At 34.1% G+C, this 72,089-nt stretch overlaps 1 long non-coding RNA gene across 1 annotated transcript; it reads left to right on the forward strand.

Moving 5' to 3' along the window:
- The first annotated feature begins 1,305 nt into the window (after positions 1-1,305).
- LOC122230671 lies at positions 1,306-45,261 on the forward strand. Its single transcript, XR_006207710.1, has 3 exons — positions 1,306-1,601; positions 25,817-25,936; positions 45,196-45,261. It is a non-coding gene; the product is annotated as an uncharacterized LOC122230671 (long non-coding RNA).
- The last annotated feature ends 26,828 nt before the right edge of the window (positions 45,262-72,089 follow it).

A 72,089-nucleotide genomic window follows, 5' to 3' on the forward strand; every position in this document is an offset into this window, starting at 1 on the left:
GACTATACTTCTTAATACTTCTATCTCTACAAAGAAAAATATAGAACTCATATTATAGTATTTCATACTGTAGGAGGAATTCTAATTCGTTGCCTGAGGAGGAAATACATCATGACATATTAGTAAAGAAGTCAATTGAATTACTTACTTTATTAACTTTCTATATTTCTATAGGTTCAAGTAAATTTAACTTCCAATGCTATCTCATATACTGGAAGCTTGAATGGGTAATGAATTTTTCATGTAAAGTTAGTTGAAATGGATGACTACTGATAGTTTAAAAATATTAAATAGTAATTGCATATTCTAAATGGGAAACGTGTGTTGTTGGTTTACTAGGCCTTGTTCCATTGCAAAAAGACCATGACCATTTCAGGTTCTTGGAAGAGCCAGTATCTGGCCTCTTTTTTTTTAGGGCGGGAAATTCAACTCACATGTGACTGATAATTGATTCTGAAGATTTTGAACATTATTTACGTTTTCTAATTCTGACTGTTGTTGTAAGTAATCACTTGGTTAAGATGCATCTTTGCTGTTGTTATTTGGAGTATTTGACTATTCACAAGTCCCACTGTGATTCAAGGTATTCATTAGGCTCCTGGTGTGTATTTGTTAGTAGTTCCATTATCTTTATTGGTTCGCTTGCACAGTATTACCTGAGATGCTGCAAGACATTGTACATGGGGTATGGATTGTGGACATACTGATTTCAGTTATTATTTAGGTTTAGAAACAGAATCTCTGTGACCTTGAGCAAGTTACTCTGTCTCTAATTTTTTAAAATACAAAGTAGAGCTGATAATACTGCTTCATTGAATTGTGGTAAAGATTGAGCTGAAAAGGGAGGCTATTAAACAAAGAGCCTGTCATTTAATAAGTATCCTTTGACTTCCCTTAAGAATCGATGTGCCTAGGTGATTGCTTGTTTGGATTAGAGAGCCCCAAGTACCCCCAAATATATTAAAATAATTACACTGAACGTTATACCACTTCTTGGACTTGTCAGTCTTAGAATCCAGCCAAATTATTGTCTCTGTATAGAGAATAATGTTAATACAGATATGTTCTCAAATCTTTTACTTTTTAGCACTTGTGAATTACTGGAGATGTTTAGGAAGAAGTCTGAGGTTATTGATTATTTAAACCGGCAAGGGAATGTTAGATACTAGCGGGTACAGCTGGTCACCTCTTCCAGCCCATTTCTCCGGTGACCTCACGAGGCAAATCCGTGGCACTGCTCCTGGGACTCCGGCGTCACAGAAGAAGGCTTGTGTGCACTGCCGGCCCTGTAGAGCCCGGAGCCACTTCTTTAGCACCACGGACAGCTCGTGCGCCTGAGGAAGGAGGCTGGGAGGACTCCTCTCTGCGCCACCGCCAGGAAGAGGGAGTGCAGTAGCGGCAGGCTGGGAGGAGGAGGAGAAAGGAAGGACGGCTCCGGGTGGGGAGTGGAAGAAATCTGGGAGCAGCTAGAGCAGCAGGTCCGGGGGGGTGGGGGGCTGCTCAGCTGCACTGCTTCCATTATTCAGGCGGACTCTGCTGAGCTTCCCAGGGCTGCTTCCCAGTCGCCCTGGGCGGAGGCTGCCGTCTAGACCTGACTCCAGGTGAGTTAAACCGAGAGATGTACTGACGGGTCTCGAACTAAAGGCTTTGAATTGGCGAGCTTGCTCAGCTCCCCAAACACTGCTGGCTTTACAATTTATCCAAAGTCATGACAGACTGATTTTGGCGTGGCTGCAAAGGCTGGGGGTGGGTGGGCAGTGGGCAGTTGCGATCCTCACAGCAAGGATGAGGGGATTCTGATGGAATTCAGCTGAAGTGACTGGATTTTAGGAAATGTCCTCAAATGCATGCGTTATATGTGTTTTATATATAAGCTTTCTAGACAGTCATTTGTTTTTCTGGCTGCCTATTTTGTCCTTCTGTCCCTCCTTCTCCTTGGCTCATGCCCAATTTTCCAAGTCCAGTCAAAGGATTGGAAAGGTGTGGAAGTAAGGAGTCCTAGTATGTGCTGGGACAGGATAACCTTGCTCTCTAAGTGGGGAGCAGTATTGCTCTCACCCTGATTTACCAGAGGGTAACACTATGAGGAACTGGTGGTTCTTTTGCTCAGTACTCTCCATAAGCTTATTAAAAGGCAGAGAACTTCAGGCTCTCTAGACAGGCTCTGGAATTGATGGCAATTTAGCTTAAAAGCCATGTTGATTCATTTCCTCTTCAGCTTTGTTCCAAAATTATTACCATATTATTACCATATTGTTCCAAAATTATTACCAGTAGTTCTTTAACAGCACGACTTTTAAGTGTCTGACTGACAGGAAGTATATTTATTATTTTGAAAATGCTATGGAAAAAGTGATGAGTTCACATTAAGAGGAGAACAACTTTATTTTCCTGAAAGGACTTTGGGGAAAGGGATGGAAGAAATTCTGGGAATGAAATTGTGGACATTTCCCACAGAACTTCCTTAGTTTAATTTTTTCACATTTTCTTTCTTACTTCAGTTCTCTCTTTCTCCCTGTCTTTTCTCTTTTCTTTTCTTTTCTCATCTTTTCTTCTCTTTCTTTTTCTTTCTCTTTTTCTTTTTCTTTCTGGTGTGGGAGGAAAGATTACTAAGGTGTATTATGAGTTTATTTAGTTTAGAATTTGCTTTCTTGCTAATAGCACTAACTTTTAATCATCATGGTCATAAGACTTTTTTTTTTAATTTTTAATTTTTTTATGTTTGCCTTTTAGGTGGTCAGGGTTGCTATTTTTGTTTTTGGATCCAATACTTACTTCATGAACCTTGCTGGATATTTTTCAGTAAAAATTGGTGGTCATACAATTAGTCATATGGGCTACCATGCATTTTAATAGTAGTGAAGTATATACATTATGAATTTAGCAAATAAATTTCAGAACCCAAATTGGGGGATGAAATCTATATAATTTTCAAATATTTACTAAATTCTCTGCAAGGGTCTAGTATTATTTTATGCTTAAGAGAACTTACTGTTTTTTCAAATTGAGATATTTGAATTTCTCAATGCAGCTACAGTTTTATCAATTAAGGTGAAATATTTTACTTTTTTTCTACCTTTAATATCAATTTGGATTCAATAAATCCATCTTGTCTGCTACCATGAGTCCTATTCTTCCTCATCTCTTCCATTTCTAATTTCTTACAGAAGTTTAGAAAGATCAGTAATATTATTTCTACTTTTCAGGTGAAAAGCGTATGACATAGAGGGATTAATTTCCCTAAATGTCTACAATCTTTTTGTTATAAAGTAGAACTGTAAGCCTAGGCTAATTAACTTCACATTCAATTCTTTTCCCAAAACGTGCATTGCTGCTTTTAGTTGAAACTATGACAATAGTGATATACGAATATGCCTTATGTAAAAATACCTAAAGTATTGCTTTTTTTTCTGATTATTTATTAAAACTGGGTTTTTTTTTTGCATACAAGAAAATGTAATTGTATAGAGTTATACTCATCTGCTCCTCATCTTCAAATCACTCCTAAACTCCTTAACAGCTGACCTTGTGTCCTCCTTTATAAGAGTGGATTTGAAACACAGACTCAATATTTACTAAGAGTACTGTTGGAATAATTTATGTCTTATAATCAAGATAGAAGATAGTCCACATTTAGATGCATTTTAAAATTGCTTAGTGTGAACTTGAAACACAGCTAAAACTTGCTTTCAGAGTAAACTGCCAGACTTCACAAGGACTTGTTTTTAGATTCCTTGAACATTAACAGGTTATGTATGCCTGTATAGGATATGGGGGAAGAAGAAGTTAGAAACTGAACAATTTTATTTTTGATATGTAACCACATTTGTAAAAATGAATCCAAGTTTTATATATTCCATGAGTACTTTGTCTGATATAGGCTAATTTAAAGTAAACCTCATTTTAACCTTTGAGAGAGAGAAATTTTTTTTATTTGTTTCAGTTTTTTTATCCATTTTCATTCTTAAGTAGTAACATTCTGCTATACTTAGGCTCTTAAAAAGCCATTTGAGTTACAAAGACAGTATGTGAGTTTTGGGGGAATGATACATTTGTGTGTGTATACGTGTTTAGTAGAACCTTTTGGGGTATGGGAAAAAGGTGAGCAAGAGAAATAAATACTATAGAGGAAACTTCTTGGAGTCTCAAAAACACTTTGAAACTATTTTTTTCCTCTGATAGACCTAACAAAAATCGTTATGTATGGGGACTAAGTATATGATGTACAACTTTGCATCTGATCACAGGATCACAGGCACACTCATGGTGTATTCTCGAATGAACCAAGATAATAGGTTCTTTGGTTCTTGACCATCCAACCAATTCCTTGCAGGTGTTGGTATTAAAAGGGCGGCTTACAATGGTTTTTCTGGAGTCTCATAATCGTCTCTCAGATCCTATAAAGTAGCTCAAACAGGGTGTGAGTGAAGCTCATCATTGTTTACCATCTCAGAGAATAAGTCCTCTTGAGAATGCTGACTAAAGCCTTATTCCTGTGCAGTTATTCAGACTGTCAGCTGGGAGGAAGGAGAGAGAGAGGAGGATAAGAAAAAAAAGGTATGTCATATTCTCCCTTATGAAGGAATGGGGACCATGTTACATCTTTATCTAGAAATATTTATATGCAGACATTCCTCAACAAGAGTGATTTGCATCATTAAGGGCTGCTTCAGAGACTGGGTACATTGTTGCCCTCGAATTTCCAGACAACCCTGTGCACAGTCTGAGACAGCTTTAGTGACAAAAACTCCCACCCCACACTGCCCCAAAAAATCCTTTTGGTAGAGTCACTGATTAACCCTGGATGTTGTCTGACCCATGTACGTGAGAATAGTAGTGCTGAGGGGGAGCAAGTGGAACAGCAATGATTCTTACTACAGAAGTATCATGAACACTCATTGATGAAAATGATTTCTTTTTTTTTTTTTCAAACATAGGATGTCCATAGGGTCATGCTTTCTTGGATAAAAATTGGCAGAGATATGAATTGAATTTTGGACTCTGCTTTTCTAAAAGTGTCCTGTTGGGGGCGCCTGAGTGGCTCAGTTAGTTAAGTATTTGGCTCTTGATTTTGGCTCAGGTCTTGATCTCCATCATGGTGGTGAGATTGAGCCCTGTGTCTGGGTTCTGAGAGTGGTTTCTTGGGATTCTGTCCTTCCCTCCCCTTTGTCCCTCACTTGCGTGCTCTCTCTCTCCCTCTCCAAAAAAAATTAATTAATCAAAATAAATAAAAGTGCCATGTTCTCTTAGTTGCTCATTTTAACATGAGTAGTTCAGAGTAAGCATGGGCTATTAAGAGGACTAAGCATTTTAAGTTTTACATTATGAGATTCATGCCTTATCTCCTTTTATGGTGACACTGACAGCATAGAGAGTATTAGAGGAGATTTAGTGCAGAAAAATATGGAGATGTATGAACAGCGGACATGATTGACAACCACAGTTTTCACTGCATTGTTCCAATGCCAAGGTAACTTTGGATAAACACATTTTATTCACTACTTAAGAGAAACTAAGAAAAAGTAGAGGAACTGGGAGAAGGCTAGAAGGTTGACTTTAAGACAAATTTATGGGCTTTAAGACAAATTCTTAAGATGGGCTACATGTAGGAAAGAAAAAGCAGAAGTCACTGAACAAAAATTTTGCCTAATATAATTCATGAATTATTCTGATTTGTTGAATCAGTTCTTTAAATGTATTACTTAAGCATAGGAAGAGTTATAGGAAATTATGTTTTTTAATACAAATATACATTTAATGAGCTATACTATAGATAAAGGAATGAACAATCCAATTATTTTTTACTCAATGAAAACTTTCCTTTTTTTCATTCCAAACTTATACTAGCAGTTTAGTGGTGATGTATTACTTGAGCTCCAAAATTTGCATCCAAAAAAGATGCATATGTTGAACTTTATTTTTCATGGAAAACTGTAATATGGATGAGTAGTGAGACTGCAAAAGACGGGTGAAGAAGTTTAATAATTCTCACACTAAATAAGAATAAGGATAAATTGTAGAGCACTTACTGTCAGACACTCATTTAGGGTTAACAAGAATTATCACAGTTAATCCTGGAAATAATGCACCTGCATATTGGAGTAATAAAGTGTCACGCAGATCTGGATTTGAAATTGCCTCTTGCTAGTGGTATGAACTTGAAACAAATGGTGTAGCCTGTATTCACCTCAGATGCTTCTTCTGTGAAATGAGATTACTAGTATCTAACTTATTCGTTCTTTATCCATGTTTTGCATTTTAGTGTGGGTCCAGTTCCAAGTAGGGTAAGACTGTTATTTTATTCTTGCTGTTATATTCACCGTAGTTCTAACTTTTAATAGCTGTGTGGCATTGATCAAGATCCTTTTTTGTGATCTTTTCTTTATCTATAAAATGCTTGTTTTGAAGAGTTAGTACATTAAAGAAATTTGATAAAATCATTTACGTAAAGGATGTAATACATGGTAGACAAGTCCTTCCATATACTTTTTTTTGTCCTTCCATATACTACTATGGAGATAGTCTACATATTTTTTCCAATTTTTTAATGTACTTCCTCAAATTCCGTGTCAATCTTGGACAAAACATTCCCATTTCCTGCTTCTTTTCTGATTAAACACTAGAAAAGTAGGAGTGTTCTTATAATTTTTATTGTGCTTAAGCATCAGAAAAGAAGCAAGCCAGGTCTCAGGACAAGTTTTGATAAGGAAAGGGACACGTTTATCTTGCTAAACTTATTCCTTCCAACTCTTGACAGTTTTATACTGTCATTTTGTCAGCAATAGGTGAGAATTTTCTATTTAAATGATTTCCTGTTTGTGGTAGTAAAATTTATGTCTGGACTTAATCCAATTAGCATAAACAAAATGGAGAGTTGGCCAATAATTTATTTTATTTTATTTTTTTAATGTTTTTATTTATTTTTGAAGGAGAGAGAGAGAGAGAGAGAGAGAGCGTGCGCGCATGAGCGGGGGAGGAGCAGAGGGAGAGGGAGACACAGAATTCGAAGCAGCTGTCAGCATAGAGCCCGATGCAGGGCTCGAACCCATAAACTGTGAGATCATGACCTGAACCAAAGCCGGATGCTCAATCAGCTGAGCCACCCAGGCTCCCCCCTCCCCATAATTTATTTTTAACAAGAGGAAAGAATGGACACAAGTTTTTACTATTGCTTTGAGAATCTTTCAAATTAACTTTGATTCTGTTGGTGAAGATAGCATCATAAACTCAGTCCTAATGGTGTTCTTAAAGGGTAATACTTGAATACTGTATATACTGTCTGCAGATTGGCTTAATAGGACTTAATTTCAGATATAACTTCTCTGCTAAACAGGAAGATTCTTACATGAAGATATGCCCTCTATCAGATATAAGGTTGCTCAAGGCTTTCTGCATGGGGTTAGAGGAAGAGTAAATAGAATCTTTTCATCTCTAAATTAGACATACTGGTTGATTCATATTGATTGAATGGTTATGATCAAATTAATAATGTGGCTCAGGGGTAAACAAGTAAATAGTTACCAAGATAAATCCAGTTATTAAGTTTAATGCTCCCTATTTTTTCCCCCTAGGATCTCTCAAGTTCATCACTGTTTCATCTGCTTTCCTTTGCTCATTATAATGGTATATTAGTTTCCTAGAGCTGCTCTAACAAATTACCACAAACTTAATGGCTTAAAAAAACTTATTGCCTTACAGTTTTGGAGTTCAGAATTCTCAAAGCAGTTTCACTGGGCTAGAGTCAATATGTCTACGAAGCTGATTCCTTCTGGAGGCTCTGAGGGGAGAATGCATTTTCTTGCCTTTTCTTGCTTCTAGTGGCCATCTGAATTCATTGGCATATGGCCCCTTCCTCCATTTTCAAAGTGCATTGTTCCTATCCTATCTGTCTCTACATTGCCTCTTCCTCTAACTCCTCCATCTTTCCTTCAAGGACTCTTGAGATTACCCTGGGCTCACCTGGATGATCCAGGATCTCCATCTCAGTATTCTTAACTCAATCATGTTTGCAAAGTCCCTTTGATTATGTAAGGTAATACATCCACAGAGTGTGGGATTTAGGAAGAGAGTATCGTTGGGGACCATTATTCAGCCTACCACGTATAGTAGTAATATCTGTGTGCTTTGAGGCTCTGAAATTAATGTGCTTGCTTCCTTGTGGGGAAATTATAAATTTGGGGGTTTTTAGATCTTTTAGAAGATGTTGATTGGTAATTTTCCAACAACAGATGCTGATCCCTTACATTTATTAGGTGTAATTTTAGGTAAGTGTAAGTGAAATCATCTGCACTTCTAGGGTCAAAAATATTAATTATACCTATTATCTGTCAGGGCCAACATCTGGATGACTTAAGTTTAAATTACATAGAGCAATATCTGATAGTTCTTCTTTATGAAGTTAGCCCTTGTTTACAAAGCCAAATCAATGTAAGAAACCACAGAAAGCTTGGTGCTCTTTAAAAATTTTTCAGGACATACTCAAGGGATGTCAGATACTATTTCCATAATAATTGGCACTCTTCACAAATATTCATTGTGAATATTTAATCTCATGAGTTCTACACAATAATTGTAGACTTCCAGGGGAAATTTAATGATGGTCATGTCAACTTTACAAATCTTCTGTAATTCAAGGGAGAACTGTTATATAAGGTGGATTCATTTGTTCCCCTATCCCACTGTTGCCAAAGGGAGCATGAAGTGCCCTGCTCACATTAATTTAATGCAAATGAATTCTTACTGTCTCAAGAGTTTGTCCTTCATTTTTCTTAAAATTATGTTGTAAATGAATGTGACATGCTTTACTGGTTGTTGTGCAGGGAGCATTGTCCTTCCTAAAAGCTCTCTCATTTGTCAAAAAGAAGCCATTAAGAGAAAAAGTAAATTATCTTATCTGATCAGTGTTAAGAACGACCTTAAAACAATAAATTTTTTTACCAGTACAATAGCTGAATTTTCTTTGCACTTATGGAGATTCAAGAGAAAGCCTGTTAAGGTACAAAGCTGTTACAAAAATTTAAAACCCATGTTTCTCTTTTACCTTGTAAACAGTAATGTGTGTCTGATGCAGTTTTGCTTATTGCTATCTCCTTGCTTTCCAGAACTAATTTGAATACTCTTAAGTTTTTACATATTTTTCTTTTTTTAAAATATTTTCAATGTCCAGCAATATAGTTTTATGAATATCTAGCTACAAATAGAGGTTGGTAGAACATTGAATTAAACAGGGATGATTACAAATGATCATTTTTGATAAAAAACTGCACATTTGTCCCTTTTCACATAAATGTAAAACATTTTAGTGTGGGAAGGTGAGACTGGGTGAAGGAACTCTGTTGAGGTTTAAGTAGATGATGATAAGGAGAGTAATGTACAAGCATATTTTTTTACTTTCATGTCCAGAATAGAGTAATTGCACAATAAGTGGTATTTTTCTACTGTGGAAGCATCTTCTCCAGCCATGCTATTCATGTGGGCAAGAGCTTCAACTAAGCTTTCAGCAACCATAAGTAAAAAGGATGGTGTGATAGGCTGCCGGTACATATGGCTGTCTCTAGCAGGCCAACTGTTACTTTTGCCCACCCACATCACTGAGGACATATGGCATTACTTTGGCTGTGGAAATAAGTGTGTGTGGACATGTCTCAGTGTGGGCATAAGACTGCTGGTTGTCTTCCTCTTTTTGCTCATAAAACCAACTGCCTCTGGGTTGAAAACTTATCCATAGCACTAGATCTGAGGACAATAAATGACATAGTTCTTCTTATTAACTGATATGAAAATAATACGATTAAGTTTTTCTCTAGGTTGATCACAAGATTTAGTGTATGTTTGCCATTATTATGCTTATAAGAAGAAATGATGGCTTTTTCACGAATGAAAGTCAGGGATTTTTTAATCAAAAGATAACTTATTAAAAAATACAGGATTCCCTAGAACGAGAGCAGTAGAAGCATCAGAAATATGGTTGAAACTATTTATTTTGTGCAATAATCAATTAGTGAAATCTAACAATGAATGTATTACTATTAGCTGTGACTATAAGGAAAATATGAGAAAACGGATGAGAAGGCTGAAACGAAGAAAGTTGTCTAATTCCAGCACAATTTATTTCACAGAGTTCACAGTATTCTAAAACAATTTTTTACATTTATATGTTTATTTTTGAGAAAGGGAGAGCGCGAGTGAGTGAGGGGCAGAGAGAGAGACAGAGACAGAGAGAGAGAATCCCACACAGACTTCACATGCATTGTCAGGGTGGAGCCCAAAGCTGGAGCTCAGGAACTCGGAGATCACGACCTGAGCTGAAGTCAGATGTTTAACTGACTGAGCCACCCAGGAGCCCGCCCCCACCCCTTTTTAAAGTTTATTTATTCTAAAGCAATTTTTGCAAATTAGATTCTTTTTTTCAGTACAGTGAGTTCTGAATTTTCAAAGGGAGCCATTTCAATACTGGCAACAAGTATGTATTTTTAGTGGTGGCTCTAGAACTCCTACATAGAAAGGCTTTTAAGACATAGTCTGATTGGAAGGCAAGGATAGAGGGTGTGTGCTGAGGTGGCAGGTACACAGGACTTTAGATGATGTACATCAATTATCTAAAGAGAAGAATGGGCAGTGCTGCTGAGGATTATGGGAAAGAAGATGACCCTGTAAGTTACCTTTTCCTGCCACTGTTGGCAAATTTGTGTAGTTGGGATTTGTTGTAGATTTCTTTTATAATCACTCAATAATTTCACACACTGTATTCTGTAAATCTTAACATTTTCACTAAAGCTATATTTGCTAAATATTAGGTAAATAAAATCAAGATCTGTGTAGGTAACATTGACAAAAGCAGTCTTTCCAGAGGTAGAAATGATGAATTGTCAAATGCTTTTGAACATCACTTTTTCTACAAAGTCTCATTCCAGTTTCAGTACTTTGGCACATCTATTAATCACTATTAAGGTTGTATGTGAAATATTTGGCAGTGTGGGTATCAGAGATTTGTGGTAATGGTGATTGATGCTCAGAATACAGCATCATTATTGTTATTCACTGGCCTTGAGAACTTTGGTTTTCATCTGTTATCACCTTGCTGTCCCACTGACTGACAAATTTAAATTATTTGATCCATCAAAAAATATATTTTCTGGCAACTCATTTATTTAATTTTAATTTTTTTTTATTACTCTTTGTGTGCTGTGGTGAAGTATCAAATTCTCAGTGTGTTATAACAATGTGGTAGTTCAGATGGAAGCAACTGCCTTAAAACAAACAGGTTTACTACCAAGATGTATAAAATACTGATTTTATTAACAGAACTAAATGCATAGATAACATAAAATATCTGAGTTAAATTATTTTTCACATATGTATACATATTTTTACATTTGACCTTTCTATTTTAAGTATTTGTGTACACACATATAATTGATGCAAATTCAGTTTTAGAGATCTTATCCAAAGGGTCAATTCCTTAGGGTGACTCTTTCAAATATGTATCAATTATGGCAAAATGGACACAAAATGGCAACATAAGGAGCCATAAAAATGAGAATAAATGGGAGATATTGGTTAAAAAAAACTTCCAAATGAGTTGATTTTGATTTAAATGCTCTTCGGTTGTTAGCTGAGGAAATTAATAGAATTGAAATTTTATGAAAATCATTCAAATTTGTTGTGCAGGTATATACATTATGTGTACTATAAATATAAAAGGGATAGCATGTTATATAGCACAAATATCCATACTTATCTGTATATATATATATATATATATATCCATCATGAAACTGAGTGCATGTGATATATACATATATTGTGTACTTTTTAAAAAAAATTAAACATTTATTTATTATTGAGAGACAGAGCATGAACATGGTAGGGACAGAGAGAGGAGGAGACACAGAATCAGAAGCAGTCTCCAAGCTCTGAGCTGTTAGGACAGAGCCACATGCAGGGCTCGAACCCACAAACCACAAGAGGATGACCTGAGCCGAAGTCAGACACCCAACCGACTGAGCCACCCAGGTGCCCCATATATTGTGTACTTTTATTTTTTTACATTCATTACTTTTTCACCTCATTAGCAACAAATTAAAAAAGGAGAAATTTTCATTTGGTAATTTGACCTCCCATATTCCTGTCTCACATTTATGGTTTTATATTGTTATTTTCTTTGTGACTAGACCTTTAGAACTAACAAATATCTTATATTCTTTGTTGATATTTGGAAAGCAATGTGTCTCTGTAAAGGGTGCATGTGCATGTATATGAGCACATGCAAAATTGTGATGAATGTTTGATTTTTGACAGAGAAAAGCTAGTTAAAATTATTCAGAGTGTGGTAGCACCACTGCAATGGAAAACCAGACATCCATCAATGTAATCATTAAACAGATATTTTTGAGCACCTACTCAGTACCTGACACAATTTTAAGTAATAGGAATGTAACTATCACAAAATTCAGTCTCTACCCTCACAGGCAAATTGCAGGACAGATTTGTCAAGGTGAAACACATTTCAGAACCAGAAATTAAAGTTTCTGAGTTGCTAGAATGTCATTTAAACAATGTTATGTTATACACTGAAACCATAAGAAAGCAGTTCCTCTATCCATCCCTTCAGGGGATAATGGTGAAGAAGTAAACTGGCTGTAATGCTTGAATTTGCATAATTTCACAACTACATAGTGTTATATAATGTCAATAAACTTAAAATCTGATATATGATAAATATGGTCTTTCAAATCAGTGGGGAAATGATAAAAGATTCATAAAATGATGTTCAAGTAATTGGCTATGTGCTTCATAGTTGTAAAAAGTTATAATACACCCAATTAATTTCACAGTAGGCACTGAGTAAACGCCTCCAAATATAAAGAAAAAAATATATAGGCAAATGTCATTTGTAATATTAGGGCTAAATTAACTTTCCAAAGTATAACCCAACCAAAGACAGAAACTAATAAAGACTGATGGATTGGACTTTGTTAAAGTGAAAAACTTTAATATTTCAAATGATACCATCACTGGATATAAAAAGAAAATGCCAAATCAGGAGAAAGTATTTGCAATTCACTTGACATATTTGACATATAAATAGTCCAATAAATCATTATGAATGATCCAATAGGAAAAAAAGGACAGGGGACCTGGGTGGCTCAGTTGGTTGAGCTTCTGATTTCAGCTCAGGTCAAGATCTCAGGGCCCATGGGTTTGAGCCCTGCATCAAGCTCTGTGCTGACAGCTCAGAGCCGGGAGCCTGCTACGGATTCTGTGTCTCCCTCTCTCTGCCTCTCCCCCACTCACTTTCTCTTTCTCTCTTTCTCAAAAAATAATAAATAAACATTTAAAAAATTTAAAAAATAAGAAAAAAAAGACTAAGTACATTGGCAGGAAACACTGAGACTCAAATGAATACTAAATGTATTAGCATCTGTATTGCTAGTCAAATGCAAAAAACATGGAGGAAATTATATATGTGTGACATTTTAACAAAACTGTAGTATGAACTTATTCATGCTATAAGTAAAACTGTAAAACTATCTGTGAAACTATATGCACGTTCGTGCCCATGTCGATTGTTTTCTTTTAGTTCTTTTAAATTTTTGCGTTTTCCAAAGTATATTCAAATATCAGAACACACTCTTTGCTGTTGAAAGCAGCCTTTCAAATATAAACTCACCCATCACTTTCTCTAAATTTTATAGGGCCGAGATTCCTTATCAGAAACTATATTTCAATAATTATTTTATTGTTTTTAGTAGTTCCTACTTCAGACTTAACTGCTAGAGGAAGACTTTTTTCTTTTCTTTTTTTTAACAAAGCTTTCTGATGTACTTTTTAATATTATTATTATTGGAAAGAGCTTTTATTTCCTTAAGTGTTTTGTTGCCTAAGTGTGATGAGTATCCGGCAGTGAAATTCAGTGGAACAGATGTTTATTGTGATATATGAGATGAACTTGCTTCCCTAAGCTCACGTAGGCATGAAATACATCTGGCTTCTATACATAAAAGTCAATTTGTATTCCCAAATGTGTTTCTGTGCATTAGCCAGACTTTTAGGGGCAGAAACCCTACTAGTCCATCAAATAGGGGCTTTGCTTAATTATGAAGCTTAAGTTAGGCTACAAGATGAAAAATACTAAGTTTTCAGGCTGGAGACAGAGTCTGAGCAGGAGATGTTACTACCGAGTGTATTAAGGTTAGGTAACTGAGGCTGACAGAGCAACTTATGTGTGTATGTTAGGGAGGGGTGTGTGCATAAAATGAGAGAATCCTGTGGATCAGAGAGTAATCAAGTGTGTGAGCATATGGAATGCATAAGAAAGGAAATCCAGTTCAGAGGAGAAAAATAAGGCGAAGCAAAGGGAAAAAGCTAATAAAGGTAAGCTCTAAAAAAAAGTAGGGCCGAATGTAAACAGTGATGAGAATAAAGGCATTTGGTAGGCATGGGGGAAATAGTATCCAGACTGTGTCCTAAAGGAATTTAGCATGTGTGTGCCTGTATTGCTAGGGTTATGATACGCAGAAATCAGGCCCCTTGAGGTATAGCAGCTCTACTTTTCTATTCCTCAGGTAGCCTTGAATATTCCTTTTTAGTTTTAAAAAGACCATTTATTTGTGTGTGATGGGTTAACATCAAGGACATGAGATTTTTCTAGAATATACTAAAACTGATCAATAATCTAGTAGCTAAAACCTTTTAAAATAATTTGTGCTAGATCTTTATATCATATAGAATTTCATTGCCAGAGTGAGCAGTGCATTATACCTTATTTTACCTTTTTCCAATTACTGAGTATGGTATGAATAATGTCTTCCCAATGACATCTACATCCTAATCCCCAGAATTTGTGAATATGTTGTATTACATAGCAAGGGGGGGGGTTAAGGTTGCAGGTGAAATGAAAATTGTTAATCATCTGACCTTAAAATGCAGAGATTATCTTTCATTATTTGTGTAGGTCCAGTGTAATCACAGAGACCCTATAAGAGGGAGGACAAAATCATTAGAAGATGAAGTGACTGAAAGAGAGGTTGGAGTAGTAAGTTTTGTGGATAGAGACAAAAGATACATTCAACTTCTAGAATGGTTTTTCCCAAAAGAGCCTCTAGAAGTAACATAGCCCTGGATGATGACTTAATTTTAGTCCCACTAGGAAGACTTGTTTTGGACTTCTGACGTCTAGAACCATTAGAAAATAAACTTATGTTGTTTTAAGCCACTGAGTTTGTGTTAATTTGTGATAGCAGCAATAAGAAACTAACACGTTTAAACCATATATATATATATATATATATATATATATATACACACACATATATGTGTGTATACATATATGTATATATATATGTGTGTGTGTGTATATATATATATATATATATATATATATATATGTATTTTTTTGCTATAGATGGTTGCTGAAGAATTGAGTGGGCATTTCAGAAAGAACTGGGAACTCATTTTCTTAAGAAAGTCCTTCATGTCAGGATAATGAGAATGTAGAGAGATGAACTGTTTTATTTACGTATACAAACGATATGTAGGTTTAAAAAGGGGGTATCTTTTGAAAGCTAATAAACATGTTTTTGATTATGTGAGGCTTGGATGGTGCATTCAAGGTTGTGTTGGATAATCCTACAATCTTTCTAGCACTATAAAGTCATTAATAATTTTACTTTGAGTACTATAAACCAAGGTCACTTGGACCAATGCCTCTGATGAGGATTAGGATGGCAAAGACAGCTTGAGTGATTTGAATTGAAGACCAGAATAGGGGGAAATAGGATATCCCACTGAAAATCCAATTTCTACTATCCATTCTAATAATATGTTTACCAACCAGTTATGTATAGGACATTATGTTAAGTAATAAAGGCATAGTCCAGTGGTGGAAACAGATGAAAAGTGTTACAATAGTGATAGATAAACTGTTAAGGAGAAGCAAAGTTGCAAAATTGGTGCTGCCTGAAAGTTTTCAAGAACAACAGGATTAAAAGAAAATAAGATTATGAAGTGTTGTATTTGCTCCCCATCTCCAACTTGTGAAAATAGTTCACAAAACTAAGCCAGTCGTGTTTTAAAACTCAAAGAACGTTCTTTTGATCAAAGTTTTAAATGTAGTGCACCTTTTTGTTTTCTTTTCCTTTATCATTCATAAACTGCTTACGGGAAACCAGAAGACAAATCTGACAAATATGCTGAACGTTATACCTGCAGGGAGCATGATGTTCCTCCAGGGAATAAAGGCTTTGCTAGCCAAGGAATGATATTCTTAATATTTCCCAGTAAGATGGAATGTATCCAGTTGAAATTAATAATACAACTTTATAAAAATATTACTTCTCATGAAGTTTTACAATTACTTTTTCTGTAGTTTATGATTAATGGCATCAGATTCATAAGTTGAAATTATCTTTAATAATTTTAATAACTCCCCCAAAAATGTTTCTTTAAAACAATTATGCCTTGATTTCCCAAGTCTCCTTTGTTAAAAACATCTCAAAACAACTAAATTAAATAAAATTTATTCGCTCCAGTAAATTATTACTAAAAGCATATCTTCTAGGTTTGACCTGTTTAAAAGTTCTTAAGGTGATTGTAAGGAGCAGTATGTTTCACAGTTTATGGTAGTTGATTAATCTGATTAAATCTTAGTAGCACATTGAATGCAGCAAACGTAACAGAAATAAATCTCAGATCATCATTTGAAATGTCTCCATCAAGCATTTTAAAACAATTTTTAAGTTCACTAGTTTGAGTCATTATACTTGACCTTAGTAGAAGGCCCATAAAAATGAAGCTCATTTGAACTTGGCAGATATCATACACCAACTTTTTACAGTCACAATTCCTGTGCCTCATTAGGAAAATGATCATTACCAGAATCCCAGTGCTTTGAGCAGAAATGCATTTATTATTCTAGAATACTTTTACTGAAAAATTAGCCTGATTTCTCTTTTAGGTAAGCTCTCTCAGATAGGATTCTAATTTTTGAGTGTAAATAAACTTCAAGATATTGAAGGCAGCTGGAAGATGGGAATGACAGTAGATGACCATCTTCTCTACATTCCATAGCAAAGCCCTCTAAAGAACTTAGAACTTTATGCAGCTGATTGGTTGTATGTATTTTTTAAAAAATGAGTAGTGCTACATAAATTCATTTAGTTCAGATAGTTCCTGCTGAATTGGAAGGGAGTCCATTTTTATTCCTCAGTGTTTCTTGACGTTGGGAAAGACAAGTTTAGGGGATCTTATGAAATTGTAAAGTCTAGAGAAAAGTTCTGTGTTGTACAATTTACTGTTTAACAGGATAAGTTGACTAAAATCAATATAAGTGTCACCATCCAGCGTCTTCAATTTATCTTAGAAAAGGTTAAATAACTAGTACAAGGTTATTTATCCAATTAGTAACTGAACCAACCAGTGTCAGGCTTATTAACTTTAAGACTATTGCTCATTAAACTACCTCTTTCACATAGAGTTATGGGTAATCACAATGTAACACCAGCATGTAGCACAAAATGTATGTTGTACATAGAATACTGAGTACAACAAAACAGTTTTTTCTATTCTCTTTTCCAAATCCACATGTAAAGAGTGTCTTGTGGAATTTCTTGACTGCCATGATGGCTGCATGTAGCAGAGAGATTGATTACTTGGACTTTTCCATATACTCTCAGAACTATGGAAAGCAAGGGCATTCTATATTGATTTAACAAATTCTCATTTTTTTCACTCATAGTAGCTTGCCCTGAAGTAAATTGCTCTGTATTTGTTTCGTTTGAATTCCATAGTTAGAAGATAGTGTGATGGCTGAAGATCTATGGCAAATGCATACACACATGCACTCACACACACACGCATGCACACACCCACGCTCATCCCATAGCTTTTTTTTTCTAATTTCATAGTTTTTATTTTTTTCAGTTTGATTGATTGTTTGTTTGTTTGTTTATTTATTTAGAGACAGAGACAGCACAAGTGGGAGAAGGGCACTTCCTTTTTCTCAAGGAAGACAGAAAATTCCAAGCAGGCTCCTCACTGTTAGCACAGAGCCCAATGTGGGTCTCGAGCTCACAAAATTGTGAGATCATGACCCGAACAGAAACCAAGTTGGATGCTTAACTGACTGAACCACTCAGGCACCCCATGGTTTTTATTTCTAAGTTAACTATGTCAAAGAAGAAACAATTCAAAGATTCAAGCTATTTTCCTAGACAGCATTTTACATCTATCCAATACTATAGACAGTATATCTTCCTATTTCTCCTTAAATAGATCTTTTAATTTAACAAGTATTCATCTTTATAAAATTTGAACCTGTGAAGTCCCATCTAGGTGCTATATCTTGACCAGGCATTTAAGAGCTGAACCTGTTAGGTGGCTTCTACTTCCTTTATAAGACTCTGCCAGCACTGTTTTACTTTTAGATGCCTTGCTGGTGGCACAGGTGACTCAGCTAAGTCAGCTTCCAACACTGGATACTCTTACTGTTTTCTTGTACTCAGGTTAACTTCTTTTATAAAAAGCCATGCTCTATTTCCTCAAAATCTCCATGCTTGAAGATTATGAAATCATTTATTTACTTTGAATGTAGCTTCAAAATGAGATCTGCAGCTAAATAAGATGTGTACATTTGAGTGAGTGTGTGTGTGTGTGTGTGTGTGTGTGTGTGTGTGTGTGTTAGTGCACTAATACTGTTCACTGAATAAGACAAAGTAACTTTCGTAGTATAAGGAGAAACTTAGAAAAACAAGGAATTACCTGGTTTGGGAGATTTTGAGATATATGATGTTGGGATTTATACTTTTGTGTAAACTCTTAATTTTATGTAGTATACTAAGCTACTGGAAACTGTTAAAACTGTTAAATTGTTTAATTCTCTTAAAATAAAACTTGGTTGGCACCAAAGGATAACTTTCTCTGTAGCCTTCACAAATAGACATTGTTTTTTTTTTCCCACCCTCCACATGCCTTATGGCCAGATGTTGTTCTTGTTCTTCATTATAGCTTTCATATTGCTAATTTCTTTCCTTGTTGCAAATCATACTGTTCCTTTGAAACGAAAACACTTTGGAAATATTAGTCATGTTCTTTGTGTATTGTTGATAACAAAGAGATCTCTTGGTCACTGTTGCCATTTATTTAAGGCTTTATTTCATCCTTTTTCAAAGTCTACTTCAGCTAAGTCCTAGTATCATTTTCAGTGACTTCAACATCCAAAGGGAAGGATCATCAAAGTGCCCTGTTCACTTGTCATCTTGACATCCTTATCTCCATTTCTTTTTCATTTCCTTCCTCCACTTTAGTTACCAATTCATGGTCAAATCTATCTTCTGCACACCAGTGCTTGTACCACCAAGATCTTAATGGCAAATGTTCCACCAACTGGACTTCATTCCTCTTCTAATTCATTTGCTCGTAACTCATTAACTCACGCCTAAGATTCTTCATCTTCACTGACATTCATCCTAGACCATAGCATTTGTTGTTTCTTCACAATTCATCAGTACTCTGATGTCTTCATTTTCCACCATTTTGAGTGCACATATCATGGTTCATCTGTGGCACTCCCTTGCAAATATCCTAAGGTACATTTCCCAACCGTTAATAGGAAAATGTGTTTCCAGGCCTCTACTCATTACTACTAAATATTGATATTTCCTTGGGTTTCATTCTAATCTCTCTGCTCTTCATACACATACACACTCTCTAAGCTCTAAACACCATTTCTATACTAAAGAGCTAGTAATTTTCCATTTTAGAGTCTGACCCAGATATTACCTCTGAAGGTCCTTGCCTCCTTTGACAGCAGCATATGGATACTTGAGAGAAAACATGTCCCAGAAAATGGCACCACTAACCATTCAGATAACCAAGGCAGAAGCTAATGATAATTTTTGTATTCTTCCTCTGTATTCTCACAATACCCAATCCAACATTCATTTAAAAATATTTTGTTTCCAAATATATGTAGAATTTTCCCACTGATTTTTATTTCTAATGTATAGTCTAGCCAAATTTGGTTCTTTCTTAACATCTCTGTTATCCTGCCTCATTAGTCTACCTAATTTTATTCTTAACTCCCAATACTTTATTAGCCACATAGAAACCAAAGTGATATCTTAAAGTGTTTATCAGTTCATATCTCTTCCTACTCTTTCAATGTACTTGGACTAAAACCCACTTTCTATGCCATTACCAATAATAGCTCTGTATAGTTTCATATCTTATCTTTCAGTTACATCACATCAGTCTTTCTTCCTGCTTCACTCCAATGAGATTCATAGCTCTTAATTACTTCTATATGCCAAGATCGTCCTTATATCGGGGTTCTTGAAAATTCTGGTTTCATTTCCTAAGAGACTCTCCCCATTGTATGCAAAGCTAGTTCTTGTTGTTTTCGGATCTAAGCTTAAATATTATCACTTGAAGAAGTGGTTCAAGTCAGATGTCCCCCCACCCACCCAACTCTTTTGTCATCCACCTCTTGGTTTGATATTGCATATGGACATATTTTGCAATGATTTATTTTCTTCTTTTATTTGGGTTTTCCACACTTGTCTTTCTCTGTAGAATTCAAGCCCTATGAGTGCAGGGACTCTGGCGTTCTTGTTCACTACAGTAGCTCGGTAACTAGTATACTATCTGACACATATCTGTTGAGTGAATTAATCCGTTCTTCAATTGGTATCTGCTGTGTCTGGTGGTGTCCATAGACTATTCACTTCCCTTAATTTCCAAATCTCAGAGTCTCCTTGTCCTACCTTAACCAGGTCAGGGAATCTGGTCTGGAGATTACTCAGCCTTAAGTCCACTTGAGAGGATGTCAAGATATGTAGGAATGGACTTATGCTTCTTCAGTAATTCCATCGTGTTTAGGAAGATCACTCTGCCTCTCTGGAGAGACGTTAGGCTCTTGTGGTTCCTTTGGGATCTCAAACAATAGGAACATTACTACTAAACTTGTTTTAGGTCTCTTGGGCATATTTATTCAAAATTAGACATAGATGACTAGTCACTACTTATGTCGTGTTTTTCTGAAAAGGCAGTCTGAATATAGAGTTTCTATCGTTAAGATTAGAAAGACTATGGATTTCTATTAAATCTATGTATAATTTTAAGCGGGATGGTATAAACCACAAATTCCTAGCTTTATGACTAAAAACTATTTGGAGGCTTTATTATGATGTATATTCCAAGGCTTCATCTCCAGAAATTCTGATTCAGTGTGTCCACAGTGACACATAGGACTGTACATTTTACCAGGTATCCTAGATTATTCTGAAGTAGAACATTTGTGGACCACATTTTGGGACAGAATTGCATGCTATGTTATATTTCAAGATATTTGGTTTTTTAAAATTCAAACTATTTATCAGTCTCTCTCTTGAATTAATGACATAGTATAATTTTAATACTTTATAGCTTATAGGAATTTTAGAGATTTTTTTTTCATTTGTCACCTATGTAGAGACTGAATCTTAAAAAGATTAATTAATTTGTCAAGATATTAAATGGGGTCAGCATCTAAGTTTCTTATCACTGCCTGGGCTTTTATTCTAAAGCATGGTGGCCTACAGTAATATTTTCAGCTTCAAAGTTTTATACTGTTGAAAAATAAAATAAATTAATATTATTATATGTACACTTATATTTACACATATTGCAATATTAATTTGGATTATACAGAACTTTGGCCATCATCACTACATACCAGGTATATTTTGGACTGAGATAGATCCTACCTACAAGAATTTACTAATGTCAAAAAGGGCCCTTTTAAAAATGAGTCTGGCACCCACTTCAAGGACAATGTTAAAGTAAGACTCCAATATATATCTTAATCTAAGTTATTACTGAATGTAAGTCATGTGATGGCTTCTAATAAAAATTTCCCATTGAAAAAAATCAATGTTAATAACTGGAACTCAAGAACTATAATGGGCTCTATGTTTTTCTGGCTTAGATTGTGTTCCTATAATATGCTAAGAAGAAGAATTGATGACCTGTGAGCTATGGTCACTTCCTGATCTCATTTGGTTCTTTGGTCTCTAGTTTTAAAAGGGTGATCAGAGAGGTTGTCTTTTAATGGAGAAGTTAAGCAAAAGAAGCATCAACCTGGAGGCTTTTTGGCACAGCCTAACTCTCTCAATGGAGAAGCACTTCAATTGCCAAGTTAGGGTCTTGCAAGAAAACTGTTCCAGAGGAGATTTTTTCTTTGAAGAAGCTGCTGTAAAATCTTACACAAGAAACTGGCTGGAGCTACAGCCTAGAGATGATAATGGAATGACAAGTCTGGGGGCATTACTTATCTGGATTCAGAAATAAATTTCACTTAAGAACCAGTTTCATGAATACATACAACCAAGGATGCCTGGTCGGGTCTGCTGGCTGGGGTGGAAGAGAACATCTAGAAAATCCATGTGAGAAGTGGAACTACTGGGAATGGGCAGAAGAATTTTAGAAGTTGCAGAGATAATGCAGAGATGTTCTGTAATGGAAACTTCCACTTGTGTTGATAGTAGGTGTTCTATAGCCAGGATCCTTAATTCAAGACTGCCCTCCCTAGTTGGTACCGTAGGTGTGAAGCCTCCCTCAGACAAGTGGTACCATTGTGGGCATCATCCGACAGAGCAACACCTTGTAAATATACCTTGGAGTCTTCATACTCCAGGACACAATCCCATAGTGCTGTTTGCTCCAAAATCCTTGCACACCCAACTAATTTTCTTATTACATGTAATAAGAAATCATACATAATACATTCCTAACATCTATTTTTTTTTTCCTTTGGTGACCTTCAACATGAAGAGAGTCATAGGAAGACAATTGAGTCAGGTGTTTTATATAGGCATTACCAACCTGAAGTCTTAAATTATTCTCCACTTAGGGAATATCAAATCTATTTTCAGACAGAAAAGCACAATGGACCCAATTATCCATGTTTTAGGACTTATTCCAATCTTTAAAAAGTAACAGGCACAAGTAAAAGTACTTAACACTGACATTGTTCATCTACTTTTTATTGTCAAATGCATGAAAATAGTGTTACAAAAAGAGATTTAGAGAAGTCCATGGCATGTCTTATAGTCAATGTTACTTCTTGGACTGTTTACTATGGTTCATCTAGCATGTTCTTTTTTAGTTATTTTGTTTTTCTTTCATAGAAATAAAAGAAGTATTGATTTTATGTTATGTGAGCACAGTTGTTGATTTATATAAAAGTTTCTTAGAAAGTTATGATTTTTATATTTATAGAATGGCAGGAATAGTATATAGATAACACATCATAGTAACTTGGCATTTATAATATATTAGTTTTCCATAAACATCAACTCAGAGAGGAAGGTTACATTTTATTTTGATTACAATAACAATTTGAAAGCCATCTGTTCTTTAAAATTTTACTAAAATATATAGTGGAACTGGTGTTTTATATGCCAATCCTTTCTGAAGAGTGTTTTTAGATTTTTCAAATACTGCCACAGGCACCATTTAAATTGAGTAGTGTGTAGGCTAGCAGAAGTTCAGGAAATATTAAATAAGAATAAATTTGCCAAAGCAATCCATTGAAGGGTGATTTGAATCTGAATTTTGACATTGCTGATACCAGATAAAAATGGTTATGCAGTGATTCAAGAGGACAAAGATCTACAAATTAGTGGCTAAAAGAATGTGTACATGTACACACACACACACACACACACACACACACACACACACATCACTAGGGTTGGTCTTTGGCAACAATTTCCTACCCTGCTCCCTAAGCAAATAACCAAGCATCACCTTTGCTTTTTTCTATTATTACTCATCTTATTCTTCAATGTAACATTATTAGCAATGCTAATGTGTGTTGGCAGAGGGTGGAGATTTGTCCTGGACACCCCAAATTCTCTGGAAAGGGTTTATACTTTAAGAGATTAACTGTAATCATTCAACTGGTGTTTTAATGATTTTCAATTTGAAGATGTTTATTTGGAATGAATACATGAGTTACTATATGCAGGAGATCTCCTTTTCCTCTCAGTATTCTTTTTGGAATGCTTGATGGACTATAGTTAGACTTAGGGCTACATTTCTGCTTACTAATCTGTTGTTCAAAACATAGGCTCTGAAGTCTCTGTGTTTTGGCTCAAGTGACAACAATGATAGCTGCTAATAATATGACTTGGGAATTATGTGTCTTTTCTCTAAGCCTCTGTTTTCTCAGCTATGAAATGGTGATTTTTGAAATTGCTTAGTTCATAGTGAACTACATGAGACCAGAAATACAAGGTTTTTAGCACATTAAGATAGCCTGGAATACAAAAAAATTTCAAGGAATATTATTAGTACTAACACTATCATCGTCTGTCATCATGGAATTGTTACACTTGAGCTTGGAGATGTCATTGCAGGCTTCTTGGACTGTTTGCTCTTTTAAAATGAGGAGAATGATCCCCCACCTGTGCTCTGTCTCTATCTCTCTCAAAAATGAATAAACATTAAAAAAATTAAAATGAGGAGGATGAGTTAGATGGTCCTTCAATTTCCCTTTATTTCTGATATTGTGAGTATGAAGTAATACAAAATGAATAATTAAATACCCTTCTTTCTTGATGTGGGAGAAAGGGAGAAGAAAAAGTTCTGGGTGCCTAGATTTCCTTCCAAGTCTGCTAGAATTATAACTATGTAGCATTTTGAATAGAGGGTTTATTCTGGAAATCTTTAAATTTACTTGCCTTAACTGTATACTTTGTCAACTTTGGAAAAATTGGGATTTGGGGTAATCTTTGAGTGAAGTTTCCTTTGGATACATATTTAAATTGTAATCTTGTAATTTACTAATTTGGGATTTGGAGGTGTTTACCATTCTTATGCATTATCATGTTGAAGTAAATATTTATACATATACAAAAATATATGATTTCAACAATTTTATATTGCATAGAAAATATATAGTATATAGTATTGAACCTATTATTTTGCAACTTGCTAATTTTGTTCAACTTTTTATTTTTGACATTTATTCATGTTGAAACATGTGGCTTAGTTTATTCATTTTAGTTACTATACATCATTCAGTTATAAGAATAAAATCTATTTGGTAGACACTTAAGCATTTTAATTTTTCATTATTAACCAGTGTGAAAACAAGCATTCAAGTACATTTTATTTTGTGTGAGATATCATATTTTATCTGAGTATATGAGAGTGCCTGGTTTGTATACAGATATCTGAAATTGGAATTGCAAATGTTTTGTGGCTTCTATAATGTTACTCTCAATTTTAAGTATAAAAGATTAGTTTTGTGGACATGATTAATCTCTTTATGTAGTTAAAGTTACTGATATAACTAGAATACCATTAAATTCAAAATTCAATAATATTTTAGGAGATATTTAGGTCAAATTTACACAAATGTGTTGAAAAATCATTTTTGTATGTGTGCATAAAGATGACATGGTGTATCTATTTACCTCAAATAACAAGTTATAACTAGTGTCCATGTACAATTTTTTGCCTGACTGATTTCCAGTAGATATTTTGGTAATACTTTTTAAGTATTTACAGGTTTAATGGCTTATTTTGCAAAGTGCCATTGGAAAATATCATTTAGATACATGTTTGGAATATGAGGCTGAGGATGAACGAGTTCTCATATTAATCATCATTATGAGAATCCCAAAGAGACACGTGATTTTCAAATATATTTCCATCTGAGCATGATAGTTTTTAAATACACATTGCATATTAGATATGGGATTTGAATGGTAATACATTTTTAAGGTTGTAATTTATTATACTTTTCACACCCATCCCACTGAATATGCAGTTTAAAATGCAATGGCCAGAAGACAAGGAAGTGTTACCAGAAGGATGTGGACGTGGACTCCGAAACTGCTAATGATGACCGTGATCTTTTGGAGTCAGCAGGGGAATGGTCAAGGTCAAGGTAGGCGAGAGCATGTTTTAATATTTTGAGAGCTGGATATGAGTTTCACTTTACTTTGAAGTTATGTGAAGCTTTAGTTTGATGTTTTAAGTATTTGTTGCAGTCTTTCTCCAAGGTTTTTGTTAAAGTGTGTTATAATATTTCCAAATTAGTTAAGTTGAGCTAGAATTAGGTGTGAGTTGTTGTTATCCCATTTGAAGCGACTGCTAAAAAATTGGCTTTATTCTGTTGTATTTTAGAGATTGTAGAGATACAGAAATGTTTGTGTGTGTGTGTGTATGTGTAACTTGACAAGACTGTATTAATTGAAGGTTTTATACTTTTTAAGAGAAGTTTTTGGATCTCTGTGCCTTTCCGTAAGTGGTTTTTGTTTTAATTTTTAAATTTCAAGAACATATTCTCTAAAGGGTGTGATGTTCTTCAGAAATTAAGTGAAAAATTTGATGTTTCTCATTGCTTTGCCAAATGTATTTGGAAGAAATTAATGGTGGAGCAGAGTCCTGAGGTTGTGGTGCCCTGAAGTGTCATTCACAGAGTAGGAAAGGACCATAGAATTTCTAATACGGTTTTTCAGTGTACTGATTTGACAGTAGCTGTGTGGAGTGGTTTATGCCAAAACTAGTGTCTATGATATGTGTTTTGTGATAAATGTTGTATTATTTTTGGAGGTGTGATGCTGCTCAGACACAAATTGTAATTTAATGTTTTATGTGAAAAAAGTCCTGACTCCCATGACATTCTTTTCCCTTGGAGGAGAATCCATTTTGACATTGTTTCTACTTTTGTTAAGACTTGAAATCTATGAGTAGGAAAGGTATACAGGCAGGTATATTACCCTAGATGGAATTGAAAGTGTATAGTGGTGTTGTATAATTGGAGTAGAGTTGTTGAGGTTTTGTTAGTCCTTCGGTTTCCAAAATAATCAATAAATATTGTGTATATGAAAGTAAATTTAATAAATCTTTCAAAAAGATGATTCAAAAAGGACATTGTTTGCTTACCATATGTAATTGCATTTAATTTATTTTTGAAGTGAAATAGAATGATGGTATTCAAAAATAGAAATGCATGTATGCGTCTTTGTGTGATAATAGGTATATACATACATACAGACAGACAATAAGTTTTAATAATGAAATAGGTTTTGATTTTAGAGTGTTTCTTTTATGCCATTAAGAATATAATTTAGTTCTTACTTTGTTTTTATTTTTTGATAAAAATAATGGAAGGAAATCGTATTTAATACACATAGTATTTTTTTTTCACCAAAGATCTAAAACAAGAATGTGTAGGCAGCAGCTACATCACATTTCTGTTGGCTAAAAGAGTTGTTTATTCCTCTGGCAATGTGTCAGATCACTAAAATGCAGCAGGACAACTGTTTTTCTGCAATAGTGATCCAACAGTACATTTAGTATTACACAAGACTGCCAAAACCCTTTCAAAGGCGATCATTTCCAGGGATTATGACTTTTCTTAATGGGTAATAGGTAAATATTGGATATTTAAAATGTTAGAGGAAAAGTAAGTATCATCTCTTTTATTTGTCCAAGCCTTTTATTCTTTCTTCAATATTGATTGCTTAGATATTCTTTTCCTTGATAGTGACTGTCATGTGTAAAAAACACTCCCTGAAATCAATCCCATGCTTAGCTATACTGAAGCTTGTGATGATAAATGCAAGTTAAGTAATTTAGTTTCTTTTTAAAAGAATAAATTAAAATAGACAGTGATTAATGGGGCAAAACAACTTAATAGAAAGCATAATGGAATGCTTTAATTTTATGATTAAGGGATTTTTTGCTTCCTTTAGGTAGCTAGATTAAATGAAGGAAGTTTCATAGGCATGATAAGAAATCTTATGATTTCAAATACAACCCAAGCAGCATAGTATCATTTAGATCAATAAAGCTCATTAAATACTAATTTTTTTCATCGTTGGACATGCAATTACACAGAATTTAAAGATAAAAGTTTTAAAATGAAAACTTTATATTACTGGATATATTTTTTTTTTTTTTTTTTTTTTTTTTTAAATTTTTTTTTTCAACGTTTTTTATTTTTTATTTTTGGGACAGAGAGAGACAGAGCATGAACGGGGGAGGGGCAGAGAGAGAGGGAGACACAGAATCGGAAACAGGCTCCAGGCTCCGAGCCATCAGCCCAGAGCCTGACGCGGGGCTCGAACTCACAGACCGCGAGATCGTGACCTGGCTGAAGTCGGACGCTTAACCGACTGCGCCACCCAGGCGCCCTGGATATATTTTTAAATAAAAATTTCATGGTACTTTACTATTGGTGAGAAATAATACAGTAAAATATATAAATGAAGTTTTCTTTACATTGAGTTTATAGCTTTGTCTTAAACTTTGATCTTTGGGACTTCCAGAGGTGTGATAACACATCAATGAAGTATAATTCTTATAGCAAATATGTGTGCAAAAGTAATAAAATTATTTTAACTTAAAGTTTCTTTAACTAAGAGATGAGAGCAAAACTACATTGCATTTACATACAAGCTCTCCATATTTATCATTAGATTATATGCTAATGATTTGTAAGCCATTGGGAAACTTGGATCTTCTTTCCCCATAAAAGCCATGTTAGAAATAGTAATTAAGTTGTGGGGACAGAAGACAAATATGTATATATTCTAGAATGTACATAAAGCATCATAATCAACATTAATTCAACTGTGTGCAATCACCACTTACAACATGCCATAGGAAATGCATCCTAAATTCTAAGTAAGAATGTTGGCTGGTGATCTCTCTAGGGGCATCATGTTCAAGTAAGAAGGAAGGAGTGGAGTATGGGCTCCAGTCAGGTAGTTGTCCCTTTTCAAGTTTTCATATCTCTCAAGAAAAGCATCTGCTTGACTCATCTATTTTCCTGACTTCTGACTTACAGAATAATCAGTGCATACCCTTGGAGTAGCATTCCCTGTCTTGCACTCTGCCCTCTTCTATGCTACTCAGGTTGTTCTTGCATTAGAAACTCCTTAGTAAATGAAAATAAAGCCAATCCTTAAGATAAAGTGGGATTTATGTGATTTTTAAAAAAGAAAATGAAGCAAGTAACATAATTGTTCAGGTTTACTTTGTCTTTAAAAGAACTATCACAGATGTTAGTACTAGAAATTGAGTGTCAGGTATGTGGGAGCTTTATGAACTATCTTTATAAATTTTCTGTAAATCTAAAACTATTCTAAAATAAAATGTTTATTAAAAAATTAAAAAAAAACACTACCACAGATAGTTGTGAACATACACATTTCCAAACACACTACATTTACTTTTAGGGACAATCTAGATAAAACTGAACTGACATCTAATATGTATAGGTATAAAACATAACAGTTTTGGCCATGGGAAAGCTGACTGCCCAGAGGGACTGTACACAGACATCAGGGAGCCCAACTTATTTACAGAATTCTAGGAGGTATAGGCAGCAGTTACTGTGTTTAGAGCTAAGAAATTAATTCTGAGCTCAACAATTTAGTTTCTTTCTTTCTACAACAATATGTTCAAGTAATGATATGAGATGTATATTAAGGTAAAGGTGTAATTTATATAAAAATTTAATAAAAGTCAGCCACTGAGATGCATGTGAATATAAAGGCAGGATGAAGCAGTTTGGAATTCTTGTTGAAAGTAAAGATATGATTAGCAAGGTGAATTCTTGTTAAAAGTAAAGATATGATTTTGAATTTAAAAACAAAACATTTAGAAATATTGTTTGACAGACCTTAAAAATATATTCCTATCTTAATGGCTTTAATAAAGGAGTGCTATTTTTTTCTGGTACATAATAAGAATAATAATAAGAAGAATGGAGTGTGTATGCCACTCTGTTTCCAAAAACAAGTTTGTCATAGTTTTTGAATTAGTGCCATTTTCCTGATTTTTGTAAGCAATGTAGGGTTTAAATATAGTACTATTTTATTATCATGAATATACAGAGCATTTTAATCAATTTAGTTTCCATGATTATTTATATGCTGAAATTCCATCTCTGATGCTATATGTAAGAAAGTTTGAAATTTTGAAGAAGCCAGTGGAGATCATGTAGCAAACTTAAACTTTGAGGGCAAATTGATTTCTGTTTCTTTCATGACCAGATTTTGGGTTAGACATTAAGCATTCAAAAAAATCTGATAACATTCAGCAATTATGATTTTTAGTTTCATGATCTCCCTTGTAAAATGCTATTTGAGATACAGGGCAAAATTTTAAAAAAACAAATCATTTGGTTGTCCTATTTTGCAAGTTGTTAAGGATGGATGGGTAGATGGATAGGTGGATGGAGGGACAGATATAGAGTTTTCTCTCCCATCTCTTTTTCTTTTTCCCTCTCTCCATTGAAATCTTTTCCGTGTGTGCCAAAGGCATTATTTTTTCCCCTCATTTTTTTGTTTCATTCATAAAAAGAAATTTAAGTGATTGTATACTTCTGTCAGTAAATGAAGATAGTATCCATTTTTGAGTGAAGATTTATAGCTACTGTTTTTCAATTAGAGTATAGCAGATCATATGATCTATGAGTTTTAATATCTTAGAATCATTACGAGTGAGAAATAATCACCTTGAAGGACCTTAATGCCACCAGAGTTTATGTTTTTCCAGGTTGCTTAGATAAATTGTTCTCATCTTATAATTGAATACTGTTTTAAGAGAAGTGAGCTCAAACATTTGGCAGTCAGTATTGAATGATGATTAGTTGTGTATGCCAGGAGACCTGACCTTAAAATATCATCAAGCTAAGTAGTGGTGAAATTGAACTCTGCTATCCAATAGAAGGCTTAATGTTTTGGCATTCCTTATCAAATGTAAAGAGTTTTCCTTTGTGCTAGTTAAGAATATATATGTGTGTATGTGTATAAGTTGGTCTGTAGCAGAATTATTTATGTCCAGTTTTAGTTTTTGATTTAAACTTCTTAATATATAAATGCAAATCCAATACTTAAAACTCCCATAAATATCCACCCCAACAACATTTAAATTCTAACAGCTTCTTGAAATTAACAACAACAAAAAGCTAGCCATTCTTAGACATTACATGCTATACACATTTCCCTAGATTAAAAATTCATATCATATGGTAAACAAAGTAGTTATTTAAGAACACAAATGGATTTACTTGAAAGAGAATAACATTCATTGAGATTTTGCCCTCAAAATTAAGATTTCTGAGAAAACTATGCATTTTAAATTCTTTCCAGACATCTGAAGGTTATATTCCTAAAAGATGTCAATGCATGTTCTTTTATGCAATCTGCTTGGGAGCCTGTGAAGTAAGGAAGGTGATGCCATAAATATCTAATTATAAAGACTTGTTGTGGAATACTCTCTTAAAAATATACTTTTTTTGTACACAAAGGGATTTCTCTTCACAACTTAGATTTGATTGTTTAAAATGAAATCATTGTATGGTATTTTGTTACAGTGTTTTAAGGTGATTTCCTAATCATCAAAGCCATTGCCATAGGAAAAAAATAGGGTTTAGTTGTAGAATATTTCATTTTTATGGGAGAAGAACATGGTAATTGATACCACTTTCTCCTAAAATTATATAGTATTATCTAATCTTTAGGTGACATTCATTCACAATATTCTACAAAATACCCTAATCATGCACCATAATAAAGTGTGGGTTTTATTTACCATTTATTTTATTTAATTTGTTTTGTAAGGAAAATCTCATTTTAATTAGGGTCCTCCTAATCTCTAAAAACTGAATTTATTTAGGAAAAAATATTTTAAACACTGTTCCAAGTGATCTTAGCATTTTTTATTGAGCTTTAATGCTCTGTTTTTACGTGTTTCGGGACTGTGAGGGCACTTGGTTTAGAATTAAAATTTAATTTGGAGATTTTTGTTGTGTTTGGAATTTGTTATGGAATTTAACTTCAAGAAAATGTAGGTTTATTGGACATTATCTTCTATGGGATATACTAGCCTCATTTCTCTTCCCAGCCACGTGTGCGTGCATGTGTGTGCATGTGTGTGTGGGTGGGTGTGTTAAATTTAGAATAAAGAGGCCATAATAGCTGAAGATATAGAAAGAGGAATAGAAATGGTATAAATAGGGGAAAAAAGAGAAGAAGTGATAGAAGCAGGTATTAGAAATATATAAAGTAAGGTATTCTGAAATGTGCTAATAAAATTAAAATATAATGTGAATTAAAAAATTAATTTTAGTGAAATTTTAGTGGTACTTTACCTACCAAAAAATAGAAATAAAGTGGTAAGTAACTGATTAACCTGGCTCCTTCCTCAGGAAGGCACTTAGCCTACTCCACCTAACTTTATAGTCTCATGGTATGAAGTGTTAAATTGTGCTTTTAATGCAAGTTAAGTTTGTGTGTGTGTGTGTGTGTGTGTGTGTGTGTGTGTGTGTGTATGTACAAACTCCAGAACAAACAAACTAAAGAGCCTAGACAGTGGAGTCAAGAAATGCAAAATAGTCACATGTATGAGACTGTATGTCCTGGTCTTTGGCAGAAATTACTGCTTACTCTTAATTCTGTTTCTTTCTACCTCTTCAACCTATAATGCCACATATACCTGAGCACTTGAAAATCACTTCTCTGTCACTTATTATGTTTCCTTTAAAAGCTCATGAATTACACATGATTTTCAGAGTTGCCAACTTAGATTTCAAGAGACTTCAAAAAAATTAATCTGGCACCTTTCCATTATGAAGGTTGTACACAATGTTCACAAGCTAGTGCTGGTCTTTAACGGACATGTGCCTCATACATCAACAACTTTCTTCCCTTACTTTTTCTCAAGTTAGGAAGCACTGAGATTTCTATTTGGTCATGTCACATATTGATCTATTTATTAACCATAGTTTTATCAAAGCGTAAACTATTTTTGGTTTTTATAGTTAATTGTGTGTGACATAATAATTGAGATGCAATGTGTATTATGCTTTGTTCTTATGATGATTTTTTTAAACTTATTTTTCCTGCAGTAACTTCTAATTCTTATTTTCTGATCTTCCTTTCTCTTTTTTCTTTAGCTGCCTATCTTCCTTTTGTCCCTTAACTCAGATATCCCCTGTTCTGTCTCTGCCCAGATTCCACACTATTTTTTTTGATGTTGTTCTCTATAGTTTTCATAGGTCCCCATAACAACCCTATCAATATTTCTCAATATGCGCTATAATTGTTCATTTGTGTCTTTTCCTTATTTATAAGCTCCTTGATGGCTCAGACTATATAGGTATCTACTCAACAGAAGCTTATAAAGGATTTACCTTGAACCAGGAACTATTCTGGATGCTAGTGATAAAGTAGTTAAGAAAATTGACAAGCAGTCCTGCCATCTGGAGCTTGCATTCCCTCCATGGAGGGAGAGGGATGACAGACAACGAGCAACATAAATATGTTAAGTATGGTCGGGTTGATGGTGAAAAAGAATGCAGTGATGGGGAGCAGGGAATTCTGAGAAGTCAGTTTTTAATTGGATAGTCTGGAATGACCTCATGAAGAAGATGGTGATTGAAAGCCCAAGGTAGTTAGGGCCTGAGCCACACAGAGCAGTAAGTGTGTAAATCTTGAACAAGGTCATGCCTGGTGTTTTTTAGAACAGCAAAGAAACGAATGTGTCTAGAGCAAAGCACATGTGGTGGGGTTGGTAGGAGATCTGAGAGGTAACAGAACAGAGAGGAAGGGATATAGACTATGTAGAGTCTCACTTGCCATTTTAATGACTTTGGCTTTTGTTTGGAGTGAAGTGGGAAGCTATTGAAGGATTTTTAAATTTCTTTTTGGTAATTCATTTTGACTTTTCAGATTATACAGTGGTCGCTACTTAAGACTCAATAATTTTGCTTTATTATTCTTGCAGTCAAGTACAAACTAGTGTATTAAAGTAATGTTAAATTCTAATTTAAATTGATCAAAACAGGCTTTTATCTCTTTCTCTTTTCCATTACTGAATATCTTGTTTTTAATTAATTTGAAAGCTTTCTAGAATAGTGAGCCAATGAAAATTTAGCATAATGTATAACTTATTCTTCATTAGATTTAGGTACTTAATTGAAGATGCTAATTAGAAAAGACATTTGTTCTGTTGGAAGATGTTGATAAAACTGCTCCTGAATTACTATCACATAAATTGATACCATATTAAGTTGTATTTCTGGAATCTAAATGTAGACAGTGATAATAAGTTTTGACTCTAAGTAGATGTCTTTCATCTCTATGGTCAAGGATGCTTAAAAGTGAAAAAAACTTACTGGATTCAAATCTGGGAACCAGGAATAACCGGAAGTGCTTTTGTTTCTTTGTTTCTTGGTGGAATTGTCTTCCTGGTAATGATGTGCCTACTTATACCAAACAAACATTTACTGTATTCTATCTTACCTTCTGGCTTTCTTGCCAAAATAGTGTTTGCTTGTTTTTGTTTTGAGAAAATTAAGCTTCACAATATAATGGGGAAATTCTGAGGCCACAGAATAATATAAAATTTAAAGATGAGTAGAAAGCCAGAAGATAAATAAGAGAGAAGAGTACAGAGGGGTAGAAGAGAAATAGTGTAAAAAAAATTAGTCAAAAAGATTAATATATGCATAGTGGTCAACAAGGCGATCAGAATAGAGTACCTACTACATGCCAGGCACTGGGGATATAGCAATGAAGGCAGAGACTCAAGTGGTTTTATAACCACAACATTATTGTAGTAGAAAGGGACAGGGAAAAAGGCACCCAGATATTCAACCTAATCAATGTTATGGAGGGCTATGAAGTACACTGCTATGAAGAAGATGAAATGTGATGGTGTAGTTGAATACAACTGGCATGTGGAGAGGCAGTGATTCAGCTATGGGAAGGTCAGAGAATTTTCTCTTTGAGGAGGTGATGCTTCATGTGAGATTGGAATGAAAAGACAAACTCATGTACTTTGCTGACCCCAGGTATTCCAATCAGAAGGAATAGCAAATATAAAAGTTCTAGAACAGAAATCAGCCTAATAGTTTTGTGTAGCGCTGGCCAGTTTGGCTGGAATAAAGGAAGGGTATGGGAGAGACATGAGATTAAGAGCTGTAAGGGATGAGGATTTTGTAGTCAATGTTGAGATAGAAAACAAATCAATTGAAAGCTTTAATATAGATGGTGATACGATTAGATTTACTCTTAACACCACTCCTTCCACCTGTAGTATGAAAGGTATATTATTGGTGAGGAATACAGTGGTGGGGGAACAAGGATTATTTAGTTGACCATTATACTTGTTCAGGGGAAGGATGATTGTGGTTGGGATTGTGATTGTAACAATTATGTTGCTTAAAGTTGTAGCAATAAAGTTGTAAAATTGGTTGAATTTTGAAGTTGTTTTTAAGATAGACCCAGTGGAACTTACTGATCAAAAATTACATCAAGCATTTAAATGTAGGTACATGGTTACAATCTTTTATTGAGATTGGGGAGGTTTGATAACATGGGATAGACTCTAAGTGACAGATGTGTACATGGAGTCATGCATGTTATTTGTTTTACTTTTCCCCCCTACATTAAATTGAGGTGTATTTTAGAATTCAAATGAATATATCCAGTAGTCAACAAGAAGATGACTTGGATAGAGATGTGAGTATGAAAATCATAGGCCTATAGATCATGTTTAATGTCATGTATCTAGGTCAAGCATTGATAAACTACTGCCCATGAACCAAATCCATTCTGTTGCCTGATTTGGCATGGACTATAAATATTTTTTACATTTTTAATTGTAAAATATAAACTATACAAAAGAAAGACTGTCTTGTGATAAGGACAGTTGCTCAGTTTTTCCTCTAGGCTCACAAAGCCTATCTTGTTTACTTTCTGTTATTAACAAAACATTTTGCTGATTTTTGGTGTAGATGAAACTGTAGAAAGAGAGCGTTGATAAGCAAGAGGACATAATTGTGGAAATTAAAATTATGCCAAGTACAGCATACACTGTGGAAAATTTAAGTGTGGGTATAATAGATGGTAAGACTTTAAAACAACAATTTCATTATCAGCATGATCAGTGAAGACTTTTGTGGCAAAAAGAAAGTATCATCATCAGACCATTCAATGGATCATACAAGATGTGTTCTGTGTTCTGTGTCTGAGGAACTAAGAGAAGGTTAATACAGTTTGAACAAAGAAAGCAAATTGGAGGATGACGTCAGGTCTGTCTGGATATTTAAGGTAGGGCCAAATACTTCAGTCTATTTAAAGTGAGTATTAGAGAATGAAGAAGTCATTAAAGCATTCTGAAGGGGGAAGAGCAAATCATAGATGAGGAAAGAGACTACTCTGGGCATATGCACAGCCAGAATGAAAGGAATCCAATATGGATGAGAGATTAACATTGTCCATTGGTATTAATGAAGTGAAGACCCCAAGTAACCTTGGCAAAGGGAAGTTTGTACAAAGTGATAAAGGAGTGAATGGGATCAGGACCTAGGTGTTAGTTTTAGTGAAATTTTATTAATCTTCTCACTATGTAAAATATGTAGGTTGTCAAAATAAGGAACACCCGTGTTGTGTGTGTGTGTGTGTGTGTGTGTGTGTGTGTGTGTGTGTGTGTTTTCTAACTTAGATTTGTGAATTCAAGCTGAAGATTGTGGTTTAATAAGTATAGAGTAAGCCATTATTTTTCTTTTTTCTTTTTAACTCTCCTGATGAATAGAATGGCAATCATGACTGATGATACTGAAACATTTTTCTGACACTTTGACTTTTTTATACCTTCATTATTTATGCACATCCAGGAGGTTTTGCCCAAACCCCATGCAAATCTATAATTCAGTGCAGCTAAAATATGTTCTTCTGTCTGGTTTCCATGGTTCTTCACATAGAGTATGGCTTTCCCTGCTGGGGCCCTCCATGTAGCACCCCATGTTGTATGATAATTACCATACTGATCTATCACCCTTACTAGAGTGTGGCCTCTCAATGAGGCCTGAAATTTCATACTGTTCTTCTGAGATATAATAATATTTATACTCAAATAATTAAACAAGTTCTTCTATTTTGAAAATAACATGCTTTCTAATTTGAATCTCAATTTATCCATTATACTTCTTAACTACTAAGTTATGTTATGAAAATAAATTTTAACTCTACAAATACCTTCAGATATAACGCTTACCACTTAAGATTAATGTGTGCTCAACATCTATAAGGATATTTCTTTCCATATAGTATTTATAGCCTCTATTGTTATTCTTAAAATGATTAATGTTTAGTTTGGAATAGTTCAACATGAGGATTGGAATGAGAAATAATTTACACAGTGATAGTCTTTTTTAATTTTTATATTTAAAATACTAATTATCAAAAGAAAAAAAAAAACTAGTGTCTTGTATTTGTTTCTACTTGCCTTCTGGATTGATTTCAAGTCATATTTTACAGTTTGGTGTGTCAATTTATATTTTGCTGAAATAATAGCACTGTCTTGGGATCCTTTTTTTCCTTAATATCTTTGTGCCATTCACCATGTATGCCTATTCCTTATTTCTCTTTCTTTGATATGTTTGGTGAGTCTTCTGTTTTGGGTTCTGTTGATTTACATTAGCTACTTTTCTTGGATATACATAGATATTCTTTCCCATTTTGCTTATGAATTTGCCTGAGAAGAATTTGTATGTTCCTTTTACCCATAGCTCCTCAGAAGTCACTTTTGATGATACTGATTTTACATGTCACCTGATATAAAACTTCAAAGACATGATGTTGATGACTTATGCTTTGACCTAGATTGAAATGTTGACTCAACATGGCCTGATGGAAAGTGTTTCTTTTCTTCCGTTAAAAGTTACATCACCTTGGGGCGCATGGGTGGCTCAGTCGGTTAAGTGGCCGACTTCGGCTCAGGTCATGATCTCGCGGTCCGTGAGTTCAAGCCCCGCGTCGGGCTCTGTGCTGACAGCTCAGAGCCTGGAGCCCGTTTCACATTCTGTGTCTCCCTCTCTCTGACCCTCCCCCGTTCATGCTCTGTTTCTCTCTGTCTCAAAAATAAATAAACGTTAAAAAAAATAAAAAATAAAAAAAAGTTACATCACCTTAAAAACAAACAAACAGAAATGAAGATTTAGTTTTGGTGTCCTTGGCTGAAGTGTTCCCTTTCTCAACAAAATAGGTTTTGTCATCTAACTTTTGGTGTCAATGTTGAACACATAGGGTACTGGAAAACACTGCTGTGACAAACCACTGGAAAAAAAAAAATTCTGGTTTTTCTTCACATTCCAGAGCTAATGCTTCTGAAAGCTATTTAAATTCATTACAAATTATATTTGTTATTGCTATAGTTATTGTTGAAGTTGAGCTTTCATTTGTAATCTGAATTTTATGTATAATGTGTTCTCATGTTTAATCATTTTTGTAGGCTAAATCATTTGTAAACAGACATAAGCAAATTGTAAACAAATGACTTGTCCTTGAGAAAGAGTTTCAGAATGAAGGTACATGATGTATCAGGTAGGATCTATGTCAGTAGCTTTATCCATATATATGGAGGTGTGTGTGTGTGTGTGTGTGTGTGTGTGCGTGTGTGCATGTGCGTGCGTGTGTACTGTGTATCACCCAATTTCATCAAAAAGATTATTTGACAAAATTGATATACAATCTCTAAATCATAGTGTCTGCATTCAGTCATCCCTCCCCAAATTAAAATTTTTATCCTAAGATTAGTAGTCCCCTTTGTAAAACTAGACATTCTCATTTGTGCAAAGAATGGAAAAAAATAAGACAAATAATGGATTCAAGAAACAATTAGAGGTCAGATTCCTCTTGCAGAAGTCTAGTTCATTTCTTCCTTCATTGTCCTCCCCACATACCTAAATCTCAACATTTAAACATTTTATTTCAGAACACATATAAGGAGAAAACATGTTAGCTATGCTAAAGAACTAAAGTATTACAATGCACAGTCATATGTCTATCCTAATAAGTAAATATGAGTAAAGGATAAAGATTCAAATAGAATATGAAATTGTAGGGGCACCTGGGTGGCTCAGTCAGTTGGGTGTCTGACTTCAGCTCAGGTCATGATCTGTGAGTTAGATCCCCATGTCAGGCTCTGTGCTGACAGTTCAGAGCCTGGAGCCTGCTTCAGATTCTGTGTCTCCCTCACTCTCTGCCCCTCCCCCACTCACGCTCTGTCTCTGTCTCTCCAAAATGAATAAACATTAAAAAAAAATTAGTATATGAAATTGTATTTATGATGTAGTTCTATTCCAATGTGTTTTCTGGATTGGCTAAGAGCATGTTAATGACACATCTTATGGGAGACACACCATACTTAATAGAAGAAAAATATGCATGTCTCAATTCTGAAATGTTTGCAAAGGAATAGTCATTTTTTGGCAAGATATGCAATGTTTTGTTAGGATTCACAAACTTTTTCTGTGAAAGACTATACAGTAAATATTTTAGGGTTTGCTAGCCATATTTATTCTCTCTGTCTTTACTTCCTTCTCTTCTTCCTCCTCCTTAAAACTTTAAATTTGTGAAAACCATTTTTAGCCATGAGGTATGCAAAATTAGCCATATACCAAATTTAGTCTGTGGGCTCATAGTTGGTGGGCCCCTCTCTATATCATCAAATTTCCACTTTTTTCTAAATGTAATATATTAGAAATCAGTGTGCCTCTAGCAGTTGAAATTGGACTTACTTTTGAACTTTGGAATGCAGGGAGATGACATCTCATTTAAACAAGTTATACACTATTTCTGACATTAAAAACACATGGAAACTACTTATTTAAAGGGCCTTTCTTAAGTTTTTAATGCAATTACTCACATATAGTGGAAAGAAATGATTTCCCTTTCCACTTGCCTTTTTATGCAATAAAAAGTTCAAATCCTATCTTTTTCCCTGAATAATTGCTGATACTTCTGTCCTTTGTGTGCATTTTGCAGCTTTTTTTCAGTAACTGTAATGGTCCAGTCTCAGTGTATTTTACTTTTTCAAGGAAAGTAAAATAAGAACTTTAACTAATATTTGTATTAAGCTGAAGTGCAAGATAATATGAAAAAAGAGGAAAAGGAAACACAATAAATTGACCTTTTGGTAACTGTAAAGGACAGCAGATGAAACACAGACTGGACTTTAATGTCTTAAATTTTCAGATTTGACAGTAAGTCCACAGAGTCCTAAAAATAGGTCTTAATCCGAAATTGCAATGCCTCACAAATGCTGTCATAATATGGAGTTTGGTGGAGAAAGTGGTTAATGTATCCCTCAACTTGTTTCTCTTTGTATGAAACTATGTTTAAATCCATTATAAAACGAGCTATTCAGTTCTAAAGAGAAGATTCTGACTTTGGAGTGAAAGTTTTTTTACTACAATCATTAAAGTAAATTTCTCTAGATATTTGATTTTATTCTGTTTTACAGCATAAAGAGTGAAATCATAATGAAAAAGAATCTAGAAAAGCAGTATAGGCACAATTGTCAGTCACTTTTCCAACTTGTGTCCGTTTGTTCAATTAAGTGACAACCATTCTCTGCCCTGCTTGATTTAATAGACTTAAGCAGTTCAGGTTTACAGAAGAAAACATTGAGTGAAAAAGACAACATTCTAGCTACTCCTTCACATCCTAATTTTTCTTATTTTTAACATTTTTCATTAGTGTGGTAAATTTGTTAATAATTGATAATCCGGTATTATGCATTATTAGTAACTAAAGTTTGTAGTTTATATTAGGAATCACTCTTGTGTTTTATATTCTATGGGCTTGGCCTAATATATGATGACATGTATTCATCATTACAGTATCATATAGAATAATTTTCACTGCCCTAAAAATTATCTGTGTTCCATCTATTCATGCCTTCATCCCCTGGCCCTTAATCCTTGTCAACTACTGTTTTACTGTCTTCATAGTTTTGCCTTCTCCAAAATGTCATATAGTTGAAATCACAGAGTAGTTAGGTATGTAGTTTTTCTAGATTAGCTTCTTCCACTTAGTAATCAGCTTTTAAGTCCCCTTCATCTCTTTCCATGGCTTAATAGCTCATTTCTTTTAGTGCTGAATAACATTCCATTGTCTGGATGTACCACTCTTTGTTGATCCATTTGCTTGTGAAGGACATCTTGGTTGCTTCCAAGTTTAGGCCATGATGAGTAAAGCTGCTATAAACGTTTATTGGCATATTTTTGTGTAGATGTATGTTTTTAACTCATTTAACTAAATACCAAGGAGTGTGATTGCTGGATCATATGGTAAGAGTATGTTTAGTTTTGTAAGAAATGGCCAACCTGTCTTCCAAAGTGGCTGTACCATTTTGCCTTCCCACTGGCAATGAATGAGAATTCCTGTTGCCCTACAACTTTGTCATCATTTGGCATTGTCAGTGATCTGGATGTTGGTCACTCTAATAGATGTCTCATTATTGTTTTAACTTGAGTTTCTTGATGACATACCATAGTGTCTCATTTATACAATAGAATCTCATTGTTTTACTTTGCATTTCTTGATGACATATGATGTTGAACATCTGTTCGATATATTTATTTGTCATCTGTGTATCTTATTGGTGAGGTGGCTCTTCGGGCCTTTGCCTATTTAAAAAAAAATTTTTTTTGCATTTTTAAAGTTCTTTGTGTATTTTACATACTGGACCTTTCTATTTGAAATTTACTTTAAAAAATTATTTGAGTGTAGTGGACACAGTGTCACATTAGCTTCATGTGGATAGCACAGTGATTTAAGATCTCTATATGTTATGCTGTGTTCACCACAAGTGTGGCTACCATCTGTCACCATACAATGCTATTACAATATCATTGACTATCTTCTCTATGCTTTGGCTTCTGTTCCCATGATTTTTTTCATTCCATGACTTGAAGCCTGTATTTCCTGCTCCCCTTCACACATTTTTCTCATCCCCCATTCCCCTTCCCTATGGCAACCATGAGTTTGTTCTGTGTATTTGTAGGTCTGATTCTACTTTTTGTTTGTTTATTCATTTGTTTTGTTTTTAGATTCTACATATGAGTCAAATCATATGGTATTTGTCTTTTTCATTCTGACTTTTTTCACTTAGCATAATACCACTTAGCTGCATCCATGTTGTTGCTAATGGCAATATCTCATTTTTCTTTATAGCTGCATAATATTCTGTGTGTGTGTGTGTGTGTGTGTGTGTGTGTGTGTGTGTGTGTGTATCAAATCATCTTTATCCATTCATCTATCGATGGGCAGTTAGGTTGCTTCCATGGCTTGGCTATTTGAGTAAAATTGCAATAAACATAGGCTCACATATATCCTTCCAAATTAGTGTTTTTGTTTTCTTTGGGTAAATACTTAGTAGTGGAGGTAATGAATCATATGGATTTTCTATTTTTAATTTTTTGGTTACTGTCCATACTGTTTTCTACAGTGGCTCTACCATTTTACAATCCCACTAATAGTTAACAAAGAGTTCTTTTCTCTCCACATACTCATCAACATTTGTTATTTCCTTTTTTATTTTAACCATTCTTACAGGTGTAAGATGATATCTTACTGTGGTTTTGATTTGCATTTTCCTTATGACTAGTGATGTTGAGCATCTTTTCATGTGTTTATTGGCTATCTGTACGTTTTCTTTGGAAAAAATTCTATGCAGATCCACTGCCAATTTTGTATTTGGATTGGTTGTAGACTTTTTGTTTGTTTGTTTGTTTATTATTATTACTTGTTGTTTTGGTGTTGAATTGTATAAATACCAGGCCTTTTTCTGATATGTGTTTTGAAAGACTTTCTCTTAGTATGTGCCTTTTATTTTTTCTTTATAGTTTTATTGAGAAAAAATTAACATGCATCACTGAAAAGTTTAAGGCATACAACATAATAGCTTTATTTACAAACATGGCAAAATGATTATTGCAATAGATTCAGCTATTTTCATTTTCCTAAGTGTCTTTTGTGAAACAGAATTTTTTCCTTTTAATAATGCTAATTTATCAATTTTTTCTTTGAAAAATATCTGTCTGGAAGTGTAGCAAGATTTCTACTATTTAAGATAACTTAACGTTCACACAAACATAATGTAGACCTTCTTGAAATAGTCATAGCTCTCACACCAAAAAATACAAAATGAAAATAAAAACAAAGAATCTGATCCTGATTCTGTTAGGCTTTTTTCTTCAATTCAAGAACATTACTGAGCAGGATAAGCAATGTTTATATAACATAATTTTTAAAGAAATGCCTTATGACAATATCAAATCACCTTGATTCTGATCTACATTATTGTTATTAAACCAGTTGCAATTAGACATAAATGAGAAACATTTTGTAGTATATTTTATTTGATCAGGTATATATTTTAGCTTTTTCACTTTTCCCTTGCAGTTTTTCTGTTATGATCAGTGTTATTATTTACATGGACTTGTTAATATCAAGCACTTTTATAAATAAACTTATTTTCCTCAAACCCTAGAGATATCCTTCTCCATTCATGCAGCCAACATAAAAGAAGCATGTCAAGAGGAAATCCTGTGCCATATGATTTGCTAGATTGAAGTATTAAGTTTATTTATTATGTCTGATCTTCTTTCTGTGGTCATTGCTCTATTTGATACATGTAAGTTTTCTCTTCTTCAGACCTCTCCTGCCCTCTGACATTCAGAAATGCTAGATACAATACTTATCATACCCCTTAGTGCTGCCAGGCCCAGGGTAGGATGTGGAGAGAGAGTGCTTGTATCTTCATTATGCAGGACACAGGGCAGAAGCATAAAAAAGGCTGGGCTGCCAATGTGTCTCCTCTTTGCTCCCAAATAATCTATCCCTTCAACTCCTCCCACTTAAAGAACCAGATTCATGATTCATCTACATCAAAAATATTATATTAAGGACAAGGGAAAAACCTGTGTTAATGTTCCCATTTTCTCCTTAAACTTGCTTTATCATAAATGTTCCCAAACTACTGTTATCCCCAGCCTGAACACCATTTTCTAAGAAAAAAAAAAAAAGATAAATTTAGGAAGAGGTGTGTATTATATCTCTGTTTTAAAGTTCATCATTTGCTGTGGATAGTTATGCTCCAAGAAAAAAATTTAAAAAAGGAATTTAATATTTATACTTGGTATTTTCCAAATGTTTATGAGGAAAATTGCAGAGTTAATATTCCAGGAAAAATCTTAGCAGAAATCCAGATGTTCTACACAGTAATGTAGCTATATACAAAATTTAAATATGATTATATAAGGGAATTAAAAAAAAGTATCAGTAATAGATCCATTTGTTTTGTTGTTGTTTAGGAGAGGCAGTTAGAAAGTTAGAATATAAAGAGCATAGAACAAACTCCAAGGTAAAGGGATGCCACTGGGTGTTGTTGGTAGAAGGAAATACTGGACAAATATAACAAATTCGCCCTTTTGCCCTCTCCCTATTTAGATTTTTGCTGGTACAAACATAAAAAAATTCATTTCATGGTTTTGTCATTATGAATGTATAACTTAACAGTAGCTAGAGCAGACTCAATATGTACAACAAAAGATTAGATGTATGTTTAACATCATTATTTTATTTGCACGAATGCCATTGAGGAACTTCCACTTATGCTCTTGTTTTCAAGATGAGTGTTTAATTGAATTCTGTGATTCATTTTACAATAGGACAATAAGTAGAATACAAATTTCTTTGCATGAAAGACAGTTTGTACACATGAGTCTGAGAGCAGTTTTGTGTTGATGTAACCCCATTCCAGCCTTCCATTTCCTACTTTTTTAAAAAAGAGCATAATCTGATAGTGATTGTGAAGGCTATAAAAGATAATGCTTGTAAAGATACTCTGTTCACTTAAAGTGTGTTCCATAAACTTCATTATTGTTGAAATTTTGGGTTTACAAGGCTACCATTTGATGGCAGTTCAAATCTGACTCTGAGTTACGCACCTTAGGCTAGACGGTTTATAGGGGTTTAGGTCACAGGCCTACAACTAGATAATCCTAGCTTCCCATCCTGTGCCACTAAACCTCACTGGGCCTATTCTTAACTGTTTGAAACAACTTTGTTCATCCATAACAGGCACTATGACCTCATGTAGATATTCAGGAAAAATTAATATATAAAAAGGACCTGCAACAGTGCTGGATACAGTGGTGTCGAAGACCAGAGCTATTGCTCTGGTTTAGAGTTTTCCCACCATAGAATCCACCACACTGTATCCTCAGTGTAATGCATACTCAGTGCTTACCATAGTTCCTAGCACATAGTAGGTACTTATCAATTAGTTTCAGCTGTTCAGGGGTTAATTATATCATATTCATCTCCCTTCAAGTGAGAACATATCCCAAGACACCTTGTGTAGCTGAGCAAAAGTTGGCACTTGTTGGGGCACCTGCATGGCTTAGTTGGTTGAGCATCTTACTTCGGATCATGTCATGAGCTCATGGTTCGTGAGTTCAAGCCCCACATCGAGCTCTGTGCTGACACTTTGGAGCCTGGAGCCTGCTTTGGATTCTGTGTCTCCCTTTCCCTCTGTCCCTCACCTGCTCACGCTCTGTCTCTCAAAAATAAATAAATTTAAAAAAAAATTTTTAAAGTTGGCACTTGTTATGAATGTAAATTTAATCTTTGTTGTCCTGTTATCTCAGAGCTATGGGAGTGCCATCTCTTGGAACTAAATCATAATCAGTTAGGAAACTATATATTTTGCTAGGCCTTGTATTGTTGGAGTCTGACAAATAATTTGTGGGATTTTCTGCAATGCCTTCTCCCTCAACAAAATTCACAAGAACTATTCTCTGAATTGTTAGGCTTTCATGTCGCAAATAGAAACATTGTGCCCTAATGGCATTGGAAAGCCATTTGATGTGACCCATTTTTGTTTCCTGTGAGTAATTTCTTTATGCCCATCATAATTATTGTGAGAATTACATTTTAATTTGGGGATGTTCAAATCCATTAGCATTTTCATTGATATATCATAAAAATCACATGGAATCATTGAGGTAAGTCTGGAAATATACATCACTAGAGATTGTCTTAGTGGAATATATTATTAATGTTTCTCAGATTTTATTCCTCATATGTTCACCAGTAGAATGTAATGTGACAAAAATATCAGCTTCATGTGGGCAAAGATACTTGTTGTATTTGCTAATAAACAGTGACCACATGTAGGAGGCACTCCACTAATATCCATTGTTTGAATGCATGTGGAGTGACAGATCTTCTATTTACCACCAATGACTGTCATCTGGGCTTGGCCTGCTTTGTGGAGAAAAATAAATTGGACAATATCTACTGAGGCTTTTTTTTTTTTTTGAGAAAATAGGTTTTTGTTTACTTCTTTACAGTTATAACTCTGGGCAGGTTGATAGATATCATGACCTTAATGATATTTTAGGCCACAGAATGGAAGATATTATACAGCTTGCAGTTTATTTAATAATAATATGAAGCTTTGAGTTTTCATTTCAACCTTAAATAATGTATTCTGTAGTAGAATTGATTACGTTAACTGGTGTTCAAGAACTACATATAAATATAATAAACATCTCATAACCTAATTTGAAAGAAAAACAAGTGATTTTTTTACTAAAGTATTTTTAAATGGAGCATATGTAAGTTAGAATTACAGGTAATAATCATATATTTTCATATATTATACATATAAATAATGTATGTATTGGTTTTTCATTTAGTTTCTTTGTTTCTATGATTCAAATTCCTACCCTAATAACCTTATCAGTTTTAAGATTCATTTTCAGAAGAAAAGAAAGAGCTTGAAACATAATTAGTTTGCCTTAGTGATTTTTTTCTCCTAATTTATAATTTAATAATTTAATAAAATGTGCAAGGGCAATTTTGTATGAATGTTTATGCCAAGTTCTCCACATAATTTCCTGCATATACTCCTAAGTAGAAAGTTTTGTTTTGTTTTGTTTTTTACTTCAGCGTACATGATAAAATCAATGTCGCTGTGTGTTTTTACTTTACAATTCTAAGCTACTTGATGCTTAAAAAGAAAGCGTTCTGGCTTTTAAGGCAATAACCAACTTGATCATTGTGTATAATCTAATTAAAGCCTTCCTCAATAGAGTTGTTATTCCTGTCAATATTACTTTCAATATTGATAAAAACAGAGTTTTTCAGAACTTGGGCTATTGTGGTCGTAGCATTTACATGCAATTTCTTATTTTTTCAGATAACGTTAGAGGAGAGGTATGTGGTGTCATATGCAAAATAAAACCATCAGAAAATGTGTATATATTAGTGCAACATGATGATATTGATAATTTGACATGGTTTGGAAGGTAGAGTAGATTTAAAAAAATCATAAAGGGATTTTTATTCCATGTTTGGAGGGCAACTTGTGATAAGTGACTACATTTTATCTTTGCCTTCCTCTCTATCCTCAACTCTCTATCCTAGACAGCTTGTGAAACTTTCATGATGAGTTTTTTATTCTGTCTTCCTTTTCTTATCAAAATTCCTAGCTACTACTTTGTTTAGTCTATGTACTACACCAAGAAAATTTCAGCCTAACTTTTTAATTTTTTATTTATATAACAGATTTGTGTTCCTTCAAAGTTGTACTCATTTAGGAGAGGATTTCTATTAGGAATACAAGAATTTTATTCTGTATGCAATTTTTAAGACAAAAAGAATAAAAAAAAAAACATTGCATTGATGGCTTGTATGTGTCATCCTGATTGAGAGCAAGTAAGATTAGAAAAGGTGACATGGTAATTTCTGAAAATAAACTGTTTAATTTGGAAATTAGACTGTAAGCCATTTGAGTACCTTATTGTTATAAAGCCTGTATATTTCCAGTGTGATTTTTACACAGTGTGATTAACTTCCCTGTTTAAGCCTAGGATCTCATTCACACATTAAGTTATCACAAAAATGCATATGATTTGTTTAATCACACATTCCTTCCTTCCTTTAGTCCATCAATACTTAACCATTACTATTATAGACATTTACTGTTATAAGCATGGGATATACAATGTTAACTCAGGTCAGATAACTGCATTTGTGGCACTTACACTTCAGTGGAAGAAAGAGACAATATGGTCAAAAACCAAAATTATGTAAATTATAAATGATATGTGCTCATGAAGGAAAATTTAGCACTCAAACAAAATAATCAGGGAGATGAAGGATGATTAGGAGTTTGCTAGATGAAGTTTGTCACAGGCAGAGGAAACAGAGAGAAAAGAAAGAGGATGGCTTTTGCAGTCAGAAAACTGGGAAGACATATCCAATCTGCCGAATGAAACAGTAAGTGTTTTGTTCCATCTGTTTTACTGATGTTATAATCAGTGTAGGGCTCATATGTAAGGGGAGAAAACAGCACATTTTAAGATAAGGGAGATAAGACATGACTGGTGGAAAGAATATAACCAATGTTAGGTTCTAGGTCTGGCTTGGTTAGGTAGAACATGTTTAACTTTGCATAGTTCATAAATTCTCTATAAATCTTTGTTTCTCTGCCTGAACTGGAGTCACCACTAACATGTTCGAACTCTACATATTTTATATTTCTAGGATTCCAAGTTAGTATATAAGCTTCCTTCCTGATATTTTTCTTTTTTGTTTTTTAATGTTTATTTATCTTTTTGAGAGACAGAGTATGAGCAGGGGAGGGACAGAGACAGAGAGACAGACACAGAATCCCAAACAGGCTCCAGGCTCTGAGTTGTTAGCACAGAGCTGGATGTGGGGCTCAAACTCACCAGCTGTGAGATCATGACCTGAGTTGAAGTTGGATGCTCAACCATTTGAGCCACCCAGGTGCCCCAGTATTTCCTATTTTGTTTTGTATGGTGTGGACATTTTTCCTTCTCGTAAATCTGTGGCAAGTATGTTCCAGGTGTGAAAATATTTCTATTGTGCTTTGTGGAGACATAGATTCTTTTATTTTGGCTGCTAGACAAAATGTGTTATTTCAAGTGGAAGGTCTGTGGTTTTTCTTACTACTAGGTAGCTTGTTTGAATTACAAAGTTCAGTAAACATCATTCTTTCTAAACCTATCTCCTTTTCCTTTAAGTCAGTCCGTTGGCACTGGAAAATTCTCAGTACAAGATTGTATCTTAATCTAGTTAAACATGTCTGACTTTTACATTTTCAAAGGGCAAGTTGATGTAGCCTCATATGATTCTATATGTAAAACCAAAATATTGGAACAAAATGTTGTTTATGGTCTTCTGACATCAAAAAATGTTATTCTAATACTCGATAAAATACAATAAAAAAAAGCACCTGAAAAGAATGATAACATAATTGGGTGCTGAATTTGGGGAAATCCATTAAGTCCTTTAGGCCAAAAAAGTTGTACTGACTGGATTAGTTTGCTAGGGCACCACACCAAAATACCATGATCTGAGTGTCTTAAACAACAAAGTCTTATTTTCTCACAGTCTGGAGGCTGGGAGTTCAAGGTCAGCGTACTGGAAGAGTTGGTTTCCTCTGAGGGCGATGACTTTCCAGGCCTCTCTCTTTTGCTTATAGATGGTGCCTTCTCACTGCTTTGTCCCTTTGTAGTTGTCCTGTGTATGCCTGCCCCTGCTGACACTTTGCAGATCCAAATTTCTTCTTATAAGGATACCAGTCAGATAGGATTAGGACCCACTTGAGGCACCTGGGTGGCTCAGTCAGTTAAGTGTCCGACTTCATCTCAGGTCGTTATCTCATGGCTCATGAGTTCGAGCCCCATGTCGGGCTCTGTCCAGACAGCTCAGAGCCTGGAGCCTGCTTCAGATTCTGTCTCCATCTCTCTCTGCCCCTGCCCCTTTCACGCACTGTCTCTTTTTCTCAAATAGAAAGAACCCACTTAATGGCCTCAGTTGAGTCATTTCTTAAAGAATCTATCTCCAAATACAGTTATGTTCTGCTCAACTAATGGTTTAGGACTTTAGCATATAAATTTTGTGGGGACATAATTGAGCCCATAACACTAATACATGGTAAAGAGTTATTTACCAAATTACTCAAAATGGTTCAAAGAAGATGATTCACCTTGTTTCTACAAAACTTTTTTTTTTTTGTCATTTCTTAGCAGTAGGTCTGGCCAAAGTAGGTTTCAAACAGAGGTAGCATTTTGATGAGCTCTCAATACAGGAAACAGTATGATTGTTTCCTACCTTTCAGATCCTCTTTGCCTATATTCAGGTGTTTTTGCAGAATATTGAAAACTATCTAATGAACTAATTGGAAGGTACATAAATAAGAAAGGTAGTTATATTTTTTAAATAAAATTTTTACACAATTCTTTTAAAAATGTGTCTTATTTACCTCATTCCTCGTATAGACATTGAACATATTTTCTTTTATTATTTTTGATTCCCTGATCATTCTGATGATAGTTCACAAAAAATAATTTTATTATATTTTGCTAAATTGTATTATATTACACATGTAACCTCAAAGTTTATAATTTTTGTCACTAAGTATATATATTTTCATTATAAAATCATATTCCTAAATATTTCCATTCTAAGAATATTGTTCTCAAAATGGGGACTATAAGAATCATACTCCTACAAGTCATACTTTCAAATTGCTAATTTATTTTTCATCAGTGCTCACACGGTCAGCATTACTTACTCTTATTTTAAGCAATTGACATTTCACCTTAGCTTTAGTTCAGTTAGAAATATATTCTTTTACAACTTAAACTATAAACTGTTAAGTTCATCACTTTCTACAATATACATGTTTTCACTCCTGCCCAACCCACACCTTTCAAATCTGTGTCTTCTACAGTCTTCTGAAAAATGAAGGGTCAAGGCATTAAATATGTGAAGTATTTTATTCTATACAACTGCATGGCACTTTGAAGAAAACCTGAATGCTCTTTTGGCATAGAAGTAATGAAGTGAGTTTATTTTGAAATCCAGTAAGTTAATGGCATTAATAATTATAGTTAGTAATTATTAGTGATGATGTTAGGAGCTATGTCCTCAGAGTTTGTTGCCCTTTAAATTATAGAATCTTAATTATTTTCCAAGAGGTCACAAATCTGTATGTCTTAACTTGGTTATTAAGGAGGCAGGAGTTTAATTAGTTCATCTTAAGAATCAGTCACACCATTCATTTCATGACTGGGAAATTAATCCTATTAAAATAGAGAGATCATGCCTAAAATTGGCTGAGTAGAACCATAAGACATAACTTCAGGAACGTGAATAGCAAAAAGAATATGAGTGCGTAATTGATTAATTTGTGCATGGTTCCTTATAAGTCACAATAATACTCCAAATAATGGTAAATTAATAGTTGTGAAAATGTTTGGTATTAAGCCATTTTCTCTTAATTTAATGCTCATTTAAGGCTTATTTTCCTGGATTTGTACCAAGTCTTTATAATGTTTCTGATATAGATTTATCTGCATTTGGAAAGCAGTGGTTGTATAATGGATGGCTTATAGACTGTGTAAGTGACATGTCTGAATTTGAGTCATGCCTCAACCACTACCCATCATGGCACAAGTGAAGTAAAGTCTCAGAGCCTTAGTTTTCTCATATTAAAAATAGACCTAGAAGCATCAATCTAATGATGTTGAAATGAGATGATTTATATAAAATGCAAAACACAGTGCCTGACAGATAACAGGCACTCAAATATTGGTGCCCACTTCCTACCCCCTGAAGCACTTACTTTTCTACTCCCTCAAATGATAAAAGCAGCTTTATTAAGAAACTGTTTTCCACTCCATGATTTCTATTGATGAAAAATAAATAGAGGAATTGACATTTTCCTATCTGGTAATTTGTATCTCTGTATCTTTTCAGTTTCTAGAGCTAGATATTATCAAGTATACAGTTAATTTGACCTTCTATCTCTACAGATGATTTTTTAAATCCATGCATTTTTCACTGTTACTGAATTTTGGCACACAAACTCCTATCTTTGATTTCTATGGGATATGTGTGTGTAGGGGTGTGTTTATTCATATGTTTTATTTTTTGCCTGTTGGATAGGTGGAAGAAAGGGGGAAGAAGTTATAACTACAAATTTTACTCAAAAATAGTGTCCTAGCTTTCCTCTGAAAGGGTATTACAATATAATCTTTTAAACTTGAAACCCACTAAACTATCCATTTTTTTCCTTTTCCGTAAGGATCTCAGAAATGAAGTGACTGTCAGCAGGATGGAGCACATGCCAGTGTGTACTGCCAGCTTGAGATAGTTCTTAAACCAGGACTTTTTTTTTAGAATTGTCTATATGCCAATCTTGGGGAAAAATTCAGTTACTTGCAGAGTTTTGCTTTGTATAGAAGTGAATTTAGTTCAGATATTTTGACATGACTGCAAGTACATACATTGATTGTGTAAATAAGCCGGGCTAAGCAACTTATCTTTTCAAATAATTCTATCTCTCAGCTTATTTTATATATATATATATATACATACATGTATATATCCAAAAAGATATTATAGTAGCTACAATAATTAAAATGACATCTAAAATTATAAATGAATACATGACACTCTGATTAGCAGGCATTGTGTCTAACTGCACAAGTTGCATACTTCTTCATCCCAATACCTTGTTCTAAAGGCAAAGAGGTGCCCAGGTAGAAATAGTACATTTAAAATGCATGACGGAATATTGTACTTTCCATTATCTTAGTCACCGTGCATTAAAAAGCAAGCTTATTTTTAGCCTCTCTAAATAAATTATTAGAGTTAACACAAGCAGCGTGGCAGGGATTTTAAGGAATTACTTGAGTAAGATGCCCATTTCTAAGAGTGATGGGAGGAGGATATTAATGAAAGCAGTATTTAGGATCCCATAATTGCCTCAACGTAATCCTGACGAAGTATCCTTTAGCACTGAGAAGTGTTCCTGGAATAGAGAAAATACTCACTTGGAAAGTATTGAAAAATTTGAAGAGTTTTTTCTTTCCTTTTTTTTTTTACAAGCCAAAAGAGTCAAAATTTTGAACAAATAACTTGAAATCTAAATGTTATGGGACATTTCCACATATGCAAGAAACTGTGTTTTGTTTTGTTTTGTTTTGTATTAAAACTGGTGGCCAGGGTGTTACATGCATGATCACAAAGGTAGCCAATTAGAACAGTAGATACTGAAAAATAGCCGTTGCTCTGTTTTTGTTTCATGTGTTGCAACAATAACATATTTAAATCAGTCTCTTTGATTGTTTGTTAATTCTATGAATTCTACTTTTGTGCCCACAGATTTCACAGATGAGTCTATATTTATCAAATTATCTCCTTCTTCTTTTTTTATCTTCAATCAATACCATGCTCATAGTATTGAAGCAATTGTAAATCTCTCCTATTAAAAAAATACCCCTTATTTTCCCTCTTAATAATAAGGTTGCTAATAACATATTAATAACTATGTTAGCAACCAGGATTTTTTAAATGCATTAAATGCTTTCCATGTTCATGAACTGTGCTATTATTTAACGCATATTGTTTTATAATTTGCACAATAAAATTTGAAATTATGTTTATTACCAACATTTACAACTGAAGAGACTGAGGCTTAGAGAAAGTAACCTTCTGATGAACAAGCAGTGAGTTAACGGAGAGGTTTCTGTACTCATATCAGTTTTATATTTCTTTGAGTTCTTTCCTGCTTTCTCTTTACTTTCTTACCACCCAACAAGCCACCTCCATCTGATTCCCTCATCTGGACCCTTCACTCATTAAAGCATTCCACAGAAACTGCCCTTCCCAAGAATTTAATGGTGTTAGTGTTGTTAACGGATGACATTTGTCAGTCTGTGTTTGGACTATTTGATCCCACCTCTCATCTAGAATACTCTTGGGTTAATCGACTGAACACCCACAGTCTCCTAGCTGTTGTTTTCCATGAATGACCAATGCTTTCCCAGCTCTTTTACATGTTGGTCCTTTTCCTATTTCTTAAATGGAAAATCTTTATTAGGGCTTAAATTATACACTCCACCTAAGAAACCTCTGTTCCCATAGCTTCAACCAACACATAGTCAAAAGTGTCAAGTCCATGGCTCTTTGCTGATCATCTCCTCATAGAGCCAGATCCTCACTGTCACACCTTCACAGGGATGGTTCCCTATTCTTTGCCCCATTTTATGCAAAGTAGCTCCTACATATCCTTCAAGTGTCAGTGCAGATGCGCCTTTCTTGGAAAGGCCTTAGAAGACTCCTAGGTTCAGTATTGCTTTGCAATTCATCCTCCAACTGGCTTTTATTTTCTTTCTCACTCAAAATTCCACCTTAAAAGATATATCCAATGGAATATTGTGTATGCTTTACAAGAATAAGAAGAAAGTTTATCTTGCTCCATAACTATTCATGAAGCATAGGAATACTCTTGACATAATAAATACTGAGAAGCATGTTGAATTCAATGAAAACCTGCAACTCATATTTGTTTTTTTAGTTATGTGAGATGTGGATACCCAGCATTTTCATGACAAGGTTTGGTTCCCTACATTTTCAATGATGTAGAAGACATGCCAACAGAGTGTCATATTTAGATAAAACGAAGCATTCCAAACAGGGATATATGATTTATTTGAAGCATTTGTGGGGGAAGGAAAGACAATTTTCTGAAGGATGTTTCTTCTAACTTCTGTTGTAAAGCTGTTTGTAAGTAGAAAATTGAGTTTATATTGCATTAGAAGATACTATATAGACTTTATTAAATTCACTGTGCAATCTTTAATCAAATAAGTAAATGCATTATTTATTTCCAAGGTTAAAGCACACATTCTCTTTGTCTGGAATGCCAATTCTTGAGGAAAACATGTCTAATAATGGATGAAACTGAAGGCCAATTTTACTTTTCATCATTCTTAAGCATTCAAAGACCTAAATCCTGTCTTCTATGTTGGTGCATGTGTTCAACAAATGCACTTTTTATAAATTAGATATTCTTATGGATATGAAATTAACTTCAGTAAATAATTTATTTTTGAACACTTATTCCATGCTAATGAAAAATCTTGGAAGTATTTTCCAAATCTTTAAATAATATTCAACAAGAAACTTTGACAATAAAGTGAAAGTTTTAATGGAAAATACTGAAATGTTCTTGAGATTAAAACCTTTTAAAAACTTTCATTTTTTTGGTCAAAGAATCCCTATGATTCCTAGACTATAGATGCTGGAGAGGATGTGGAGAAACGGAAACCCTCTTGCACTGTTGGTGGGAATGCAAATTGGTGCAGCCATTCTGGAAAGCAGTGTGGAGGTTCCTCAGAAAATTAAAAATAGACCTACCCTATGACCCAGCAATAGCACTGCTAGGAATTTATCCAAGGGATACAGGAGTACTGATGCATAGGGGCACTTGTACCCCAATGTTTATAGCAGCACTCTCAACAATAGCCAAATTATGGAAAGAGCCTAAATGTCCATCAACTGATGAATGGATAAAGAAATTGTGGTTTATATACACAATGGAATACTACGTGGCAATGAGAAAGAATGAAATATGGCCTTTTGTAGCAACGTGGATGGAACTGGAGAGTGTGATGCTAAGTGAAATAAGCCATACAGAGAAAGACAGATACCATATGGTTTCACTCTTAGGTGGATCCTGAGAAACTTAACAGAAACCCATGGGGGAGGGGAAGGAAAAAAAAAAAAAAGAGGTTAGAGTGGGAGAGAGCCAAAGCATAAGAGACTGTTAAAAACTGAGAACAAACTGAGGGTTGATGGGGGGTGGGAGGGGAGGGTGGGTGATGGGTATTGAGGAGGGCACCTTTTGGGATGAGCACTGGGTGTTGTATGGAAACCAATTTGGCAATAAATTTCATATATTAAAAAAAAAAAAAGAATCCCTATGATTCCTAATGCTTAAAACATGAAAATATACATATGATTCTGGCCACTAAATAACAAAGTATAACATACATTTTTAGAGTTGGGGGATTAGAAAAAAAGAGCTTGTAAGATTTTCTTGGTGAGTTCATGTGGATTGGGTCATGAGCCTAAATTGAAAAAGAAAGCAAATTATTATATTGTACATAAAATATAATAATAAGCTATAATCTTATCAGAGGCCATTGAACTTCACCATAAAACATCAACATAGTCATTTTTAGTAATATTTGAATGAGAAAAGCTAACCCAAACTTATAACAAAAAAAGAGCTTAAAGTATAATTATAACTGAAAAAAAAATAAACTTAGGCTTGAAGTTTGGTTGACTTTCTAGTGGTAACCTTAAATAAGCAATTAACCTAAATTTCTCATTTTCTTCACCTGTAAAGAATGAATAATTGAACTCATCCTACCTTGATAAACATTTTTTTCTGAGGGAGCTGCCTAGTTGAAATTTTGTGGTAGCATAGAATTATTTAACCAGCTAGATGAATGGTAATTCCTTAAAAAATAGCTCTGTATTTGACATAAAAACTCCAATTCCATAAATCTACTTGTCTAACTTTGGAAAATTTCAGGTGATATGGCCAAATCATGAGGCAATACATATGTATGTGTGTGTGTGTGTATGTATATATATATATATATATATATATATATATATATATATATATTAATTTTTTCTTACAAACTTTTAGAGGTTTACAGATGATGTAATTTAAAAAAAAGTGTTGCTACATATAAAAATAGAAATTCTTCATCCTCTTCTATTAACTGGGAAAAAACTATATAATTGAAAAGTCCCACTTGTTCAGAGTATGTAATAGGAGATAGCAACTTGAAACAAACATTTTTGTTATTTTTCTATTGCTTGTGTTTTGAAAGTAAGGCTTATTGCAGGGCAAATGAAGAAAAAAATCCTGTTCAATTTCTGACCAATTTTATGATTCAGCTTCCTCATAGAACTGGAAAGTGGTGCTTAGTCAGCTGTATGTTCTTTCTCCCAATTCCCTGTGGGTCCAATAAATGCTTATTGAATAAATGTTCATCAAAAGGCTATTTTGAGTAAGATACTTTAGAAGCAAAAATTAAGACACACTTAGCCATTTGTAAGAGAGTTATGAAATATGCATAGAAATGATCAATAAAAAGCAAAATGTGCTAAGTACCACAAAAGTGGTATACCAGATTATTATGGGAGCCCAAAATTATGAAATTATTCTGGGGTAAATATGGAGTTCTGAAAAGGGTTTTTGGCCAGTAACCATAACTGTGTTTCGGTGGAGGAAACAAGGGAGTGGTAGGCAGAGCAGGAACTCTGGATATCAGGTTGAAGTAAAGTAAAGAAAAAAAACCCAAATTCCAGAAAATGAAAGGCCTCTTGAGAGGAAAGCAAGTTGTCTGTGTGCTACCAGTTTGATTTTATTACTCTTTTATAAGAAAATTCTAAAGGCATGAAACACCATGTGATTATGTTAGGGATTATCTAGACAGGAACTTGTACTTTAGAGACACTTTAGGGCCTGTCATAATTTTCCTGAAACTAAATCTTATATACTGGTGACACTCAAGATGTGGGTCCTAGGTCAACAGTATCATTGTTACATTACAACAAAAATTCTTGGGCCCCTTCCCCCATCTATGGAAGCAAACTCAGGAGATGGATCCCAGCAATCTATTTTGTAACAAGTCCTCAAGGTAACTCCATTGCACACTTGATTTGGAGAATTACATTATTTGTAGACAACCCAACTTTCTAAGACCATCTGGCACTAACTATGGTAGCCCATTAAGTGTAACTCCTATAAGCCTAGCCTTGTTCATCTTATCTAAAACTCAATGACAGATGAAAGGATGATAAATGAGATGATACAGCTTTGTATATAAAACAAGATCTGTGGGATTATCTGTTTTCAGGTTTTCTGACTAGAAGATACAACTTGATGTTTTAAAAAAAAACAAACATTTTATTGATTTGAGGAAAACCACTTTGTGTCAAGTACTATTCTTGGTACTTTACATGTACTACATCATGGACCACACCTAAATTTTCAAAAATCAAGAAAAAATGATCTTAAATCCACATGGTACTATAGTATATATATAAAACAAAACAATATGTTGGGACACCTGGGTGGCACAGTCGGTTAAGCGTCCGACTTCGGCTTGCGTCATGATCTCGAGGTTCGTGAGTTCGAGCCCCACATCGGGCTCTGTGCTGTCAGCTCAGAGCCTGGAGCCTGCTTCAGATTCTGTCTCCTTCTCCCTCTGCCCCTCCCCCATTTGCACCCTGTCTCTGTGTTTCTCAAAAATACACATTAAACAATTTAAAAAAAAAGCCAATATGTAAAATTGTACATAGAATGGATTATTAACTTTTAAAAATAAATACATGAAGAGAAAAATGTAAAGCTCATCATCTCACACTGGAGGATTTATGGGAAATGACATAGCAACAGCAGCAGTAGTACTTATATTGGAGAGTAGCAGACGAGGTTTTAACAGAGTGGTCTCTTGAGCCTGGCTACTTGGTATAAATCTTACCCACATCTCATTTTGTCTGTGTGAACTTGAGTAAGTATTTGATGCTTTCAGAACCTTTGCTTCTTCATCTATAGAGTGGTAATATAATAGCGTTTACTTTAAATGAAAACTAAATGAGATAAATTTATAGGGATTAAAAGGGTAATTGGAGTTATAATTAATAAATCCAGTAAAACTAGTTTATATCCAGTAAAACTAGTTTACTTTCATAAAAATATAAAACAAAAATATTAAGGTTTACAATCTTGAAAATATTTCAGTCTAAAAATGTTTGCAATATAATGATAAGTTCTGTAGTAAAAAAATAAGCAATAACATGCAGTTGAGATAATGCCCTATGTCCAGCAACAAAATAAAGCTGACATAAAGATCCTCAAGGTGTCCAATTCAGCAAAAGCTACAGAAGGTTTATTTGCATTCCATTATGACTAGTTTGATGCCTTCCTTGGATGATGTATCTTGGACCCTATGACAGTTTGTAATAAGACTGAGAGTAAGGGTGTTTAAATGTTTAGATATGGTCCATGCAAAGCCAGAAAATTTAGCGGCTTGTTCAAACATTGATGTGTAGAATTGTGGCCACTTAAAATGGCAGACATGTCTGTGCTTTCCGTTTCTAGTTGAGGAGTCTACAAAGGCTGATCTTGACTATGCTGTCAAGGAATTTGGTGATCTGGGCCAGGGAATGTGGAGTTGGTGTGTAAAGACAGAGTGGGGTTTCTGGGAATACTAGTATGACAATACTATATGTAACAAGCAAACAGGAGAGTGTACTTGGACTATGCAAGGCCTAGGAGTACAGAAACTGAAAGGGGGGTGATGATGATGGAAAGAATATGAGAGAGAGATGTTCGGCTTAATTAAAAAAAATAGCTGATAGAATCTATTTCCAGAATATGAATATAAGGGGAAAGTAGTAGTCAAAATGATATCTAGGAAAAAAGGTAGACATTTTGAAAAGCAGAGTAAGACAAGAGAACTAGTTTTATAGGGGAAATATTAAGTTTGATTTTAGATTAGTCTGAAATGAGAGTGGGATATGAAATGAAAGCTGCTATGCTGTAAGTGGAAATGCTGATGTAAGGTGCTGGATAGAGTATTTGAGTCATCACATAGAAATAATATTTGAGATCATAGAAGTAGATGAAAAGAGGAAATCTAAAGGCAGAAGACTAAACCAAAGTGCCCAGGTTTAGAGAAGGAAGTAGTGAAAGAGAAACCAATAAAGAGGGTTGGAGTGGGCTGGTAAGTAGGTATAGTACAGGTGGTTAGAGAAAAGTCATGGTAAATGGTAGTATACCATGAGGCAGGTGTAGAGAGCAAGGACTCCTTTTTTTTTTTTTTTTAAAGGAGAAAGTGAGGTAGAAGATCAGTGTGTGACAACGAGTATACATACCCTTCATAAGCTTCAGAAAGCTCATTTTTGCTAAAACCGAAAAGCTATCAGTTAGCTATTGCGAGATCATTATTATTATAAGATATAAAGTGATTGGTGAATGTAAAATATAGAAGGTGAAAGGAAGAGTATAAATTTGTGTAAATCCAAGAGATAAGCTCAGGCACTTAGTATAGAATGTAGTGGGTTAAAAAAAAATGTATGAAAGTGAAAAGTGCATGGAAGAAAGAAAAGAGGTTCAGATAAGTATTTTTGGTTCAAATGCAATCAATTAGAAAGGGATATCATGGTTACTGTTACAGTTATTATCAGCATAATAACGACATTTGAATTTTGAATGGTAGGTACATTTGAAGAATTGAGATTAGCAGTGTTTTGGAGTGTTATTGAGGGTATAAAATCCATTAATAGGGATGCCTGAGTGGCTCAGTTGGTTGAACATCCAACTTTAGCTCAGGTCATGATCTCATGGTTCCTGAGTTCAAGCCCCGCGTTGAGCTCTCTGCTGTCAGCACTGAGTCTGCTTCAGATGCTCTGTCTCCCGCACTTTCTGCCCCTCCACTGCTTCTTTACACCCGCATGCACACACGCTCTCTCACTCTCTCAAAAATAAACATTTAAAATAAATCTATTAATAAAAAATTATTGAAAATGAGTCAAGATACTGTTGACATCAACAGTCAATTTAATTTTCAAATTCTATGGCTTGCCCTAGTAATCCTGTGTACTAATTCATATGTAATTTGGCATAACATTTTGAATATTACTGTGGTAGCAATTATTAGGTATGTTATGCAAATATTTGTTCTTTGAGTTTAATTTCACAGTGACTTCTTGCAAAATCTTATATTTCAATTTGGTACAATAGGGATTACTATTGAGAAACTAATATTGCAGGTATATTTGGTTTCAGTAACTTTTTAGTCTTAAGTTGCATAATATCTATCCAATAGCAAGAGGAAGGAATGTATTGATACCATGTAAAAATACACAGATGTGAGTTTGTACAGGTGAAATATGTGATAAATTAACAACAGCTTTATTTATCTTTGTGATTCTTTAGCACATTTCTTCAGCATGTCCTCAAAATATAAAGAATAACATTTGAAATGAATGTATGCTAATCTTTTTCACAATAGTTGAAAATACTGAGTTACTTTAAGAGTTTTAGTGTATACTTTACATATGGAAAAAAAGATACATACTTTTGGTTTAGAATCGGCCATGTTAAAATGTACAGTAGATATTAAAGGAATATTCCTGTCTATCTTTGTTCATGCTGCTATAACAGAATACCACAGGCTGGGTAGCTTATAAAACAATAGATTTTTATTTCTCAGTTATAGAGGCTGGAAATCCAAGATCATGGAACTGGCAATGGTTGGGTGAGGGCCCTCTTCCAGGTCACAGACCTCTTATTGTACCCTCACATAGTGGAAGGTGGTAGGGAGCTCTCTGGAGACTTTTATAAGGGTGCCAGGGTGACTCAGTTGGTTGGGCATTGGATTTTTGATTTGGGCTTGAATCATGATCTCCCAGTTCTGTTTGTAGGATTAAACCCTGTGTTGGGTTATGTGCTAACGCCCCAGATTCTGCTTGGGATTCTCTTTTTCTGCTCCTCTCCTGCTCACTATCTCTCTCAAAATATAAAAATAAACATTAAAAAATAAATAAAATAAGGGCACTAGTCTCATTCAAGTAGGCTCCACTCTGATGACTTAAGTACCTCTCAAAGTCCACACCTATTAACAGAGGGTAGGATTAGCCTTAGGGGTTTGGATTTCGACATATGGATTTTGGGGCAGACATATTCAGACTGTAGCACTGTCTCAGATTGTTTTGTTTTCTAATTGGGTATGATGAATATATAGTGGCAAATTAGGTAAATAAGATTTGGCATAGATAGACATTTAAAGAATATTTACATCAACGTAATAGTTTGTTGGCCTTTCTCTAGATATTTTTGTAAGGTGCTACTTACTAATGTTTATTTCTTCAATTATTATGGTCCTTAATGTCAACAGCTATAACATTTAATTTAAAATGTGGCTTAGAACATTACTTATTCTGACTTACTCTCCTGAATAACAAGGGATGCTAATATGACTATATAATGTTAGTGTGTGATAATTAAATTAAATATTGTGTATGAATCTGTGGTTCATAATTTACAAGCATGAAATAACTAAACAGCAAAATTCCATCTATTATTGGAAAAAATAATTACTAAAATGAGACAGGAAATAGTATTAATCTTATTTCTGTATAACCGGAGAGGCATTTTTCTTATTGAACACAAGCTGCAGGCTGTGCTAAAGAATTGTGCTAAAGACCTTATAAAGAACTAGGGACCATAAAATGCTAACTAAGTACTGCTATGCAAGTCTGAATATCAGTACTGAATAGGAGCTCTGAACGTATGTCAACCAGAAGCGCCATTGACAAGGTAATGGAGACCTTTTGCTGTTGTCTGTGAGTCTTCATTGGAGAAGTGGGGATAAGTCTGAAGATCTGTACAAATGGGAATAGCAGAAACAGAAATTGTAACAGGTAAATAATTTGAAAAATAGCAACTATACCCTTAAAGATGATATGATGATATGTATTTGCTATGATCTCACACTCCAACAGAAATGTATACATGTGTTCAAAATAGAAATGTCCTGGAATGTTTGTGTCAGCAGTATTCATAATAGCCACCCATTGGAAACTAACCAAATACCCAGCAAAAGCAGGATAGATAAATTAATCATTGCATATTCATGCATTATAATACTATAGAGCAAAAAGAATGAACTATAGCCACAGGCAGCAATATAAATGGCTCTCAAAAATAGATTGCTGAGTAGGAGAAGCCAGACACAAAAGGCACACCCTGCATAATTTTATTTGTATAAAGCAGAAAATTAGGAGGTCTTTTGTGACTGGAAGTGGTAGAAGGGGAGCTTCTAGGGTGCTGGTAATGTTTTATTTTTTGATTTAAACGTTGAGTACATGGTGTGTTTAGTTTATGGAATTCATTCAGCTGTATTTATATGTTCACTTTTCTGAAAATATACTGCATATTGATAAAAATTCAGAAATCAGTTTTGTTACAAAGAAAGAATTTTTAATAATCCATGGTAAAAGCTCATATCTATTGAAGTTTCTGTTGTGACAGAGACAGTTCTAATACTTAGACTGTGTAATATATAGAGAGAAATTAGAAACAGCAAAGACTTAGGAGGAACAAAAAAGTCCAAAAATCAACATATGACCAACATTAAGGTATGTTTCCTAGCCCCACATCTGTAGAAAGGGTTCCTCCACCCATAAAATGAAGTGACTGAAGAACTTATTAGCCATATGGTGTGTTTTAATTTTAGTTGATTACATCTAAAGTTATATTTCCTATTAGGCAAATTGTTTGGAGTTCTCATCCCATAGTTTAGTATTTTTAATTATTCTCCTTTCTTTATAGAATGTCACATTAAATAAGTCATTCATGTACTATGAATTGATTCTTACTATCTTTGTGCCTGATCTTCAGAATTAAAATTGTATGATATGATAAATAGCAACCATTAAAAAAACTAATAAACAACAGATCAGAAGCTTAATGAGGCTAATTCTTGATAGACATCACTCTATCTCACAATAATGCCTGGAAACATAATGTACTCTTCTATTCTGAAGGACCCAGAGCACAGATCAAAAGAGAGGTCCAAGCATATAGTGTACAGCTAGGCAAACAATGAATTTGAAAAAAAAAACCCTTATGCATATATATTCATAGTTTGTACTTGTTAGAATCAATGACCTCAAACTACTTCTAGAGTATTTAATGAAAGGTTAAGTCGTTACATACAGAAGTATTGACCTGCAATCTGTGGTTTGTTGTCAGTTGATTAGATGGAGAACCAAACTTTTAACTCATCATAGAACTCCTGTCTTTTGAAAATGTTTAAAAATATTTTTCTGTCATCAGCACCTCTCAATATACCATATTTTATACCACTTAGAGACTTTGTTAAAGTCACTTAAAATTTAAGGAAGCAAATTTATCTAAGGAAATGAGTAGAGGTGTCCCAGTTTCAATTTAACTAGGATCAATAAATATACATGATGAAGACATGAATAGTAAGATCTTCATATTGATGTATATACTTAGCATGTACTTTGGATTCTTTTTAAAAATCTAAAAAAAGAGTGACAAAGATGGATCACATTATATATTATTTTTTACTGTTGATTATTTCCACTATTTCCTACTTTTTATAGTTTTAATATGTGATGAGACATAATTATATACAACCAGAAAGATTCTGACATCCTTGAGTAAATTATAGTTATTTTAATATTTTCTCATTAATTTGTCAGTTCAGAGATACTATCTTGATATCAACATTGTGGAAAACTTACTATAGTGTAAAGGAATTATAAAAGCAAAACATACAACATTGTGTGACATATTTTCCAATTTTTGAAAAATATTGATATACATACAGTTTGAAAGGCTATATACAAAATCAGCAATAGTAGTTTTAGTTAAAGCTAATGAAACAAAATGGGCAAAGGGGAAGCAAATGGGTGATATTCAGATAATATTTCAAGATGAAGACAGTAACCTAGTTGGTCAGGCAATTTGTTGAAGATAAGTCCAGTAATATGAGGACTTGGAAGTGTTACAGGATTTGGCAGTGCAGTTACCTTTGGTGATGGTGATAAAATAAATTTCAATGGGATGAGGAAAACTAAGGCAGACTGGAGATACGGATTCAAGACAACCAGAGCAAAGGAAACAGAGCTGTGACTATGGGTAATACTTTTAAAAAATGTTGTGAAGACAGAAAAGATGTAGGACAGTAACTAGAGCGGGATAAAGGTACGAGTGAGAATTTTTTTTAAGTGGCGGTATATGTATATATATGTGTGTGTTTTCATGTATATTATCATATATAATCATATATGAAAAAGGTTTTACATATTTATTTGTATGCTAATTATCTAATCCACTAGAGAAGAAAGACAGGAGAAATCTGGAAGTTTCCTTGAACAGGCAAGAGGGAACAGGAGCCAAGACCCAAGATGAGATAGGCACAGGTGGCATATGAATGATGTTGAAATCCATGAGACTGGATAAGTTCATCCAGTAAGTGACTATAAATGAAGAATAGTTCAGAGGACAGTTTCCTGCATATCCTAATCTCATGGGAGCATGTTGAACTTCTATTTTCATATACAGTCTTACGTATTAACGAAGGCTGAGGACATAATATGTATGCAGATGCCTTATCTATTGGATCTTTAAAATAAAGTGGATGCTTCCTGTGTTAATTTCCTCCTTTCAACATCTATATACACTTTGTCTTATAAATTTTAACCTCCAAAACTTCAAATCATGACCATTAGCACACTTACTTCTTTCTAAACCTTGAAATCTATATGTTATTTTTTGTTAAATTCCTGATTGTGTTAATGTAGAAATTTGGTAGAGATTGGTGTTGGTATCTTTTGGTCTGATATGTGGAATGTATGTCATTTAATCCTATCTTGAGCTGTGGAGGTTTATTTCTCACACTGTCTCTCAGGAAATTCTATTTCCTAAAAATATTCATGGGGACTTTAGGAAAGACTACAAATATTAAATTGAATAATAATAAAAATAAAAATTACAAAAAATCAAGAGACAAATTTTTAAATTTTATAAGCTTGTCTAACACTTGCAAAAGATATTTTTAAATTACATTAGCTAGATGAAAATTGATGTCAGTTGAAATCTCTTTCCAAGTTACAAAATGACATAGAGCAAAGGCCTTTATCATCAGGGACTTAAGATTTTATAATGAAAATACGTATATTTCTCTTACAAATTAAAATATAAGAATCATAAAGTATATAAACTTTATGAGTTCCACTCCCTCTTTTGCTTTCAGAATATTGTCATTCTTTGGGGCACCTGGGTGGCTTAGTCGGTTAAGTGTCTGACACTTAATTTTGGCTCAGGTCATGATCTCATGGTTCCTGTGTTTGAGCCCCGCTTTGGGCTCTGCACTGACAGCATGGAGCCTGCTTGTGATTCTCTATCTACCCTCTATCTCTATCTCCCCCTCTATCTGCACCTTCCCTAATTTCTAAACAAAGAAACAAACAAATACTAAAAAAGAATAATGTCATTCCTTGAAAAATATTTTAAAAAGCATATATGTTGTCCATATCCCCAATTTGTTATTTATTCCATAAACCTTCTTTAAAAGCTTCTGTGAGAACTTTTGAATTTGGTTTTCAGTAGAAGTCAAATGTTTATGCCTTTAATTTTTTTTCCCTGCTTAGTATGCATTCCCATATTTGTTCTTGAACTTAAAAACATCATAGTGCAACAAGTAATAATGGATACAAAAAAAAAGTTTTCTCAGATCTTCCTCATATTTATTTTTGAGTATATTCCAAGTGTTAATATCCATGACTGTAGAAGTGGTGGTTTATTTTCACATGGAATATGGTGCATTTCTCTAGTCAAGGATACAGAAAGCTGCACTGCACCTAACTACTGATATGGATTATATGCAGCACATTTATAATGATAAACTGAAAGACTGAAAGCATTGCTATTTACTTAATTTGGATCTGGCTGAACATATACATTTCTGACAAAAAAGAAAAAAATCCTAGTGCTAGATAGATATTTGTATTGGTTCTCCTCGATTTCATGTCAGTAATTGCTTCTCTTCTAGTTCTGTCAACTCTTTCTAGAAAGGTAAGCTATAAATTGGATGGACAAACATTACTGATGAGACAGAATTATAAATCTATCTTATAGGATATTCACCAATATGAAAATATATTAAATTCATGTTTATGTTTTCATTTTGTGTGAAATTGTTGTAAGTGTTCACTATGTGAAGTACTCAAAATATTACTTTGTAAAGTAGAAACAAGATGGCTAATATTTTTAATATAACATTAAACTTGCTCAAATATTAGCCAAGTCTTTCAATTGAATATCAGAAATGAATTAAAAGATTATATCTACTGTAATAGAGCGTATTTTCAGTGGAACATAAGATCCTTGAAGTCAAGGGCCCATGTGTTTTTCAATTACACTTCATAGAGACTCAGCACCTCATAGTGGTGAGGAACTTGTGGAAAGGAATCACACAATCAGACTTGAAACAAATTATTTAATTCTTCTCTTTCTCAATTTCCCCATTTGTAAGAAGGGGATATTTACATATTATATCATGTATCTATATCATAGGGTTGTTATTACAATTAAAACATGATGCACATGAATCTTAAAAGACAGTGTCAGTTCCATAGTGGGTATATAACAAATGTGGGTTTTTTTTTTTATTATTTATACACAATAATTCATCAGACTCTAGGTATTGAGTACCTAATATATGTGAGAGATTTGGGATACTTTTATATAAATTATTTTCATTATTAAATGCTAATATTAATATTAAACACTGTAACAAACTATCATATAAAAAAGTTTACTTCTTCTTAAAATACAAATCTTCAGTACTAGAATATAGGTTTCAGGAGTTTGCTATCTTACCTTTGTAATTTCAACTATACTTTGTGTTTCACATAATAAATTGCTGGTATTATTGTCTTCTTTCTAGGATGAATGCAAAAGTTTGATCACACTTTTAACACTTGACTGTAGAGTTGTCTTTTAGTCACCTTCCAACCTTGCCAACAAATTCAATCATCTTAAGAGCATTTTAATGTACCTATGCAACTCCTCAGAATTTAAGATTAGGAGAGAAAAGTAGGTCATATGACCTTTATAAGTAGTACTCAATAGTTACTCTTGAAATGATAGAATTAGTTTAATTTAAGCTGCAATTTGATTGAAATGTTTTCCAGCTTAAAATCAGATACTCGACTAGCGCCTACAATGTGAGGAAGGTTATGTGCAGTGCATTTCTAATGCAGTAGAAATGTAGTCAAGTCAAATAAAATTATTTTGTCCTCAGTAATCAAGAAGAGGTTGCCCTAGATGTTTTAGATTCCAATTTTTAATTTAACAAGAAAGCTTAAGTGTACAGTAGTGTAGAGTATATACGACTCAGCTCTTTTTACTTAGAAGAAAAGTGCAATATTTTACTTCACTCTGACCTTGAGTCAAAGCTTTGCAAAGAGTCTGATTCTGAGTGGATTGGGGGTGAAATGAAATGAAAAAAAAAAAAAAAAAAAAAGAAAAGGAAGAACTGCTTTTATCATGACCAGATGGTAATTTTTACTAGTTGGCAGTGAATTAAAACACATTTTTTGAAAGGAAAGTATACATTATAGACTGGCACAACTAAATGTGTGAAAGTATCCCAAAAATAGATAAAAATATTCTTTAGCTTTGAAATAAAGTTATAATAAACTTGTCTAAGTGATGGTTATCTGTAGGATACAGGTAGCAATGAAGACTAACGATACAGTCAAAGGTCCTAAAGGAATTAGAACTGAGTCAACAAGATCTAATTTCTGACATTATATCCTTAAAAACCTAAATTGTATTCCTCATGTGCTAGTTCTAGGCTAAACCTGGTATATAATTTAATATTAACTTCTCCCTTGTCCCAATGAAACCCCAGCCAGTCCCAGTGAAAACCACACAATTGATTTCTCAACTAAATTTTTGAAATCAACTGAATTCTTTCATAGGGTACACAACTTTAAATCTGCTAAATTATTCATTAAATAGTTTTTTAAGCTCTTTAAGTGCACCAGGAAAGTTGCAATGACATAACCTGAAGGCCATTAAAACTCACTTGCCAAAAGCCTGGAAAACACCAATATTTAATTACTTATTGCTAATCATTCTATAGTTAGTTTCATTTGTCTTATTATTGGCATGACTTTTTGCTTAGACACAGTGATTCTGTCTAATCCTTTGATGGTTGATATGGTGGAACTGATGAACTCTTTAAACATATTAGTAATCTTTAAACCTTTCTAGTAGTGGAATGTCTGAATATTTTACTAGGAAATGAGTGAAATAGCATTTCAACACACCAGTGCAGGTTAAAATTTAAACACTTTCGCTGGACAAGAAGCAGTTCAGGCCCTGAGTTCTAGGCCCATTTTGCTGCCCTACCAGGACAGGGAAGTAAGTTTATATCCCATCTACTATTGAATATAGGGTCTAGTCCTGGTCATCCAGTAAAGCAGACAAGATGTCTTGTCTGTGAAGCCCATCCTATAACCTCACTTCAATACAAAAGTAAGGCAGCAGGACTGTTCAACTGATAGCCAGTAGCACACCTCCCCATGCCCATCTTCAGAGCTCAAAAAATTGCCTTTCTCCAAAACAGACCATAATAGCAGACCCCACCTTCCCAAGGAAATTATAAGCAGATACACCCAGAAACCCCAACTGAGCTTACTGGTGAAAACCTGTCTCTGCCAAAGCATACCAGTAGTGTCTGGAAGAGAAGCAAAATTACTCAGATGCACAGATACCAATGTAAGGAAATAAGGATTACAAAAAAAATCAGGTAAATATGACACCTCCAAAGGTAACTAAAAACTAATAAAGCTCCAATAATTCACCCTAATAAAAATGGAAAATTTATGAACTGTTAAAGAATTCAGAATAATCCTCTTGAAAAAGCTGAGTGAACTATAAGAAAACACAGACAACTAAACAAAATTAAGAAAACAATGCATGAAAAAAAGTGAGAAGTTTAACAAAGAAATAGCAATCTTCATTTAAAAAACAGAAATCTTAGAGTTGAAAAATATAACTTAGCTGAAGAATTCAATAAAGTATATCAAAAGTAGACTTGACCATGCAGAGGTAAGAATCAGGAACCTGGAAGATAGAACATTGGCTATTCAGAGGGACAAAAGAGAAAAGAATGAAAAAGAGTAAAGAAAACCTATAAGAGTTATAGGACACAATTAAACAATTTTTGTTTATTTTTTAATATATTTTTTTAAAATTTATTTTTGAGAGAGAGAGCATGAGGGTGGTGGGGCAGAGAGAAACACATTCAATCTGAAGCAGGCTTCAGGCTCTGAGCTTTCAGCACAGAGCCCGACGTAGGGCTTGAACATGTGAACTGCAAGATCATGACTTGAGCTGAAGTCAGATGTTTGACTGAGCTACCCATGCACCCCTAAAAGAAACAATGTTTACATTGTGGGAATTTCAAAAGGAGAAGAGAAAGAGAAGGGACTGAAAGCACATTTAAAGCAACCATGGTTGAAAACTTTCCAACCCTTGGGAGAGAAATGGACATCTAGATCCATGAGGCCCCAAAGAATCCCAAATAGGTTGAAAATGAATAGGGCTACACCAAGACCCATTACAATTAAATTGTCAAAAGTGAAAGACATAAAGAATTTTAAAAGCGGCAAGAGAAAGTAGAGGAGTTGCATATAAGGGAACCTGCATAAGATTATTGGCATATTTTCAAACAAACTTTTCAGACAAAGAAAGAATGGGGTGACATATTCAAGATAGTGAAATAAAATAACTGCCAACCAGAAATTCTATACCCAGAGAAGCTATCCTTTAGAAACAAAGGAAGAATAAAAACTTCCCTGAAAACAAAACTGACAGAGTTCATTACCACTAGTCCTGCCTTAATTATAAATGCTAAAGGGAGTTATTTGAGTGGAAGTAAAAGAATGTTAATTAACATTACAAAAACATTTAAAAAGTACTATAAATCTCACTGCTTCTGGTAAATATATAGTTATGGTTAGATTCTGCAATATGGTGATAGTGGTATCTACTTCAGTCACATCTCTAAAAGTTAAAAAAAATCATAGTGAAAATAACTATAACTTTAATAATCTGTTATTAGTTACAAAATAAGAAAAAAAGGTAATAGCTATAGCCTAAAATGCTAGGAGGAGGAGAAAAGTGTAAAGTTTATGAATTCGATTGAAGTTGTTATCAGTTTAAAACAGGATAAGTTTAAGCTTTTATAAGCCTCATGGTAACCTCAAGGGAATATCCTATAGTAATTACACACAAACACATAAAAACAAACAAACAAACAAAAAACACACAAAAAATAAGTCAAAGCATACCTATAACAAAAAATATCAAAACATATGCAAAAAAAAAAGACAGCAGGATAAGAAACAAGGAACAATGGATCAACAAACAACCAGAAAACAATGAACAAAATGGCAATAGTAAGTCCTTATCAATAATTACTTTAAACATAAACAGATTAGATTCAGCAAATAAAAGACATAGAATGGCTGAATTGGTTTTAAAAATATATAATATGTTGGGGCGCCTGGGTGATTCAGTTGATTAAGTGTCCGACTTCAGTTCAGGTCATGATCTCGCGGTTTGTGGGTTCAAGCCCCGCATTAGGCTCTGTGCTGACAGCTCAGAGCCTGGAGCCTGCTTCTGATTCTGTGTTTCCCTGTCTCTCTGCCCCTACCCCCACTCATGTTCTGTCTCTCTTTGTCTCAAAAATAAATAAAACATTAAAAAATAAAAAAAAATAATATGTTGCCTACAAAAGACTCACTTTACACTTAAAGACACACAGAGATTGAAAGTAAAGGGATGGAAAAAGACATTTCAAGCAAATAGTAAACAGAAAAGGGATAGCTATACTTGTATTAGACCAAAAAATCTTTAAGAATGGCAAGAGAGAAGAAAGTCATTATATAATGATAAAGAAGCCAATGCATCAAGAAGACACAACATTGTAAAGATTTATGTGCCCAACTTTGGAGCACCTAAATAAGCAAAAATGAGTAGAGCTAAAAGAAGAAATAAATAGTAATGCAATTACAGTTGGAAACTTTAAACTCTACTTTCAACAAAGGATAGATCAGACAGAGAATCAACAAGGAAACAGCAGATTTGAAAAACAGTATCAATCAAATGGTGCTAACAGACAAATTCAGAAGATTTTATCCAACAGCAGAATACACATTCTTTTTAAGCACCCGGAACATTTTCTAGGATGGGCCATATGTTAGGCCACAAAACAAGATTCAAATAGATTGAAAACATACCAAGTATCTTCTCTGATCACAATGGCATGAAACTAAAAAATCACAAGAGTAAAAGTGGAACATTTATAAACATATGGAAATAAAACAACATTTTCCTGAATAACCAAAACATCCAATAAGGAAACAAAGGGGAAATAAAAGTTTCTTGAGACAAATGAAAATGGAAACAGCATATCAGAACTTAGAGGTTGCAGCAAAAGCAGTTTTAAGAGGGAGATTCAAAGCAATAAAATTTTACATCAATAAGCAAGAAAGATCCCATAAACAACCTGACTCTCCAGAAGCTGGAAAAGGAAGAACAAACTGAGCCTCAAGTTAACAGAAGAAAGGAAATAGTAAAGATTAGATTAGAAATAAATGAAATAGAGCAGAAAAATAACAGAAAAGATGAACCAAACTAAGAGTTGGCTCTTTGAAAAGATAAACAAAATTGACAAACCATTAGCTAGAATAACA

Source organism: Panthera tigris, chromosome C2, assembly GCF_018350195.1.
Source record: "Panthera tigris isolate Pti1 chromosome C2, P.tigris_Pti1_mat1.1, whole genome shotgun sequence".
Classification (NCBI taxonomy): Eukaryota; Metazoa; Chordata; class Mammalia; order Carnivora; family Felidae; genus Panthera; species Panthera tigris.